This window comes from Gymnoscopelus braueri, assembly GCF_963280865.1.
Source record: "Gymnoscopelus braueri genome assembly, chromosome: 2".
In the NCBI taxonomy this organism is placed as follows: Eukaryota; Metazoa; Chordata; class Actinopteri; order Myctophiformes; family Myctophidae; genus Gymnoscopelus; species Gymnoscopelus braueri.
The window spans coordinates 25,161,240-25,233,328 of record NC_137604.1 but is presented as its reverse complement, the minus strand read 5'-3'; the positions used below and the strand labels follow the sequence as shown (position 1 = coordinate 25,233,328).

Here is a 72,089-nt window from a genome sequence, read left to right as displayed (position 1 = left end):
AAAATAATAATAATAATTTCATTTTAGATTTTTGCGTTAAAAATAGCAGATATACAAGCTCACTTCGTGCCGCGCTGCGAGCTTGTACATCTGCTATTTTTGAACATTTTAGAAAAATCTTGAAAGTGTGAGAGCTACTGATTTAGAAGGCATTTGTAGAATCGGCCTCAGGTCTTAATGGGTTAAAACACTCTCTCACTGCCAACTGTGAACCAGCAGAGTGGCTCCAATGAGAAGCGAGAGGTTCGTCAGTTCCAGTTCACTGCCTGGCCGGACCACGGAGTACCCGAACATCCCACTCCATTCCTGGCCTTCCTACGCAGGGTGAAGGCCTGCAACCCTCCAGATGCAGGACCCATGATTGTCCACTGCAGGTACTGTATGTGCACGCATTTGTCAGTGTTTTGTGCTTAGATGTGTCCAGTGTGGACTGTGGATGTGTGCATCGTGCACGCATGTGATCGTTTTCAGGTCCAAAAATGGCGAACAAAAAATATTGAAATGGCGTTCTAGTTACAGTAGGTATTTTGCCTCACGTGAGGTCCAAAATGCCAGACCTCACAAGAACAATTTAGTTTTCCTGGTTAACAAAGATTATTAGTGCTAAGGTTATAAAAAGTAAAAGGTTCAGATTGGAGTCAGTGTTAGGATTAGACATTTAGGGATTAGGTTTAGGGTTGGAGTTTGGGTTACTTTTAGTGTTCAAAATGGCAAGAAAAAGGAAAAGAATATTTGCGTTGCTGTCCTCACAAGCATAGAAATACCAACGTGTGTGTGTGTCTGAATATGTTTCTGAAAAAGTAAAGTACATGCAGATTATTTTTCTGACAGTTCTCAGAGTTCAATATACGATAGCACAATTAATCTTAAAACGTCCAAGGAACACATTCAACTTATTTCCAATGTGGTCCATAATCATTGTGGTCATTGGTTGTGCGTGCGTGCGTGCGTGTGTGTGTGTGTGTGTGTGTGTGTGTGTGTGTGTGTGTGTGTGTGTGTGTGTGGTGTGCGTGTGCGTGTGCGTGTGCATGAGAACACTTACACGCGTGTTATTTTGGATTTTACTTGGCAGAGTAATTTTCATAAACCTTAGTCTCATTGAAACGCGATGAGGGCCCGAGACATCTCCCATAAAATCAACCCGCGTAGGTCGCGAACTGAAATGAGATTGACCCACCATTATACAAACCCCAAAAACCATTCTCACTGGCTTAGACGCCCGCGCACATTCCTGTCTAAACGCCCTCTATAAAGTTTTACAACAATAGCCACCATGCTGCTGGCCCCATTCTACATAAGCAGATTTAACTGTTGACAATTTATTTACCCATTAAACGTTGTCATATCGGCTAGGTTCATAAGTTGATATTCAAATGAGACTCTCGTGCCGTGTGAGCAGCGGGAGGCTGGCTGGCTGGCTGGCTGGCAGGCTGGCTGGCTGGCTGGCTGGCTGGCTGGCTGGCCGGCTGGTTTGGGGGGTAAGACTGCGGAGTCCCTGGCACACGCTGAGCTCCGGAGCTGGAACGGAGCCCTTATCTTATGTTCTCCAGAGACATGACGAAGAGGATGGAGGAGAGGCGATACGGGATGAATTCTACCTAGAGAGAGAGAGGGCAATTTCAGCCTGATTTATATTCTGTAGCTTGCTCGCGTCGCATGCCGGAAATAGCCTATATACAAGCTCACAACACGTCGCGGCGCGACGTGTTGTGAGCTTGTATATCGGCTATTTTCGGCTAGGCCTTAGTGAGGTATTAGTGAGCGACTAGGCCTTAGTGAGGTATTTGAAGGAGAGACGGGGACAGCTGGATGGAAGGGTCGAGACAAGTGATTGAGAGGGTGAGTTAGAGGAGTTAAAGGAAGGGATATCTGCGTATTGGGAGAGAGAGAAGGAGGTCAAATCCAGGCCAAAGGAGAATTGGAAATGACGAATTAAAGAAAAGTAATGGGGAGAGAGGAAATAGGCTATAAGAAACCCCTCTTGCAAATGCGAGAATGATAAAGTGATTGATTCGGAAGCAGGGGTGTAAGAAGGGGCCTTTAGAGACAGAGTAATGGGGGTTGAGGGAAGGAGACGCAAAGGTTGGCAGAAGAGGGGGCCCCTCCTTATCTTCCTAACAGGCCTATGGAGTATCTAACAGGATTATCAGTCAAATTGAATTACCCCAGCAAGGCTCCATCATAATGTGCCTTAGCATATCCACCGGCTGATATATCACTCAATGGAGTGAATCTCATCCCACCTGAGCAACACTTACACAAACACACACACACAGAGAAAGAGATTAATTTAACCATCTAGATGGTTTTATTCACTCTGAGAAACCTGCATGGTCAGTCTGTTCCATCATTTAGTTACCAGCGCAGCACAAAATGTGAAGTGTTTGGGTGGGTGACTAAATGGATTGTATTTCCGGATGGTGTGTCAATAGGAGAGGACATCTTCCTAAGACCAGCGCTGCTGACTCAGCTCTTATGTCAATTACCATGTCCTTTGTGCACAATATTGCTGGCTGGCATCTCTTATGATACATACTGTAATTTACTTAGAGAAGATGGTGGAGCATTATTGTAACAGCTCATATTTGGGATTTTACATGTGCAACAGGAACAGATAAGACTGTCTTCTGAAAAATGAAAAAATCTAAAGGCGCACGCATAGACAGGAGGAATGACAGTTCAATTATGTATATTCCATACTGCAGTGGTTCTCAAAGTGGGGTCCGGGGACCCCCAGGGGTCCTTGAGGGGGTTACAGGGGGTCCCCACTCCCAAGCTAAATTAGTTAATAAAGCATAAAAATGAGTTTAACCACTTTTAAACCTATATACATAGCCGATCTTCAAGCCTTGTGGGCTTGTAGATCTACAAGCTCTGAGCTTGTAGATCTGTTATTGTCTCCACCGGAGGCGGAGAGTATGTTTTCGCTTCGTCCCGCCGTGTGTTCACCTCCCTCCTAGCCAAGCTAACATTGGTCAAGCTCCACGTGACACGTGTCAATATGTTGACACCAATGCCTTTGATTGGCTAGAGGGACGCATGACGAAATAAAATCCTATAAATAGGTGTGTCACTTTAAAAAAACATGTTTTTGAAGTGAGGTAAGACAGGATCAATCAGTCTTGATTGGAACAGTACCTTCCAGTACAAATCACCCGTCCGTGCGTGTGTGTCCCTCTGAGAACACCTAACATTGGTCAAGCAAAGGCGCAGAAGGCCAAAGCTAAGAAAGCATACTCATCTACAACAGTAACACAGAAGAGGACTATAGAGTTGAATTGATCCCACAACAAGGCCGAAGTCTTAATACTGTAACAATTGGCCACCTTGATCAAATACATTATGTAGCACTAGAGAAAACTGACATAGATCAAACACACCAATCAACTGCTGAAACTGTTCAAGACAATGAAGATGAAGAAGACAGACAAGCATTTGAACAAACCAGTCAATTACGACGACTCCCATATGACACATTGCTTCAAGAACATTTTTTAGATGCAGACACTACATATTCAGTCGCCCCTGCAGAACACCAAAAACCACGCGCATTCTACCAAGACGACCCGTTCTACCAAGACGACCCGTGCTATTAAAATAGCACGGGTCTGCTGGCGGAGACTTGTGCTCCGAGGAGCACATTTTCTAGTTTTAAAATATTTTTGAAACATTTTAACACAAATTTTATATGGGGGTCCCTGTCACAAAACTGTTTCTTATGTGGGTCCGCGGCAAATACATATTAATTTAGGGGTCGTAGACATGAAAAAGTTATGATATACTGTATATTCATAGTTCATATATAAATATCTCTTTATTCCCCTCCTCCCTTTCTTTCCGTCCATCCGTCCTCCCTTCCTCCCTTAGTGCTGGAGTGGGCCGCACAGGCTGCTTCATCGTGATCGACGCCATGACGGAGCGCATCAAGCAGGAGAAGGCCATGGACATCTACGGCCACGTGACGCTGATGCGCTCCCAGAGGAACTACATGGTCCAGACGGAGGACCAGTACGTGTTCATCCACGACGCCCTGATGGAGGCGGTGGCGTGCGGCAACACGGAGGTCCCCGCCAGGAGCCTGTTCTCCTACATCCAGAGGCTGACGCAGGTGGAGCCGGGAGAGAACGTCACCGGCATGGAGCTGGAGTTCAAGGTGAGGAAGGATTTATATATATATATATATATAGGGTTAGGGTATATATAATATATATATATAATTTTTAAAGCAAACAATTTTAACTCAAATCTTTGCTTCGGGGGGGGGGGGGGGGGGGGTCGGTCCCTGGAACCTATTTTGAGATGGGGGGGGGGTCCGCGGCCAAATAAATATAATTTTGGGGGTCCTTGACATGAAAAAGTTTTGTTCCAGGGACCCCAGAAGCAAAGATTTTAGTTAAAAATGTTGTTTAAAAATATATATATATTTAAAGATTTGCAAAAAAAATCACGATAAAAAGAAATGGCAGATCTACAAGCTCGAAGCGCGGCACTCTGCTATTTTTGAATAGCCCACAAGTATAAAATAATGACTGTGATTATTATTGTTGATTACCTTTCGATCAATCTGGGATCCCAAGTCAAATAAAAAGGAAAAACAGCACCCCCAGCGTTTTTCACTTCTGTTCTTGAGAGATTACCTTTCGATTAATCGAATAATCGAGAAGCGCTTTTTTATATATGGTTTATAAAAATATATATATACCGCTGTAGTAGTAGTAGGTCGGAGAGGCTATATAACAGATCTATTATTCTTTGTTATAGTGAAAAATAGTGAAAACAGCAAGTTCGATTTACACTATTTTAGATTTTGATATAGATTTTATTTTTTACTTTGCGCCTATAATGACATGCCTAAATTATAGATTGTTTATTAATGGATTATTTTATTAAATGATCTATTATCGATTATTTTCATAATGGACTAAATCAATTAGTTATATTAACTGTTGCAGCCCTAGAAGAATTCTGCCCAAGGTCCCAGAACAGAGTTATTTAATTCTGGTCCTTTGTCTCCATTTAGACAGCAAGTACCATGACCAATTAGTACATGCCCCAACCAATTTTTTTAATTTTATTTTATTGGCCCCCCTGGTGGGCCCCTGCTTTGAAAACGTGTATTCTAGGTGGTCTCCCTGTGGACCAGGTGGTCTCCCCGTGGAACCAAAACAGTAGATGGTTTTACATTCTAAATGTTCTCGGGTTGACATCGCAAACAAACCCAAGTAGAATGAGAATGATTGGAATCTACAGCAGCACCACCACAGGCACGGAGCCAGTGGTGGAAAGTAACTAAGTACATTTACTTAAGTACTGTACTTAAGTACAATTTTGAGGAATTTGTACTTTACTTGAGTATTTCCAATTTCCAATATTTTTACTTCTACTCCACTACATGTCAGAGGCAAATATTGTACTTTTACTCCACTACAATTATTTGAAAACTTTAGTTACTAGTTACTTTTCAGATAAACTATGATATAATGAAACATACATTAACCACTTTAGCCCTATTTTATACATAGGCTATTTGAAAATAGCAGATCTACAAGCTCACAACGCGTCGCATCGCGACGCGTTGTGAGCTTGTAGATCGGCTATTTTCAAATATTTAGTACTTTTACTTTTGGTACTTTAAGTACATTTTTATGCCAATACTTTTGTACTTTTACTCAAGTACATTTTTAATTCTGGACTTTTACTTGTAACAGAGTATTTTTATATTGCAGTATTGGTACTTTGACTTAAGTAAAGAATTTGAGTACTTTTTCCACCACTGCACGGAGCTGAAGGTGAAAGTGAAAGTGGGGAGGAGGAGGGACCTCCTCGGAGTTATAGGGTTTCCTTCATGCTACAGTGTCATGGTAAAGCATTCCTTATGCTAATGGGAACGCTCTCTTCCACAAAGACAAAACCACCAGCGTTCCCTGAATGATTTGCCCGGCCTTAGAGTGATGCGGACCAGATGTCATGGTTATCTCGGGCCCGAACACTTACTGGAGATTGTGGGGCAACATTTGAGATACAGTAGGTTTTTTTTTATCGTCAATAAAAGGGCAAGCGACGCAATTTTGCATTAACCCATTAAGACCTGAGGCCCATTCTACAAATGTCTTCTAAATCCCAACAGTTTTCTGAAACACTTACAGTAACTTTTTCATGTCAAAATTATATGTATTTGGCCGTGGACCCCCATCTCAAAATATTTAGTTCCAGGGACCCCCCCCCCCAGAAGCAAATATTTGATTTACAAATGTTCGCTTTATATATTCAAAGATTTGCACGAATGTTCATGATTTCCCAAAAATTGCAGATCTATATCTGCTATTTTTGAATAGCCAACATATAAAATAATGGTTAAAGTGGTTAAAATCTAAAATGACAGATGCTTTCGGGTCTTAATGGGTTAAAGTGCAATGTTATGTATCCCTCTGATATAGAGGACAATACAAGTCACACTGAAGCTGGTCTGGTGACTTTTGGGTACCTAATACTCTTTTTTTTGTCACATCGAGCTTCCCTTTTCTTTGCATTGATTGTCCACTTAAACCCTATATATACATCCCCCAGGAGTCTGTACTCTTTATTTCCCCTAGATCAGGTATTTTCACAGAATATTCACTTTTTTGGCCAAATGTTCTCTTATTATGACATGCCCCAGAATAAGGATGCTTGGGTTCAAATGAACAGATGACTAAATGGATATGGGAAGCACTGATGGCGTGAGACAAAAAGTAACTGTATTGTCAAACTCTGTTGATAAGACCAGAAGTAAAACTCAAGCTGACTGACATGAAGACCACTGTTGTTGATACTGGAAGCTGCATCAAGAGGACCCCAGTGAACTAGAGAACTTGTGGTCGGTGTGGGATTTCTCTCCGAGCCAGTGTGTAAGAGAATAGGGGACTGATGTTTCTCCCACAGCGTTCTAATAGCCACCGATGGGCCCCGGTCTGGGTTCGTGAGACCCCATTGTTCCCTCGGAGTCTGCGGTTTCACTCTGCCCTCATTCTCCCTTGTTCTGCCGTTCTCTTTTCACCCGCGTCAACCCGTGGTCAGAGGCTATTTTCTGTTCATTTGTATATGCGCGTGTGTGTGTGCGTGTGTGTGTGTGTGTGTGTGTGTGTGTGTGTGTGTGTGTGTGTGTGTGTGTGTGTGTGTGTGTGTGTGTGTGTGTGTGTGTGTGTGTGTGTGTGTGTGTGTGTGTGTGTGTGTGTGTGTGTGTCTATCGTTGCTGTCGGGCAGAAACCTTGCATCTCCATATTTCAACTTTTCATGTTTTCTCGTAAATTATTGCCTCATAGTGTCACAAAAGTAGCAAAAATAGCCGATCTACAAGCTCTACTTTTGAACTTTTTGTAAGTGAAAGTGAAGGTAGTTAAATATGTCAGTGGCTTTTATAAATATTGAACCAATGAAAATTATTAACAAGAGCTTCTACTGTACATTGCATCCATAGGAACACAAGTTCCTTTTCCCATTTCCTGAAAATTACAGTTTGGACATACAAGGTTTCCACTCGACAACAATGACATGCGTGTGTACATACGTGCATGTACTGTATGTGCGCGCGTGTGTGTGTGTGTGTGTGTGTGTGTGTGTGTGTGTGTGTGTGTGTGTGTGTGTGTGTGTGTGTGTGTGTGTGTGTGTGTGTGTGTGTGTGTGTGTGTGTGTGTGTGTGTGTGTGTGTGTGTGTGTGTGTTCTGGGGGTTTTCGCTGATGCAGGATCAACTCTGGTTCACATATGTGCGTCGAGACAGTGTGGGGCCTTGTGGTTTCCTTAGCCCCCTTTCTCCTCTCCCTCTCCCCAGTTTCCTCTTCCTCTTTCCCCTTTGCCTGTTACACCCCCCCCCCCCCCCCAAACCCACCACCCACCACCACCAAAACCCCCACCAGTATCCCCCATACTTCTGCCCCGTACCTCCTCCCAGCCCCTTCCCTCCTGGTTCAGTTTATTCAATTGAAGTTCTTTCAGGCGTTTGACTTGGACCCGGCCCAGACTGTCTGTTGTCCGGTACGAACAACAACAACCCGGGCCTGAGGTTAAATACGTTGGAATATGGGTTCAGAATATTTAAACAGCCTTAAGTGATGTTAGTGTTACTGACATGGATGCCAGGTCATGATCACGTCCCATTCTGACTCTTTCTGAGATCCATAAAGGTTCATCATTTTGTCTCGTATGTTGATGTATGTCAATCCTTCCTTACTTCCTTCCTCACTTCCTTTCTTCATAATATCCTTCCTTCTCTCCACCAATTCCCCCTCCCAATTTTCTCTTTCTTTCTTTCTTTCTTTCGTCTTTCTTTCTTTCTTTCTTTCTTTCTTTCTTTCTTTCTTTCTTTCTTTCTTTCTTTCTTTCTTCCCTCTTCCTCTCTATCCCTCCTTCCCTTCCATCCACCCCTCTCACTACCCTTCATGCTTCCTTCGCTGACCTTATATAACCAGTGATGTCTCCTCCATCCTAGCGTCTGGCCAGTGCCAAGGCCCACACCTCGCGGTTCGTCAGTGCCAACCTCCCATGTAACAAGTTCAAGAACCGGCTGGTCAACATCATGCCCTATGAAACCACACGTGTCTGCCTACAGCCAATCAGAGGAGTGGAGGGATCCGACTATATCAACGCCAGCTTTATCGATGGATACAGGTATGGTAGGCCGGGGACAATTATTACATAATCGAGATAATGGCAATTACTTTAATCGTCAGAATCGTTTCCATTCATTTGTATAAATCTAAATGAAAAAATTAAAAGAAATCATAAATATTCAAAGAATTTCTAAACTAGCGGAAATAGCAGATCTACAGCTTGTGGGTCGACTATTTTCACTATTTTCAAATATTTTTTAAAGAATACAATTATTAAATATTATGGTCTGTTTTGGCCCTACTTTATTTATTTTGATTATTTTGGCATCGGCCATTGTTGAATTATTTGTTATATCTGCCCTGTGCAATTCAGTGTCAAAAACACAATCTCATTATTAAGCTTGTTAAAGATAGTTTTTCTCGCTGCGTTGCTGTCTTGTTTCCTTCGACGTCTGTGTAAACACACTATCAAGTTCGCCAGCCTTAATATATGTACATATTGTTTGCCTCATAAATGCTTACATTATTGTGTATTATTTATTTATGATCAATTCACGATATATTGAGCGTTGAATGTATTAATATTCTTTTAAGTCTACTTAAAATGAGTAAATTATTTAAACACCTGCATCTTCTCATGCGCACCGGGAGCGCACTCGCCTATTAGTTTGTTTGGGCCAGTGCGCTCAGTGCTTAATTTTCAAACGCACCCATAATTAACTCATTCCCTGACAGACTTATTTCTGGCTGTGTTTGCCCACTGCCAGCGATTTTTATAACTTTAGTCACAATTTACTCACAATAATTTTTCTTCATTATGATCGCAGGTCCAATCGTTTCTAAACACACAGGCGTTCCGTGCACGCCGCTCAGACAACAAACATTCCGATCGGGGCGGAGTCCTTCTCCTCCAGCCAAGCGTAAAAACACCATGTTTCGCTATGTGAACGGAAAACTCACTTACTTTTTCACCTCGCCACAGACCTCGCTAAATCCCTTATGATCGCGTGTTCAACTGTTTGTAGACACACAGGGTAGTTGTGTGAGTGGCCCAGAGAAGAAATTTTCAATCGGCGACATTCCATTTTGCAGTAGTAGCAGTTTCAAAACAGCGTTTCTAAACAGCATTCCACGGCGGAGAAAGGCAAAGCCGAGAAAAGACCGTTTTAGAGGGGGACTTAAACAGGAATCAGGCGGAAACGAAAATCTTCGATTGACGTCATTTCCGTATCCGGGTGTGCTACAATGAAATGTGTCACTTCGAGAGATGAAGGACCGTGAGATCTTTTTTTTTTTTATTCTTTTGCAAAATTTAGTTTTTTACGTCAGTGGCAGATTTGGTAATTGGAAAAAATAACGTTTTTTTACGTCAGTGGCAGTGATTGAGTTAAGTAGAAACGTGCGCTCCTCAGAGCGCAGAACTCCGCCAGGCCGGCTTCGCTACCCACTGTTCCCTAATCCATGTACTGTTCAGTACATGGATTGTGAGCTTACCCCATTAAGACCTGAGTCCGATTCTACAAATGCCTTCTAAATCAGTAGTTCTGAAACTTGTTTTCATTTTCCAAAATGTTATATCTGCTATTTTTGAATAGCCAACGCTAACATCTAAAATGACTAAAATTACTGCTTTCCCGTTTTTAATGGATTAAACCCCCCAGGCATCAACTATAACCATCATAATGTTTTACCACATGAACCACATTACTTTCAAACATGAATATCGAAATACGATGATTGAATGTAATATCAGAAAGGTATTTATTATTATTACATTAACTGTGTGTGTGTGTGTGTGTGTGTGTGTGTGTGTGTGTGTGTGTGTGTGTGTGTGTGTGTGTGTGTGTGTGTGTGTGTGTGTGTGTGTGTCTGTGCGTGTGCGCGTGTGTGTGTGTGTGTGTGTGTGTAGGCAGCAGAAGGCCTACATCGCCACCCAGGGTCCGCTGGCTGAGACCACCGAGGACTACTGGAGGATGCTGTGGGAACACAACTCCACCATCGTAGTCATGCTAACCAAACTGAGAGAGATGGGACGGGTATGGACACACACACACACACACACACACACACACACACACACACACACACACACACACACACACTCAAACACTTATTCAAAGTGAAATCGTCCTTTTAGGGCAGTGGTTGGTTCTACATTGTCATGTCATGGATGCTCAAATTGAATGTATTTGATGTATTTGGCCGCAGATCCCCATCTGAAAAGATGTTGTGCCAGGAACCCTCATAACATTTATGCAAATCTTGTGAATCCTCTATTTTGAGGGTTTGAACTTTTCCACATTTTGCTGGGGACCACCTGGAACCCCCCCAAGGACCATTGTGGGTCCCCAGAACCCTACTTTGAGGGGACAGGATGGCTCCCTCAGTGGGATCTGAACCTCTAACCTCTGTGGTGTTCTGGATATCGTCTCTGTCGGGTGGAAACCTCATATGTCCAAAACCATTACTCTTCAGGATCCAAATTCCAAAATAACAAAAGTAGCAGATCTACGAGCTCGAAACGCGTCACTTCGCGCCGCATTTCGAGCTCGTCGATCTGCTACTTTTGATGCTTTCGTGTGACGCTGTAGTATGATCAAGTAGGGTGTTAATTTAAGAAAAAATATCCATTAAGACCTGAGATAGGATTCTACAAATGTCTTCTAAATCCTAACAGTTTGCTGAAAACCCCTATGTTGCTATAATATCAGTGGTGCTCATGTCAAGGACCCCCAAAATGATAGCCCATGTACAATATTTGGCCGCGGAACCCCATCTGAAAATAATTTGTTCCAGTGACCCCCCCGTCCCCCCCCCGTCCCGTCTCCAGAAGCAAAGATTTGAGTTAAAACATTTCACTTTAAAAAAATATATTAAGATTTGCACACATTTTCACGTTTTTTCCAAAAATAGCAAATCTACAAGCTCATATCTATCAGCTTGTATATCTGCTATTTTTGAACAGCCAAAGAAATCACAAAATGACACATGCTTTCTCGGTCTTAAATGGGTTAAATATGGAGATAAGAGGTTTCTGCTTCTAACAGAGAGCATGTGTTCCTTCTTGCAGGAGAAGTGTCATCAGTACTGGCCTGCAGAGCGCTCAGCTAGGTATCAGTACTTTGTGGTGGACCCCATGGCTGAGTACAACATGCCCCAGTACATCCTCAGAGAGTTCAAAGTCACAGACGCCAGGGTGAGGCAGCAGTGTGTGTGTGTGTGTGTGTGTGTGTGTGTGTGTGTGTGTGTGTTACGTTGTGCATACGTGGTCCTGGTCCCTTGCCCGACACTAGAGCCGGACCGATGCCATAGTTTCGGGTCTGACGCAGATACTGATTTTGGAGAGTCCTAGACCACAGATAACCGATGTTGTGACCGATATTTTGGCAAAAAGTGCAACATTTTCTAATACATTTGAGAAACATTTGTATACAAAATATATATTTTTCAATAAACTCAAATAAACTTGAACGATTTAAGCCCTATTAAAAAAAAAAAAAAATCTAAAGTTTTATTATTGCCAGGTTTAAAGTCGATACATTCGACTGCATAATTGCAGATACCGATGGCGTCAGAAATATATATCAATATATGGGTCTGGCTCTACCTGAGAGATATTTGTATGAAACTGAAGAAAGAACTTTAACTGCAATGTTCTATTACTCCAGGATGGCCAATCACGGACCGTTCGTCAGTTCCAGTTCACTGATTGGCCAGAGCAAGGAGTGCCAAAGTCAGGGGAGGGATTCATTGATTTCATTGGCCAGGTTCACAAAACTAAAGAGCAGTTTGGCCAGGATGGGCCAATCACAGTGCACTGCAGGTAAGTGCTCTAACAAGCGCTCCATCTTGGGTCACTTTTTTACACTTTAAGGGTTAGATTAATTAATTAATTACTTGCATACATGCCACATGTGGCCTAATCATTTCAGCATCTAAAGCCTTAGTTCAGACCAAAGATTTGTGTCAAGGCCCAAGATGAAACAATTTTAAGCCTGATTCATACTTTGTCATATAAGTGATGTGTGCCAAAATTAGCCGACCTATAAGCTCACAACGCGTTGCGTCTGCGGCTATTTTCGCCGTCATACAACGGGAGTGTAAATTCAAACATTAGAACGTTGTAGAGAAAAATCACAGCGAACTGAATTACCCTGAACGGATTTCTATTTCCCTGGTTTCCACCAGCGCCGGAGTGGGGAGAACAGGTGTGTTCATCACCCTCAGCATTGTGCTGGAGAGGATGAGGTACGAGGGAGTGGTGGACATCTTCCAGACCGTCAAGATGCTACGCACCCAGAGACCTGCCACCGTCCAGACAGAGGTCTGCAAAACCTTTTAAAACCACTTGAACCACAGCATGCCTATTCTGGGGCGAACATTCGCCAAAAAATTGCTGATCTACAAGCTCAAAACGCTTGTAGATCAGCAAAAATAGCAGATAGATATAGAAAAATGTTGACTCTTTTTGGACACTATTATGACCTTAAAATGCAAGTTACGATTTTCTACAATATGTTTAAAATGTAGGACAAAATGACACAGCCTCATGCCCCCCCCCCCCTTCTGCTCTGCTCTGATGGACTTGTTTCTCTGTGTTCCCCCTCCAGGACCAGTACCAGTTCTGCTACCGGGCCAGTCTGGAGTATCTGGGAAGCTTTGACCACTATGCAACATAAAACCCTCCAACCACGTCCCAAACCACATCCTACCTAGTGCACTTCTCAAAAGGTCACAAGTGTTTATGAGTCAGTGCACTAGGCAGCAAGCGTGTCCTTTGGAGATTCTGCCCGCCACGTGCGGAAAGTGAAAGGGGACCATCGACTTACCCTATATACCCAGCAAGAGCACCTCTACCTGAGCCATAGTTACCTGCTTGACAAGGGTGCATCCTTCCGCCCTCAGCCCAAACTCACCCATCGGTCAGTCTGAAGAAGCAACTTCCACCACCGCTCAAAAAAATACAGGATGGATGGTATTTGTTTCAGAGCTCCTTTGCGAGCGCGCGGATCGCTTTACATTGTTTGGGTGTGGGACTCATCCCATCCACTACCAGTGTAGCATCACCAACCTAAATACAGGACTCGACTACAGTATTAAAACTGTCACATGAAACTTTGATTTTTTTTCTATCTTGAGACTTCTACAGAAACTTATACCAATCAATGTCATGGAAGCCTCAAGGACTGAGTGAACTTGTGAGCTGTTAAAGCGACTTTTTGAGGGACCTAAATGGCCAATGGGAGGCTGACAACACAGAGCACACAGTATTGAAGAAAATAAAAAATGAAACACACAAAAAGAAGAGAGACACCAAGAAGATGTTTTGTTTGTTTGTTTTGGAAACAGACTCTCGTTTCCTGAGAATGAAGAAGATATTTCTAAAGTAAAAAAAAAAAAAAACACCATTTCAACCTTATGCTTCACAAATATAAGATAAGGGAAATTTGGGAGAAGGTCAAAAGGTACAGTACAGTACGCCACAAAGTAAAAGGTGAATTTAGTTTTTTAGAAATATATAGATCTGTGTCTATTTTGGTTTTTTTGTTTTACTTTTTTTTCATGTTGTTTGTTCTTTTTTTTCTTTTCTTTTTTTTACTGACTTGTGACTTTGTCCCCTCTGACCATACACAGACAACAAGGTCGTGAAATGTTTTCTTTTTTGTATTCCAATGAGGTGTAGCGAGGTTTTTGTAAAGATATATAGTACTGTTTTAAAGTGTACAATCAAAGCCAATTTGAAAATGTTCACTGTTCTATGAACACCACCGTCACCGAGTGTCACTCCTCCTGTAGTCCCTTCTTCCGTTTCTAACGTCTCTTTCCCACAACCTTCCGGAACCCCCTGCAGTTCTGTGATGCTTTTGTGTTTACGTTAACATTATAGCCACAACTACTCCTGAAAGGGGAGCTACTTCATCAAAAACAAAACAAATAGCAAAAATAGGCGATCTACAAAGCAAAGAAATGCCGATCCACAACGCATCGCAATGCGACGTGTTGTGAACTTGTCGATCTGCTATTTTAGAAGGAAGGTTATGAAAGTATAAGTCGTGAGTTCTGGGGTCCCAGAGCTCAGCGTTTAGTACCACCTCCTGAGCAAGGGCCCAAATTAGGTTCTGGGAACCTTATGTGAAACCAAGCTGTAGCGTTATGGAAACACATCCAGAACCCGTGGAATACGGTTCACTTAGTTCTTGTCGTTGAAAAGAGCCATACCTTCTCTTTTCTAACACCCACACAGAGTCGGAGAGACCCGCCACCTCATTTCTATCAGCCCTGTGATGTCATGAAACATGGGTGGCCATTTTGAATTGCCAGGGACCACCAGACGTACAGTGTTAAAACCTGCTGCTACCAAACTTTACACTTTACCCCACCAAGCAGTGCTGTGTGCAGGTCCAGAGAAACCCCACATCCACTTAAAGCCTGAGTTATACTGCGCTTAGTTGCACTCGGGGGTCACGCGGTGCAAAGAGTTCATCTACAAGCTCACAAAGTGTCGCAGCGGGACCCGTCGTGAGCTTGTAGATCTGCTATTTCCGGTGTGCGACGCCCGCACGCAACTAAGTATGAATGAGGCATAACGTATGCACAGAAATGAATAGATCTATGAAAAAATATATAAGTATTTATATGTTGAAATAAGCTTCACAAAGATTTTTTCAAGCAGGGATTGAGAAAGGGGGATTAAAAAAAAACAATGGAGGGTGGGAGAGAGGGTGAAATGATCTTTCTCACTGGAATGCTCACCAATATATGACTCTGTCTGATTCAGTGTGCAATAAGTAGATGTATTATTATATATTTTTGTGTCAAGTCACTAACTGCAGTTGTATGCCATGATGATGATGATAATAATGATTATGTTGACGGTGTATCATTTTTTCAGACACAAGGGTGTTATGAGTGATATGGTATCCGCCACTGTTTTAATTTGTCCAAATAAAGCAGTGGTTCTCAACCTATGGCCCGGGTACCACTGGTGGGCTGCGAAGGTATTGCAGGTGGGCCCCCAAATAATTGGCAAAACACCAAATATGTAATTAAAATCATTTAAAACCCTCAAAGTTTTCTATGTGATACTAATACATGGGAACATAAAGTATACTATGTATACTACACAATCGATTGATTGATCATTAAAAAGACTCTGCCCACCCATCTAAAACTACTGTGTTAAGTGGTCAGATGGGTGGGCCATGAACGCTTTTGGGATTTTCAAGGTGGGCCCTGATCCAGGAAAGGTTGAGAACCACTGAAACAGAGGGATGACCTCAGACCTATATAGGAACTAGACCTTTTATCATGTCACAATGCCAGTAGAGGATGTCATCCCTTAAAGTGTGTCACAGCAACCAATTGAATGATCAAACTCATATTTCAGCAGCATCCAATACGTGTTTTGAGTTTAGATTTCTAGTGCCTTATATTACACGCCTATTTTGATAAATTTACTTTACAAAGGGTTTTTGTGTATTTTACGTTTGTATGCTTGTACTGTATGTATGTGAACTGGAATATCCTTGTATGTTGTGTATAACTATTATGTTACGTTATGTTATGTTATGTGACATGTATGTTTTGTTCAGTGGTTGGCTGCATGGACGATAGGCTGGGTGGTTGTTGTGTTCACAATGTTAAATCAAGCAACAGCATTAATCCTGTTTCATTAAATAAATAAACACATTTTCATGAGACTTCCAACTAGAGATGAAAATAGTGATTTAAAAAAGGCCATCAGCAGGAGACTCCAATTATCTTTGAGAGAGACTGGACGTTTTTAAGTTGTTTGTTACTTTTCCTCCTGGGGCTTTTAGCTCTGTGCAGAACTTCTTTCATGGAGGCTTACGTTTGGCTGCCATGACATTTTGGCCATACAAATAACTTGGGCACTGACTCTGAACTGGCTCAGGCAAGCCACACTTACTCGGCTATGTGGGACTCTATATAAGGTTGAATAGTTGTGGCTTTCTTAGTCAGTTTGAATAAAAGCAAAATGACAAACTTTCTAGGGATGGCTATGTATTCAACCTGAAGACCTGCACCTAAAATCAGTAAAGCTGTTTTTTGATTGTGTCCCTTGTTCTGTTGTCTGTATATTCTTTCCTTTACTGACAAAGGCTGAGGGAGGTTCAGGTGCTATTTTATGTCTCTGCATGGTGACAGAACAGGTTTTAGTTTTTTGTTTGTTTTTGTTTTCATCTTCATTCATGCTTAACCATGTAAGGGATCATTCATAATTGTCCACAATCTTACAGTAACCCTGATGTTTTTTTTTCTTTCTTTTTTTTATATGCATGGTACCACTTTTAAGACGCCCCCTTGGTCACACCTGTTATGGGAAGACTTGCACTTTCTCTCTTTGTACTATGCACTAATATTAATGCCCTGTTATCCCTGATATCCCCCAAAGGAAAAAAATATTAATTTTACTTGAACTAGGTAAAGATGGACCCTATAATGCTCACATGGTTGTGTATATGTAAATAACACAAAACACAGAGTAATCTTTAAAAAAAAAGAAAAAAAAGTCAAATGCATTAATAAATAAATAAACAAAGTAAAGAATAAAATAAAAGTCTAACAGATATAACAGAGTTGTATAATGAGAGGATTCACCTGAAGTCACTGATTATGGCACAGCCGTTAAGTGCAATACATCACATCATGGATATATTGTACCACAAAAGAAAAAAATCACAAGTGTTATATCCCCCCTCCCCCCCCCAACCCAATGTATCATGTGGATGAATAAAACTGGAGTTTATAAATTGTATAAAAGAAATAAAAAAAACATATGGTGTGTTATATGGATCTGTTACCTCCAATTGGTCTGTAAATGTAAGGAGTTTTTTGTTTTGTTCTCTGCTCCGGGTGAAACAAGTGCTTTTTATTTTCTTACATTGGTTCTCGGGGTGTGTGAAACAGAAAAAAAGAAGTCTGTATGGAATTCTGGTCTTTGTCGACACAAGTTTGATTTGTTACAAATAAACTGAAGTGAAATACTTCCTTTGGGTGTCCTTTTAAGCCACAGCACTGCGCAGTACAAATACCATTAGGCCTATAACATAGAATAACAAATACTATGACAATGTGTTTCAATATTATACTGTATTTAAAAAAACTGTACAGTATAAACCAGAAAAGTGTGCTGCTTGGAGCACAGATATCTTCGCCAGGCCGGGTTGCCTACCTAAGGGCTGTGTCAGTCATGGGGTGCTGATTCCAGACACAAGGCAGCTGTGGCGACAAAAAGTCTTTGTATAACAGAATTGTTCATGTTTGTAATGCTCCCTATGGGCAGAAGTGAAAGCAGTTTTGGAGGAGAGCTCTAATAGAGGCTCCACAAAATGCGGTTCCAATTTAGGTATGATTGGATATGGCGATCATAATATAGTATGTTTTTGGGGTAAGAAATAGGTCCTTCTCACAGATTCTTTAAGGCAATTACTAGTGAACGGCATGGAGTTTCAAAACCCTGTTTGTTGGTTATTGTCACATGACGCCAAAGACCATTTGTGCCAAATTTGATGGAATAAAGCATGTTTCTGCAATGAATTGTAGCATTTATGGTCCCCTCGATGTGTGATTGAAGTTTGGGGCAGATCGAATTGTATATATATATATATATATATATAGAGGGAGAGCGAGAGGGCGATAGATATGTTTAATAATATTTTCAGTGTTTAGTCATGAGACTTAGATCATATTTAAACAGCTTTCATGGTGACATCTAATCGCTGGTAACCATGGCATAGACATATATTTGCCCTCTTGGCCAACCTTTCAATTGACCAAGAGATCAAGGCTGCCTTGCATTAAAATAAGAACAATGTGAAGATGGCTGGTCAGCGTGGGAAGGGATATGATCACTCCTGGGGCAGCACTGGCTCAAGAGGTAGAGTTGCTACATGGGAATGGAAGGTTTCTGATTCATCCCGGCATCCTGTCAAACTGTCAAACTATAACCAACCACTGCTCCCCGGGTGCTGTTCAGTAGCAGCACACTTCTGATAGTTCGGATGGATTAATAGAGGAGAAATTCTGGGTATGTGCAAAATATTACCCAATTACATTGTCCTTTCCCCAACTCTTAACATCCAGTTGGTGAGCCCATGTGTTTGTTTTGTTTTTAACTACAATTTGCACTCAAACACTGTTGCTGATATTCAGGAGAAAGTAAGTAGTCACTCATAACAAATTTTGCTGACTACCGTAGTTTTCAGGATCACAACCATTCCATTTTCTGGTTTAATTCCTACAGTATTAACCTACACCTTCTAAATAATTGACACGAATAACGAGTTAATAGAAAAGCAAACATGGATGTTTTTTATTTTGTTTTTCTTACAGCAGTTAACAATACGTTACCTATAGCAAGCCAAAAATAAATACAGATATTAACTTAAATAATTTGAACAAAGTGATTCAACACATGTCAGTAGAGTTTCTTTTAAAAAAGTGACAGGTAGTGAATGCATTTCAATAGTCTAACATGGCCTCTTATCCTTCTCTTTTTTTCCATTACATCAATTTAAGAGAATAATGAAATGAAATACGGTACGGAAATTCGTTCCTTGTCAAATGAGAATTTAGTTTCAAAAACCCAAAATAATTATTTTGGATATAAAAATGTTTTTTAATGAATGGATGAAAAGAATGGAAGGAGAGGAAGCCACAGCAGATTACTGGGGCACAACCCATCAGAAGCATAATGATGTTTAACATGCGGAACAGCAGGACCTGGGATGAAAATACAACACGCAAAGTGCAGAAATAGTCTAAATAATAAAAACTGACAGAAAACAGACCCCCAAAAGTCTACTGTAGGTGACGCTATTTAGAAAAATCTCAGGATTTTTAAATCGTCATTTACAAATGAAAAACATCTCGTTTCAAAAAAGGTGGTGTGACAAATATAAGCTTTTTTTTTTGTTTGTTTTGTTCATTTTATTTTTTTAATTCCCTGACAGATGTGAAAGCACTGAGCAACCATGGGCCACGATACACCCGGTTCAGATCACCAGTCCAATCAAAATCCTCCTCCTGGCTTAACACTTTACCCACTAATTAGCAGACACCAACACACATTATGCTAATGGACATCTTATCCACCAGACCCATTCCTTAGAGGTTCTGAAACCTTTCCTGCAATCAGAGGTTGAATGGGCAAATAGTTGCTAAGATGGACCTGGATTCTACACGCAGATGCTTCAGCATGCGCGCGTACACGCACGCACACAAGCACGCACACAAACATGATAAACAGTACATTTCCCATTTACATCCACCCTCTACACAGTGCATTCATTTGTCATTGATCTTTAGCCTCTCTCTGCTTTCTATGGCCTAATTTATACTTGGTTGCACGCTGGTGTCGCACACCGGAAATAGCCAGAAATCTACAAGCTCAACGCGTCGATCTGCTATTTTCGGTGAGCGCCACATTGCGCAAACAGAGTCCAAATCAGGCATAATAACGTAGCTCCTCATTTCCCTTTGGAGTTGCGCGGCTCCCACGTGTTTCTGGTGGCGGTACGGAGGTCGGACAGAGCCACGTAGTCTTTCTGGAAGCGTGAGTTGGGAGTTCTCTGCCTCTTCCTCTCACCCTGCGTGGTGAAGAAGGTGTCCTGGAACCGCATACTGGAGGCCGTGGACTAGAGAGACAGAGACAGAAAAAGGCAAGTGAAATTAGAAAAGTCAATGATGTCAGTGCTGAGTCTAAATATATATATTTTTGATAATTATTTATAGCAGTTTATACAGTGTTTATAAGGTGAGGGGTGTAGATCTTAGGTTTGGGCGGTATCCATTTTCTCATACTGTACCTTCATACCTACCTGACATTTCTCCGGCGTATATGTTATATGACGTTATATATTTGTGTTAAAAAAAAGAAAAGAGGAAAAAACATGAGCTGAGCAGCTGGTGATAGAAGTCCTTGTAGCATCTGTGTCTAATATAGTCTATAAGCCTACTAAGACTACTGTAGTAGTCTCTTTGCCTACCAATACGTCTGGTGACATCTAAATTCAATGTAGGGGCTTGAACTGGGTGGAAAAAATTTGAGATTAAAAAATAAATTCAGCTTTGCAGAACCAATACAAAGACTGTAGGGCAGTCCTTCATATTGGTCCAGTACGATTGGTTTTCAAAGCCGCAGGTGTAGGTTTGTTAGTGGCTGTTTTCTCTGGTGTTCTAGCCCCATGTACACTTAACCCATCAAAACAGAGAAAGCATCTGTGTCTTTTTAGTTTTTAGCTATCTATATCTAGGATTTAGAACAGTGATTCACAAAAATGGAACCACTTGTACGTCTGCTATTTATAAGAAAGATTTACAAGAAAAGTGTTTGAAACTTTTTGACATTTTTGAATTTTCTAACACAAATCTTCTCTTCTGGATTCTCCCTGCCACAAAACATTTTCAGATGGGGGGGGTCCGCGGCAAAATACAATATCATTTTGGGGGTCCTCCTTGGCACGAAAAAGTTTGAGAGCTACTGATTTAGAAGGCATTTGTAGAATCGGCTTCAGGTCTTAATGGTTCAATATAGATGTCACCAGACACATTGGAAGGTACTAGGGGGAGATCTCCAATATGGCTGACTACGCGAAACTATCCTAGCTTTCTTCTCTTCTGTTTGAACACTCTTAGTAATGTTTACGTACTCTTTTTGTAATGTTGCTTGTCTTCTGTATGGGGACTATGGGTGGAAATTAGCATCCTTGCTAAATCCGGCATATTTATTACATTGCATTGTATGTGTGGCGTTCATTAACATGTGCTGTCCCTCCCAAATAAACGTATGAATAAATAAGTCTGGCTGGGTTTAACCCATTGATACCTGGAACGCATCTGTGTCACTTTAGATGTCTTTGGCTATTCAAAAATAGCAGATATACAAGCTCATATCGCGGCACCGAGTGCCGCGATATGAGCTTGTAGATCTGCTATTTTTGAAAAATCGTGGAAAAAATATTTTGAGGATTTTTTTCAAAAATCTGTTTGGATTTAGAAAACATTTTTAAGAATGGCCTCAGGTCTTAAAGGGTTAAATAATTATGGCCCATTGAAAAATGAACAGATGGGAAATATGCGCCCTTCTTCCCTCCGTAGGTTCAGCATACCTTGCTGGAGGAGCCGATGACACATGTTGCCGCGGCGGATGCCGACACATCAGTGGTCTGAAAGGTGGTGGCAGACTGGCAGTTGAATAAAATCATGTGGCTAAGAAACTGATTTTTGTAGTTGGAAGAAGTCATCTCAACATAAAAGTTATACGAGTCAATATTGTCACGATGCCGTGTCTATTTCTAAATATCCTGGTATACCGTAACACCTTGATACCGCCCAAGCCAATTAGATCTACATTTTAACATGCTTATGGGCTGTACAAACAGTAGACTACAGTACAGACTGTGACACTTACAAGTCTACCCTTCACCTTTTTAGGCAGGTCTTCGTCCAAAGTATAAACATCCTCCCTCTTTGCCAGCACCTGAGACCCATCCTCAAACTCCACCTACAGTGAGAGAACACAACAAAAAAAAACTCTCCACTTATTAAGCCTGTTTTTATTTATCTGCATCTGTGATTTGTTTTTAATTGGGGGGTTTTCTGCATATGTTTTTTTTTTTTATTGTTTTCATTATATCTATCAAATTTTATAACTTTACATGGTGTGAGAAAGGCATCCTCGAAAAAAGAGAGCTTGCTCTCAATGGGCTGATTCAATGCATGCGTTTATTTAGCTTTTGACAATACTCTCAATGTTTTAATTAGTTTTATGGTTTATTCTTTGATAATTCCTTTTGCTGCAATCAAAATATATCCATGTTTTAGCCCCGCTAGCTGCATGGCTCTAAGGATTGGCATTTGGCAATGTTCTGTCTAACACTTCTAATCTCAAACAAGATATCAAATATACTGGCTGGATTGCCATGGAATTTGCCCATCTAACACTTTGGTCCCAAACAAGATGTGTTTAACACATTGAATGCCAAGAACGCATATATGCGTTCTTTAGAATCCATCACTTGCTTGCCAAGAACGCATATATGATTTTTTTGAAAAAACAAACAAAAAAAAAACATATTTTTTTTTAAATTTGACCCAAAGACCAAGGAGATATGATTTTTTGAAGATTTAGACTCCCATCCACTTCCTTGTTAACTTAAAACTTAAAAATTCTGTATCTCGGCTCCTGAGTACTTTTTTTTTCTCAATGAAAAATCTCTGGCATAAAACAGCTAAATAATCTGAAATAACTCTGGCATTCAATGTGTTAAAACTACTACCGGAGTTGTTAGGAACATCGCAACCTCTTAAGAGCTGCTAGCAGGGCTTTTAAATTCTTAGGCCTCTAGTTTGAGGGCAGAAAATGTTCATGTTTATCGCCAGCAAAACTGTTGGATTTGGAAGATTGACACAGCAGCGAATTGGTAGAGTTGGCACTAAGTGGCAGGTTCAGTAGGGGGCGGGGAGATCAGCACATTGTGGAAGTCAGCACCATGCCTTGAACGTTTGCGCAGCACACTATGGCAAAATCCCCGCAGGGTCAAAATAAATGAGAAGTCGAGCAGGGGAGTGCTTTAAAATGCAGAACAAACACATTTTGGCAGCTTATGGTTTCCCTGAGCTATACAAGATGTCTTGAGGTGAAAAGCTCTCTCAAGGAAAACAGGGTTCCAACGATACCAGGTTTGTTTAGAAGTGGAGATTAGAGATGTGACAACATTTTTATTTCTACAATAAATATTTTTTATGGGAGGAAACATACACAACCGCTACAAGTTACCTCCCCATTTATAGCACAGTAGAAAGGCTACATATTATTTTATTTACTTAGAAAATCTATTCAATACATCCAGCCCTTAATCCACCCGATGTTCGCTTGAACAATGTGTATGATAGGCATAGCCATTGTTTGTATACATACATGTCTGTTGAGAGAAAACCCATTTATCTTGGTTGCCCTAGAACAGGGGTTCTCAAACAGGACCGCCAGTGTGGTGTATTAGGGTCACAGCCCCCCAAAACTCAGAGTGTACAAATGGAACCAAATGGACCATTGGGGTAGAGCTTAAAATTTCTGCCCACGCCCGTCGGGCAGATACATATTTGTCGGGCTTCGGGCCGGGCTGTACATTTATGGGCTACATTCACAATAGCAGCGCAGCCTAATCGCCTTTCATATTACCTAGGACACTAGGACCCAGGAACAACTGAAGAGCAGCTGCCGATCATTTCCCCCTTAAGCCGCTTGTTTTGATATTAGCCTAATTAGATCAATTCCATGGCGGCCAGCAACATTGTATATTATATGAAGCATATGTCAGGCTCTCGGCCCGGGCCCAGTTTGTCACACATTTCTCGGGCTTCCGTCTGGGCTCGGTCCAAACTTTTGACGGGCTAAAACAGTTTTTCCCCCGATTAAAGCTCTACATTGGGGCCCATTTGGTACAAATGATCTCGGAAGTCATGTGACAAAGAGCATCCCACAGGGTATTGATATCACATACCGTTTGCCCATAATTGGATTCTGAAATTAGTGGGAGGTGCCCATTTCTTACAGAAAATGCCATATATCATGAACGCAGCATCCAAATCAACCATAACATTGGAATTGCATGTTGAGGAGTCTCTATAGAACACACCTCCAAAAAGCACTTTAACTGGCAAAGGCAAAGATTACACCTTATGTTATAGAAATGCGGGTCCTGACTCCTGACGGCTGCAACCGACTTACTTACACAACCCTAGCTAGGCAACCCAACCTGACAGATATGTGCTCTGGTGGATCATCCCTTTCTAGTTTCATATTTAACCACAAAAGGAACAAAGAAGAGCTCCTGTCTTTTTCTGAGATTGGCCCATTTCTAAAACCCGCTCCATCTTTAGGTGTTTGTCAGTGTGTGTGCGTCAGAAATGCATTTGCGCATAGCTAATGGTTGACGCCCAGCTAAACTAAATAAAGATTTAAATGGAAGCAGCCTGACATCTTGGCTTAGTTAATATTTCAGCGTGTTTGAATAATGCAGATTGTCACCTCCTCTTCATCCCCCCACCTCTCGCTCTTTCCACCCCTCTACCCATCCTCTTCCGCTCTACACTCTCCTTATGTGCATTTGCTCCGATCTGTCTATCTCCTCCCTCTTTCACGTCCTTCCCCTCTGCCCACAGCTCTCCTCTTCTTTTCTCACCACTGCTCCAATCAATCTGCCCCATTCCTTTCTTCATCCTCCCATCTGGCACATCTTCTTAAGACTGCCTCGGTACCCTCGTCTGCTTTTCTTTCACTCACTCACTATCCCTTTCTGAGGCTCCACCTGTCTCTATACATAGACCTGATAACGTCAGCCGAGTCAGGTGGATTCTGACGGCGGTCAAGAGGTTTATTGCAGTGTTCCTGACCATCTGCTGGGTTTGCAACATTCTCTGCCAACCTCTGAGTATCAAAGGACACCATGTACATATTAATGGAGAGGTGTGTTGCGTTTGCACTTGCATGCTTGCTCACGTCATGTGGTACTGGCTGTGAGAATGCATGTGTGCGTGCGTACCTGGTACATATAGGAGACATTGGAGCCCAGGTATTTGGCCCCATAGAACAGTCCATCAGGCCATTTGACTTGAACAGCCTCTCCCACCTCTGGAGGACCCAAGTTCACACAATCTCTGCTCTGTAAAAGAAAGAAAGGAGAATAATGCTTAGTCTGTGTGCGTCTTTGTGCCAAAATGCTCCCAATTGTGAACATTAGGTTTAGGGTGACAATAAGGTTAGCCAACACTAGATAATAGCGCCAGTATTGTTTTCTCACTCCATTTGAAAAGACTGGGGAAATCTGACTGTCTGGCTAAAATGAAGTGGAGACTCTTTCTTGTCAGTGAGGTGGTATGCTCTAATATATGTGTTTCTCAACAGGCGGTACAACCCCCAGGGGGCGTTTAGAGAATATTGGGGGGTGCTGGAAGCAATATAAGGGGAGGGGGGGGGGAACTTTGCTTTGGATAGGTTCCTTATCGCCTACAGGTATATTATTATTATAGGTCGCTTTATTATAGGTCGCTGGCACTAATAGTTTGATAATATTTAGTTTCCTACCCGAGTGACCATTAGATATGGTTACAGCTGTGCTCCTCACATTAACCACTTAAGCCCTATTATATACTTTTAAAATGTTTCATAATAGCCAAATGTTCTGCTGGACGGTGCTGACTGGAGAAGCAGAAAGGTCCGGTCATGCTGCTGTTGCAGTAGAGCACAAGGTGTACAGCTTTGGAGGATTCTGTGACGGCGACAGGCCTCAGATTGACGTGAATATCTTCAACACAGTGCGTTTACGCTGGATGAAGTTGCCCCCAGTAACAACTGGAAGAGGAGAACGTCCCCTTGATGTTCCCTCGCCTCGCTACGGCGACACAGTCTACAAGACAGCCCTGAAGACCTACATCTACAGATGTAGATGATATGTGTGTGGGGAGGAATTAATTGGCATGACTAAATTGGGGGGGGGGGAGGGAGTAAAAAATTATTGGCTACTCTAAATTTAGGAAAAAGAAAGAAAAAAAATAGCAGATGTACAAGCTTGTATATCTGCTACTTTTGAATAGCCAATGTATAGAATATGGATTAAGTTATTAAAAAAATATTGTGATGCTGTATTAACACATTTTGCTGGGGACCCCCTGCTGGAACCGGACCCCACTTTAAGAACCACTGCGTTAAATAACCTTTCTGTCATGTATTGCATGTACTGGATATTGTCCAATCCATATACAATACATTATGTTTGTTGCATCCATAGTGAAGTTGTTTTATGTAGATGTTTGTGACCATTCGGGCATGATGTGACAGTCATAAACTATGTATGCCCACATGTTAGACTATTGTTAGAACACAAAAAGGTTAGAAACTGTAATACAAGGGATATTAAAATAGGAGTTCAGGGCCATACTGCATGTGCCTGTGGGCGTCATATCTCGTTTCAGGGAAAACATGAACTCCCAAGAGGTTATCATGGTTAGCTGGGCTGACACTGGTCTTGGCAAAAACACCCCTTAGGCACTATGAATTGTCTTTCACTATTTGGGGAACTTGCAGCTGGGAAGGCGTCTTCAAGTTACGAGAAACGCCAGGTTGTTGCAACTCAGTTCACCAGAAATTGGCAACAAACCTGGGTAAACAATGACAATGCAATATTAGTCAACCATGATTTGATGGGAGCGTGTGCCTAATGGCTTCACTGGGTTAGCCAAGATCACGGTGAAGCCAAGTTCACCATAACCCGAGATGGGAGAACTTAATCCCAACCCAGAGGAACCTGTCAAAAACATAATAGAACGAGGCGCCAGGCTTGATGGAAGATTGCTTAATGGTTTATTCTGGGATATTAAGATGACATCAGTGCATGAGGCTCACTTGGTAGAAGCTTCTCGAAGATTCTAGAAGGGTGGGAGGAGGTCATATCGATAGGACAGAAATAACCAGGTATTTATAGATATGTTGGGTATAAAAGGATGGTGTGAAGGGCAGCTCATTCCTACTTTTCTCTGTATCTTCATGTATCTTGTGTTATTTCAGTAAAGACGCATCTATACTGCTGTGTCTGAGTCTCTGCTCCTGGGTTCTCCGTGCATTTCTGGTCCTCGGCTCCCAGAAACATTTGGTAACAGCAACTACAATAGCTAAAGTTAAATGGACCACGCAAGAAAATGCCTCACATCTCGTACATATTAATTTTGCATGTACTGTATGCTGCAAGGTTGACCAATCCACACGGTAGCACTTTTTCCATGGCACTTTGAACCAGTCCATTTGCATGGAAAGTTCTCCAGATGTTCATAGCTCAAAACTTGGAAGGTGTGGCTACATGAAAACCACGGAAGACATTTGGGGCTTGATTCAGAGCTGGCTCACACGTCCATAAGTAACGTGAGACAATCCAAAACACACATTCTGAAAGATTCTGTACAGATGTTTATCTCATGCACAGGGAGGGGGCCTATATTCTTAGGAATAATGACACATGATAAATGACCTGATGAATGTTAATATTAAAGGCTTGGTATTTGAGAAAGTTCAGGCTAAGGGCTTCCAACACATTGCAGAGATAAATGTGGGGCTGATATATCGACCCACCCTGTGCACATTATATGCCTATTGGGGTGCCAAGTGTGCAGGTGATGTTACCAAAGTCTGAATAGTAGAGAACATCTCTGAACAAAATCAGTATTAATTACCCCTTGTGTGTGCTTATCTAAACTCTGAATGCAGCCCTTAGGAGGTTAATGAATGCAATCAATGCCTATGGAATTAAAGGAATGTGCTTGCAAGTATAATAGCTGTGTGTGTGTGTGTGTGTGTGTGTGTGTGTGTGTGTGTGTGTGTGTGTGTGTGTGTGTGTGTGTGTGAGAGACCACTGTTCTTTTATAGCTCTAGAGGTTTCATCAGTTCAGACTAGAACTACATGAAGGAATCCATTAATTTCATTCCATCCAGAAGCGTCAAGTCAGTCATTATCCCGCAGCTATTCCTGAGAGGCTAGCGCTACTGCCGAACGATTTAACACTGGTTGCTTGTTTCTCTCCAGAACCTGGCAACTTGGTGTTGCCAGGTAGAGAAACAAGCAACCAGTGTTAAATCGTTCGGCAGTAGCGCTAGCCTCTCAGGAACTTTCAGCGCATGTTTGACTATCATGAGACTCTACAATGAGTAGTAGTAGAAAAAAAAATAACTTTGCATCGGTTATAATAGACGAATTTCCCTAAGCCACGCGCTCCCATTATGACAACGGAGTTGGTTGAAAAAATGACGACAGGGGAATCTCTGGAAAAAAACAATGCCACTTTTTACGTCGGTAGGTGAGTAACGACACATCAAAGACAACACTTAAAATGTCCGGAATTCTCCTTTAAGTTGTCACATCACGTGACATGCCACATGTCAAGTGAGCGGTTGATTATAATTAGAGCTAAACAATTTAATAATACAGAAACCTTTGTTCAGTTTTGGCAGCTATGTGTCATGGCACTAAAACAAGCCATTTTGTGTTTCAGTTATGACAACACCGATGTGATCATTTATAAAATATTTGAATCAATAGTCCTCCAAAGAAACGATATCCTCACCACTATATCCTCTGGGTAGGTGTCATTGGAGAAGGAGCCATCATCGAACATGACCTCGTAGAAGGTCTGAGAGGTGATCTGGGTGACCTTGGAGCTGTAGTAGCGAAGGTTCTTGTGTTTGGAGATCACCGTCTGCCCCAGCGAGATGGCAACCTGCCGCGCATGCTGCTTCTGGCATGCACACACACACACACACACGAGATATTACATTATCTAGCTATTCAGTAACGACTACAAATAATTCTTTGATACAAAAAGGCCAAATTCTCTAATGAAGTCCTGCATCTGTCCATAGACTTGAATTTCCAATTATTATATGACTACACCCTAGTTTACACAGGACAGGACAGATTAACTTATTCAATGAAGTTTACAGTACAGTATAGAGCACTTTATTACATTTGATTTGCTAAACTCATCCAGTGCCATTGACGTATAATACGTTCGATGTTTCAATTGCCCTGAGCGCCATTGACGTATAATAAGTCTGTTTTTGAAAAAAATAAAATAAAAAAGCAGAACCCAAGATATTGTGATCTGACGATTTACTGCTCCATTCACTTCTTGGTTAACTTATTACTTAAAAATCCTGTATCTCTTTTGTATCTTTTTTTACTATGTATTTTTGGCCAAGACATGCTATTTTCAAACTGGAATAAAGGGAACAGGAGGTCGCAATGACTTTTTAAAAAAAATTATAAATAAGTCTGGCACTGAATGAGTTAAAATACTATTACAATAAAACCTGATTTGGCCCCCGTTTACAAATGAGATTATTAAGAGTTTATACTTTGATGAGTTTATGACTTTGCAAAGCACAATTTGGTTCATAACAAGTACACACTCATCACTCACAGCTGAGGAGATACGCGTTTGGTGCCTGTGGCAGGTGATTGACACGACATATGGCCAATCATCAGGCTCCATGGTTACCCCAGCAGCATGGGCACAGGTGACATGGAAGGAGGTAGGACATCGACCACATGAGCATTGGATGCAAGCTCCCGTCTGCCGCTTCCCCGCACAGCGCTTACGGCAGTAGATGCACTTCTGCAAAAGAATACAGAAACGCATGTAAAAAATAAATAAAGGTACTCTCAAAACAAGGCCTTGTATTCTCCAATCACCTCAATAGAAACGTAAGTCTTAAGGATATAAAATGTATCCAAGCTAACTCAATGAGTTGACAATGGGACTGGAAACCAAGAAAACTAGTTAAGGACACACACCATGTACATTTCTGCATGCCGTGGTGGTGGCTGAGCAGGCTATGGTACAGCATTGGGCAGCTGTAGCTTAACCCATTAAGACCTGAGAAGATTCTAGAAAGGTCTTCTAAATCCTAACAATTAAAAAAAAAAAAAAAACGTTTTTTTTCCCCTCGATTTTTCAAAAATAGCAGATCTACAAGCTCATAGCGCGGCACTCGGTGCCGCGCTATGAGCTTGTATATCTGCTATTTTTGAATAGCCTAAAGAAATCTAAAGTGACACAGATGCGTTCCAGGTATCAATGGGTTAATGGGTAGAGTGGCCGTCTGGTAATCAGAAGGTCCCTGGATGGCCTCCCGGCCCCAGTCTACTTTATGTGTCTTAAGTGTCCCTAAGCAACCCCTAACTGCTCCTCCAGAAGTGCTCATCATAACCATCTGCGCAGCCATCAATTTACAATGACAATTTAGGCATTTAGCATACGCTCTTATCCAGAGCGATTTCGCACTTATAAGTGCGACATCGGAATTAAGCAGAGTAAGGATGAGCTCTAGCCAATAAACAACGGTAAAGAGTCACATAAGTAGAGTGCCGAGAGAACAGTTTAATGCCTAAAAGAAGCTTGGACGACAGGTAAACAATGAACCGAGCATCGGTCTAAACAACATGCCATCTAAACCATCACTTAAAATTTGTGGTCGAGAGAAAACAAAACTAAGACACAAAGCAAGACAAGTAACCAAGATATATCTGCATAATAAAGTAGCATCAAGAAGAAAAGTGAAGTGCTAGGGACTGAGGCAGTCTGAACAAGAGATGAGTCTTCAGACTATCAGCTCTGTGAGTTGTCTCCGTGGGATTCATAAGGTCTACCCAAAAAAAAAATCTATATTTGTATGTCTGCCACTATCTTCTTAACAATTATTTCATCGATTGCTTTGGTTGATTTTTGTGGATTATTTTTAATAATAATACTTTTGAAATCATTTTTTATAATAAATTAAATCGATCAGTTCGATTAACTGTTGCACATTTGTGACATGTTATGTTGCAGGTTTAAAGACTGGCCAATTTTGTAGCATGTTTACTGACAAAAGCATAAATAAAGTGGTCATCAATTCCTCTGTTGTACAGTAGTCAAGGAAACTCAAACATACAGTATACAATGTTTAGACCTGGGAACAAGGTCAAGTGTGAGTAATAACAGATCTGATTTCAAGCGCTGATGAGGAACTATTGACCAATTATTATAACATCTGTAAGTGCTTTGTTATTTAATGTATGCCCTGAAAACCTTAAAAAAAACACATGTTACTATAAAGTCCCTGTTCCCATTTGGTAAATTCCACACACCTCACATGACCAAAATCTGCATTTTATGCTACCAAACACAAAAGGCATAATACTAAATCTAGCCTATTGCGTGCTCCAAATAATCACTGGTTCAGTCTGCTCGGCTCTCTGTTATTGGATACAGCAAAGTAAACAATGTGTTGAGACCACTGGGCGAGTGAGACAGGGGAAATAGAAATAGTCGGTGAGAGAAAGACAAGGGGGAGATGACCCCAGCCGAAACAGTCACAAAGAACATGTTATTTCTCGCCACAGTGCAAGGGAACCCTCAAATAAGACCCAATCGGATGACATCATTTGAGGTTTACACAAGAGCCAGTGCTACAGTGCCTCTGTGTTGTGGTGTTTTTTTTTTGTCATCTTGGAGGTCAGCGAGTGGTAGACATTAGACAACTGCTCTCGAGTCGGTACAGTACATATAACGATGTGCACACACACACACACACACACACAAACACTCATGCCCGCATTTCTCAAACTACTGCTGGTTTTCTGCACCAAACAGCCCATCAAGTCCATTTCCTCTGCTGTGGCATCTTTCACCCTCTTATCCTCTGCTCTCCCACTAAGGGGAAAAAATGACGGCATTCCCCCCCATTATAACCCTACTCTCTCGGCTCACTCTTTTCTCCCCCATCACAGCTCTCTCCTTCCTTCAGTATTCCCCTCATACGAGACCCATCCACTGTTCTTACTCTCTCTTTTCACCCTTCCCTTTCCCCAACCCCTGCCTTTCTCTCTCTTGTCAAGTTGCTTCACGTTTCTTTCAAGTTGAATTTATTCATTAATCTAATTCCACTGAAGCCGTATTTATACAGTATCTCCGTACATGGAAGCATGAAATAGGCCTATATTTAGAGGACCTCTCTTGGGGAATGTGCTCTGCTGGCAAGTGGGCTCAAATGGGATCTAGCTGGCTTGTAAATACAAAAGCTAGCAGATAAAAAGGCCTGATGATAACGTATATAAACTCTCATAACACCGTATATACAGTAGTATGTGAGCATACAGTGGTACCTGCATTTTTAAAAAGAGCCCTAGGAGCTTTCATCTCTAGTATATTTGAATAATAAGTAAGCATAGCCTAAGGCAAGACTGTACTGTATTTGATGGGTGGTAAATACAAGGTCTTTTACAAATCCCTGTATCCAACTGAGCTAAGCCCCTGAAATAAGTGGCCTTCTTTGCTTGTTTGCTTTTATAACTGAACATTGGCTAATTTTATTCAATGTGAAACGTGCTTTTTATTAACGCTAATTCGAACTATATAACTAGCATTATAACTAGCAAACACAAACTAGCAATATCTACCTGCTAGTTTACTACTAGTATTTATAGAGAAACAGAGGATCCATGTTTTTAGTTCATTTGGTAACCAAAATTAAATGTGTAGTACTTTTATTTCCTACATTGATTACCTTGACCATACCTTGCCTACATGTTTTGGCCGTCTCCAATGTCTACAGACTATAGACTGACACGTTAACATTAGTAGCCTTATAACCTTAAGGTATTAACAGAGGCTAGCACTACTATCAAGTACCCATACGGCCTCACTGAAGTACCACAGAGGATGTATCTGTGGTACTATTTCTCTCTCTGTGCCTAGTAAACTTTTGAAGAGATGTTCTTTAGCTTTTTTCCCCCCACATACTGTAAGTCACCCACTTTTTTTTAATGACTAACTTGGCCTACATTTCATGAAGACTTATTCCACCTCCATTATTGACAGCGGTACACTGATGAACTGACCTGACTGTCTGGTCTGCATATTCAGGCCAAGATGACAAACAAGACTCACGACTGGCATGCAACGTACATCTCCATCTGTGCCTGTGTGTGTTTATAGGTGTGTAGTTGTGTGTTTTTATAAATCTGCATGAACAATGTGAGTGTTTGGTAACGCATAAAAGTGAGAATTTGCTAATGTAGTGTGTGTGTGTGTGTGTGTGTGTGTGTGTGTGTGTGTGTGTGTGTGTGTGTGTGTGTCTAACCCATTTTCATCTCCAGAGTGTATTTGGGTCCCTGTGTTGAGCCATGCGTTAAGAACATTCCCACAGTAAATTATGAATGCGTGTGCGCATGCAAGTGTGTACGCGTCAGTAAATTATGAATGTGTTGGGCGACTAGTGCCGGCTACAGGGGCAATGGGTACAACGCAAGATTTGTTTTGCACGTGGCTCTGCTGAAGGGATGCACAAATGAAGGACTGCACAAAACTACAGGAGATTAAAGTGTGCCAGTGCCACCCACAGTCTGTGGTTCTCACCGTTTACAAACACTCATCATAACATCTGTGTCGTGCTACCAAAGCTACAAAGAGATATGGCGACACCTGCCATGCCTTCTACAGATGTGTTTACATGCACCGTATTTATCTGCTACCGTGAGAGAAAGGGCATGAGCTCTATTTAGCACTTAAACCCGACTAGAGGTTTGCATGCACTGTATTTATCTACTACCGTGAGAGAAAGGGCATGAGCTCCATTTAGCACTTAAAAAGGGGAAGACGCCTCCCCCTGGCCAGCCGGGGCGCCTGATGGAGGGGAAAGGAACTGGTTGGAATAACGTGTTCCTTCCACGCGCTACGTCCAACCAGGGAAACTCTCCCCTGTCAGGTGATAAGAAGGTCAGTTGGCTCTCATGTATTGAAGGAGGCATGAGCTCGGCCCTGGCCTCCCTAGGTTGGCAGAGGGAAGGTAGTGCACAGGATTACATAGACAATTGGCACTGGGTGTAAAATGTGGTTACAAAATCGTGGGATAAAAATGTAAGTAAAAAAAAAAAAAAAAAAAAAAACGGTGAAGACCACTCATTTTCAACATTGAACTATGTCTTTAATACACCTTAGAGCTGTTGTGTGGATATAAGAAAAAAGCCCCCCCCCCCCTCTATGTTGCCTAGAACTGGATAATTGATTGAGGTCATGTGATCAGTGACATACGCAGGGTGTACTTTTGGCTGAGGGGGCGGAGCCAAAAGTACACCCTGCGTATGTCACTGATCACATGACCTCAATCAATTATCCTTTTCTAGGCAACACAGAAGGGGGGGGACTTTTGTCTTATTTCCACACAACAGCTCTAAGGTGTATTAAAGACATAGTTCAATGTTGAAAATGAGTGGTCTTCCCCTTTGACTCATTCCCTGCCACTGACGTAATAAACGTAATTATTCCCGCTTACCAATCCTGCCACTGACGTAAAAAAGATATTTTATTTTATTAAAACATTTTTTTTACCCAAAGACCAAGAAGATATGATTTTTCGAAGATCTAGACTCCCATCCACTTCCTTGTTAAAGGTAGGGTAAGTGATATTTTTTGGTTAAAACAAAAAGTATTTTGTTAAAAGGTTAAAATACTATATTCTGATAGTAATCATTGCTATAGAGTGTTTGTTCAGTAACAGATGTCTCCCTGTCTCTCCAGCTCTTTAATAAACAGAAAATACATTTTTCGGTAGGTGTCAAAATCTCAGCCAATCAGGAGAAAGTACCCATTTTTAAGCTTAATTTGTATAGTGTTCCAGTTAAAATTGTGTCTGCTCATTTCTTAGTGTCATCACTTCCAATTTCACTTGTTTAATCTATATCCTGATTGAGTTCTCTGTCCTGGTTGGATAAAATTGGAAATGAAACTACAAAAAAAAAAAAAACTACAAAATACATTTTCTGTTTTATAAAGAGCTGGAGAGACATGGAGACTCTTTCTATGGACAGGACACTCTATAGTAACGAGCACTATCAGAACATAGACCCATTTTGCAATTATTTGAATAATTGCAAATCACTTACCCTACCTTTAACTTAAAAATTCTGTATCTCGGCTCCTGAGTACTTTTTTTTTTTCGATGAAAAACTCTGGCAGTGGGCAAACGCGGCCAGCAATAATTGTGGCAGTGAATGAGTTAAAGGGATTGTTGTTTTTCCTATCGATTAGTCACCCCATGGAGACTTGAATTCATGGATTTTTTTTGTTTTTGTCCTAAGCCAATAATTTGATGACCGGCAGCGGTTCCGGTAGGAGACACAAAGAGTCTCCTTTGTGTCTCCTACCGGAACCGCTGCCTACCGGTCCGCTGGTCATCAAATTATTGGCTTAGGAATGCGACAAAAACATATCCATGAATTCAAGTCTCCATGGGGTGACTAATCACCCAAAAGTCATTTTGGGGTGAACTATCCCTTTAAACCCTTCTAGAGGTTACACCTACGTCGCACCACCCGCCGGCCCGTCCCCCCCCTTTGTGCGGTACACAGTCTGGGGTTAATTGCTGACTAAATTCAAGGGAAGAAGGGTCCCTCAACAAACAAGGCTGGTTGCACCACTGGACCACTTGGGTTTACAGCAGTGAAACTACATGGGTGTTGACTCTCCAGTGGGTGCTATTGGTTAAGTACAAGCTGAAGAATTTAATTAATTCATAAAATGTGTATAGTATCAATTTGCCTTTTGTTGAAGGTCCAGGGTTGCTTTCACTTCATATTGAACTGATGTTGAAACGTTCATCTTGCAATCAAACATACTGGGACCAAGTCTGAAGGCTGTGACACACCAAGCCAACCGCAGGCCGTGAAATAACTTTTACCCTCTCTTCTGCTTCTGATGCTGGAACAACAAGCTTAGATAAGGCACAGCCAGTAGTACCCATTAAACTAGAGAACAACATGTTCTTAATTCTCAATTCCTATCCCGGGCACATGCAACACCAGAGTAGCTTAAAAACACTCAGTATTAGTTTTTGTTCCCAATGCTGTACGACCTGTACCTACCCCAACCCATTTGTGAGATATTGGGAGCAGAAATGGTAAGCTCTAATTGCTAATGCCAGTGAGAGTCATTGGCACTGAAAATACATCGTGCTTCCATGGCATATTTCATCTGTAATTATACCGACCGATTTAAGATTTTATAAGAAATAGCTTTCTGCCTAAACCGCTCTTAGTTTGCGCTTGAAAATGTTGAACAGACAAAGTAGACCGACTGAGTGGCTTGCTTATACTAGCTTGCAGCTAAAAAAAATGAGAAACAAGTCTCTAATCTGTGATGGCATGAAGTCAAAACACCAGAAAAGTAGAGCAGGCACATCCACTCTGTTAATCGGGTACAGGACAAACAGAATATCTGATAGAATACCAAACTGACAAGTCCTGTCTACTACAGACTAATGTTGGGAGATCAGTCGTGTTAGATGGTCGTACAGAATCAGATAATCGGTGTGCGCATGCTTTGTACACACCCCACACTAATGGTCAGCTAATGGCACTTTTGTGTGCCTGGCCTGCAGGAGAGGAAATAATTCTCCATGCCAGGAGGTGGCAGTAGTCTGCACGAGTCTGCAGCCTTCAGAGATCCGGAAGCTCAAGCAGCATTGGGAGAAAAAACAAATACACCGAGTATTTTTTAATCTACTCTGGTGTTGCATGTGCTCGGGATAGGAATTGAGAATTAAGAACATGGTATTGTCTAGTTTAATGGGTTCTACTGGCTGTGGCTTATCCAAGCTTGTTCCAGCATCAGAAGCAGAAGAGAGGGTAAAAGTAATTTCACCTTCAACAAAAGGCCTGGTTTTTGAGGAACTCAAAAACTCTTCTTCCCTTGAATTTAGTCAGCATTTACTCCCAGACTGTGTACTGCACAAAAAACTACACCAAGTAAATTTATGGTTATGTTTAGAAAAAAAAATGTAAAGAATAAATAAATCAGATTAGGGCCATGGTTAAAGTTAAACTCGGAGGAAGTGCTGCCCAAGTTGCCTCAAGGTGAGAGAAATCCCCATTCACAGCCTTCTCGCTGATTCAATACCCCCGTATAGTATCGCTTGGTTGTGTTCTCCCAATGGACTGGATTTTGATTGTTGCAACAGAGGAGGGAGATTAACAGGAAATTGATTTGAAAGCTAAACGAATGCATATGCAACACAGTAGTACAGCCTGAGGCCAACAAGAGTTGTGCAAATCTTGAAAACGCTTTTAGTGTCACTTTAAAATATTCAAGGAGGAAAACAAACAAAGCATTCCTTTTTAGGCAACCGGCCATCAATTTGGCTAAGGTAAAAACCCTTAAAAATGAACACGCATCCTGGCTTTTCAATGTTGACTGAATACTAATATGTTTTCTGGTTATTCTCCCACAGTCTGGTTTATATAACAGTTATGAACACAATTATGTAAAACCCAGGTGCTGCTCCACATGACAATGAATTGGAAACTGAATGAGTCGTTTATTACATCCGAATGCGCTTAACCACTTTCAACCGGGTGTGCCTATTATGGGCATGTCATTATAGGCGAACATTTTCCAGAAATAGCGGGAAATAACCGATCTACAAGCTCACAACGCGTTGCAATGCTCAGCGTTGTGAGCTTGTGCATCAGCTATTTTGCCGCACAATACCATCGTACGACAAAGTATAAAATGGAGCTTAAATGATTCATGGTAATGCAGTGGCAGCTGATATGAATGTGGAAGCAATTCTAAAGACATTGCATCAGCCCCTCGCTTTTACTGTCACATGGGGCAGCACTACAATTTGTTTCTCTCTGACATCACCATTCACTCTTGGCCCTGCTGTTCCTAGTTAGAGGCATGCTTCTGTTCACAATTCAACTGCTCTCAAATGACTGCAGAATTCTTCTGTACTGAAGGGACAGTTTTTGCATGAAATACGTATTTCCACTGGAGGATACTGAAGGTTGACTTTGTTCTTTGGACACCATCAGTGATTTACATATTATTTGTCGTGTAAAATGTCATTGTCCTATGTTTTGTTAACGGTTATCATCCTATGCTTCATTCGGCACCTTGCCCAAAACCTGTCCTTTATGTCCTGCATACCTGCAATAACGTGATTCTGAGTTTTAATTATAAGAAGAATACCAAGTTCTGTTTTAGGCAGTTATTTTTTCTTTACAAAAGTCAAATGTCACATCAAGAAAGGCTCATCAAAACCCTGAAATACCCCTTTAAATACTACACTTGTCTCCTAAATATAAATGTAAGCTGTATACAAAAAGATAACATTGTATCACTGCTATCCATCTTGTGCTTGAATATGCATCTCCCAACAATTCTGTTTGTGCTGAGCTATCATGGCGCCTGCAGCAGAGAGCTAACTATAGTGGCACTGTGTCAGGTCTGCTGAGACTGGCTTTCTCATTAAGCAAACATGCACACATGCATGCACACCGATACAAAAAGTAACACAAGTACATTTAGGTAGACCGGCACAGAAACTCGGGTATGCATGCACACACACAGACACACACGAGTAGTTAATTATCTAGCTTTGATGGCGGGCATGTTCGTCTCACATTGTTAATTAGTGCTGAGAACACTTCATTAATTAGACTGAGCCATTCCTCACAGACCTGGGGAATTCCAACACTGGATCTGTGTGCAAGGCTATGTCTGTGTGTGTGTGTGTGTGTGTGTGTGTGTGTGTGTGTGTGTGTGTGCTCTCACCAGTTTGTATCTCTGCAAGGGGATCCTACTGGTGTCAATGGGACTCCTCTTGGCTTCATCTGTGAACCTTGCTTCAGGCAGAGCTACAGCACACATAATGTGGGCCCACCTACACACGTGCACACACACACACACACACACACACACACACACACACACACACACACACACACACACAAATATGCATGAATGTTATCTGAACACACAAACAATGACTCAAGTCTTACAAGCTTAAGAGATCACACATGAACAAATACAGCTAATCATAACACAAAAGCCTCTTACTTGTCATCTGTGGTTTTCTTTAGAGCTCCACCCCTGAGATTGCATAGGCAGCACTCCTAAAAGACCAAGAGGAGAGGAGCATCAAATCTTCCATCCACAGAAGAACTTCTTTAACCTTTCGGTGACTGAGTTGGATTTAATGGACTATGGCTATATCGATTGCCCAGGCACTAACTCGATTTGTCCAGCCTGTTTGTTTTGATTAATAGTAGTGGCTGCAACAGTAGCTAATCGATTTAATCGATTATAAAAAATAGATACATTTGAAATAATCGATTAATAATCAATCCCTATTTTGGGCAAGTCATAGGTAAAAAGTGTTTTAAAAAAAGTAGTGAAAATGGCAGATCTACAAGATGTGCAAGATGCGAGCTTGTAGATCAGCTATTTTCACTATTTTTGCACGACACCATTGAACGACAAGTAAAAAATAACACAAGTGCTTCTCGATTAATCTAAATGTATTCCATAGAATAATCGCTAGGAAAATAATAAGATAGTTGCAGGATGTGGGTAACAAACTGTAAGGAAAGGTAACACCATGCAAGGGACTAGGGTTAGTAAACGTACTGCTGTGAAGCTTCCTTCCGTACAACGATCACATGACCATTCTCCACTGACATCTTCGGCAGCAACACCATAACAACCTGAAAAATAAACAATGATCAGAATTAGTTCTAAGGTAAGGTACCAATACATGATTGACGGTAAAGGGCAGAAAATGGCTGCCCTTATTGAAAGTTGTCCTTCCATAAGAACATTTATTTTTCAAAAAGACAAAAGTGTACAAATACAGACACAAATAAACACATAACCACATTTTCCTCCCATTGTTGTTTCCATTGGCTGCTGACAGAATGGTGGGTTTGTTCCGTGCAGAAGAGACTCCTGTTGCAGACTACGCGGAAATGTAGATTTCTGTGGAATGCCTGTATGTGTGTGTGTCTGTATTGCGGGTGTGTTAAGGGAAGGTTAAGCATGACATTTTAGAAGTTAAGGTTGTTCAAGTGCACTTCTATGTATGCCTGTGTGAGTGACTGCAAGTGCTTTCATGCGTCTGTGAGTGTTCAGTCTTGTATCAATGACCGTTCTATGTCACTGAGGCTTGCCACAACCATGCCAGGCTCGTTCTGGTGAGACACATTAGCTTCAGGGGCTAACGCGGTGAGTCCTGCCCAACCTCGACAACGTAACACACACATGCTCTCAAAAGCAAAACACAGGCTGGAAAAACAGCAGCAGCTTTGCTTTAGTTATCGTCTACGTATGTCAGTGGTGGCAGACATTTAATGAAAAGGAGTTTCTCTTGGCCTACAGGATACTTAATGTGTGTGTGTGTGTGTGTGTGTGTGTGTGTGTGTGTGTGTGTGTGTGTGTGTGTTCTCCATTCCTGTTATCCATCATCAAACTAAATATAAAACCCAAGCTCACCGCTACATCCTTTCAAGAGTTCAAATAACAACATAGAAGGAAAGCAACATCAGACCATATTTATCGTTTGATCACACAACCAAAAATTTGACTTTTACATCAATGTCAAATATGCCCTTCATCTCACACCACACACACACACGCACACTATATTAAGAAAATGCACAGATACACACAAACTCTTCCAACCCTCATTCTTATAAGTGAGAGATGAGGTGAGATCAAAACTAGAATGAAGAGAGTGTGAAGGATTTTAACAAAGATAAGGAAGAATACACATGAAGAACTGTAGATCTGGAAATTACAGAGAAACAGGGGGCTGAACTGTAGAGATGGGACGTGTGAGAATGAGCGATTGTGGCATGTAATTTAGTTTGACATTTTCAAAAAAACTAAAGCAGTTTTACATTTTTTATATCTTGAGACCAAAAACATCTCAGTCATTATGTTATATATTGTTAAATAAAAACATAAAATTAAGTCATTCATTTCTGTTATATGATTTTACAGAATGACATATCAGCACTTCAATGATCTATTATCTACAAATATAATTGTTGAATATAAACCGTATATAATCTATAATCTATATGATTTACTGGCTGCAGACGCGCACGCGTGTGTAATTTCGAGTTGGAGTGTAAGATATATTGGCAAATGTATATGGGACAGGGAAGAGATCTCGGCCTGTAAGAATATGAGTGAAAGATTGAGAAAACGTGTTATGCATTAGTGTCTGTGTGCATGTACTGTATACTCCAGGGTTGTATCAGTGTGCGCGTGTAAGTGCGTGTGCGTGTAGGCTTGTGGCATTGGCAGCAGCTGTTAGACAGGAAGTGTGTGTGGTAAAGACAGAGGATTCACCCGCGTTCAGCTGACGAAGGAAATAAAATACTCCAAACCACAGTGTCTGTGTGTGTGTTTGTGCAGTGTGCACGCATGCACGCGTGTGCACGAGGGAACGAAAAGGGAGAGGGTGAGGAAAATTAGGGGAAAAGAGTCAAGACTTAAACCCACTGAACCTTTGAAAATTACATCAAGAGAGAGATGAGTGCAGAAGAAAGCTGCACTCTGGATAGGTTGGCAGAGAAGGTAGAGGGCATTTTCACAGACACTACACAGGCACGTTTTCACGAAGAGACCCATCAAACATTTGCCAGTAAAGTACTGGACACACAAAAGACAAACTTCAAGACAAGGTAACACCATAGAAGTGTGACTGTGTACCTGTAGGTACTGTATTTTTATCACATACCCAGGTTTTTTGCCCTGGGTGAGGGGAGTGATAAGCCAACAGAGAGGGTGATATGTGATAACCCCTTGGGTTGATAACCCCGTGAGCTGATATGACAACAGCTGACCAATCAGTGCAAGCAAAAGTGCTGCCGTGTGTCACCATTAGCACCCTCGCTGGGGAAGGAACTCAACATGACAATCATGACCGCAATGGTTGATAGAATTCTCTCTATTTCTTTGTGAATAAATAAGGACGTGGGAATGTGATAAACTAAATCATCCCCAAGGCATTCATGGTTGCCCTGAGTAACCAACCTGAATATCTAGGCAATACAGTATGTATTTGCCTAAGTTCTGTGGTTAAGTACCAGTGTATAAATAATACATACACAATGAATTAATTACTTTACTTTTATATTAATTAATTTGTAGACCATCCTCAGTGCAATGATAGCATGTGTTATATGTAATCAACTTCTTTCATTGTAAACTTGTAGATTGGCTACTTTCACAATTTAAAAATAAAAAATAATTTTGGAATTTTTCGCCTATAATGACATGGCCAAAACAGTGACACCAGACAGAAAGTGGTTAAGCAAGCGCGCGGACGGACAGACACACACACACACACACACACACACATAGTGGATACATACTTGCATGGACCTGCAGGCAGCAGCCCTGACAGTAGAGCAGAGGAGAGGTCCCATCCTCCTGCAGCAGAGGGTTGGTGGGAGTGGGAGGGCAGCTCCGCTCCCCGAAGGAGAAACAGATCTCTGGTACCAAGGGCTTGGTCCTGCTCAGAACTGCCAGCCGACTGGTGCCATCCAGGGGAGAGGAGGCCAAGGCTTGCGTGGGAGACACGGCCGGGACGGGCTTACCGTCCTCTGCTTTGTCCTCACTCTGAAGGAGCAGCGAAAATGAAAAGAAAATCAGCTTTGCTTCTTGAGAGTTTTGAGTAAGGCGTTTTCTAGGGTTAAAGAGCTTGCACGCAGGTCTGTATTTTACTTCAGAAATGTGCAGCACGTAAATAAGAAATACGACCTCATGTGGTGTCAATCGCGTTTACACACTGCCTCCGAACCTGATCTGGCATTTTTTATGACTGATGAAAGTTTCGATTTTCTGCATTTTTCAGCATTACTTGGCCAAAAAAGATCAAAGTAGCCGCACAATCATAGCTTACGTGCCAAAAGTTTATTTCGGACTAGAGAGAAAGATAAAAACCAACATTTTGACAGCAACACTGGCTTCCTCAAGGTATTTCATACTATACACAGGTACATCAGTTACAGGTTTATCAATTACAAGATATATATAGATCTGTCTGACAATAAAAATGTTACGCCTGATTTGTTCGGAAAATTTGCTATCGGAAATAGCGGATCTACAAGCTCACATCTAGTAGATTGGAATATTCGCAGCAGGTAGATTGGCTATTTTCAGTATAAATCAGGCTTTAAGGTCCCCTGTACCTGATAGTAGGGCATGAAGAGTGTGCAGACAGAGCAGCACGGTTGCATGGTGGCTGCGTTGGCATTGTACTCCCTCTCTGCAGTGAAGTTGCTCTTCTTGCTCTGCCACAGGAAGAGGAGGGGCTTAGCCCACGCTTCCACTTCCTGCTCCTCCCCCTCCGCCAAGCTTACCTCGGGAGGCTCTGAGTTAAGACATAGTAGAATCTTAGTACATTGCAAACACTTACATGTCCCATTGGTGCCCATTTGCAACACAGTCATCATGGGCTCTGTGATCCATGACACACTGAACACAAACTTTAGTTTTTGCGCATTAACACATTTTGTTAATTCAGTGTATTCTACAAACTAAGACAAAAGTGTGAACTGAATATCAAGAGCCATCACACAGCATGCCTCATCCTCCCTGCGTTTTTAATCATCTTCACTGCCAGATCAGACTTAATCCATCCAATGTGGTAACAATTTCTCCAGTGGCTTGGAAAAAAAAACAAATCAATCCTGAATGAATGGAGCCCTATCTGTTTATAAAATTGCTCCAAATGATTGAGAACCCTCATCATCATAAAATAAGCTAGCCAGAGCCATGAATGGTCATTTCATGGTCATTTCTTACTCGGGAATAAACAACTAAAATGGCTGCTGAATTATTCATTTCTTTCCTCAACCACAAAGATGATGAGCGTGACTATGTATGTGTATACAGTACACACACATGTCCATGTATGTGCGTGAGTACATAGTAGCTGTTAACCGAGGGCTCCCCCTTTCCCCCCCAATTTTAACCACTTTAACCCCGGGCGGCCCAATTTTGGGCATGTCATTATGGGCAGAAATAGCAGATCTAGAAGGTCACAATGCATCGCGACATGTTGTGAGCTTCCAGATGCACTATATTCCTCGTACTACACCGTCGTGCAATGAAGTATAAATATCATTAGGGTTACAAAAACAACCTCAGGGCCTAAGTGGTTAAAATCACTAAGACAGATTGAGAAACTCCAACCAGGGTAACAGCCCAGTTCATTTCACTGCGGTAGACCAGAGAGATAAATCTCGTTTGGTGTGTGCTTGTTGAATGTGTGCAGTGACGTCAGAGGAACCCATTTGAGGGGGGGATAAAATGTGAAAAATGAAGCTGGGAGAGCAGAGTTGAGTCGAACGGTTCCATTTTTACAGGCTATATTTCATGGAACAGAAACTGTTACCCGACATTGATTACACAATATTTCAAACATAATGAGTACATCCCCGTAATGTTGTACACAAATGTTTCACAAAAACAATTAACATCAACATTCGTTAAGAGATTTACTTTCTGTCTGCAGTCAAAAGCAAAGGTAACTGTGTGTGTGTGTGTGTGTGTCTGTGTCTGTGTCTGTGTGTGTGTGTCTGTGTGTGTGTGTGTGTGTGTGTGTGCGTGCGCACCCACCATCGTCACTGGCAGTCTGTTGTTTAACAGCAGTTGGCACAGCTCTGGCAGTGGGTTTCCTCAATGGGTGACGCCAGCTCTTACTGGTCCTCCTCTTCACGGACAAGGCAGGGTACTGGCATTAGAGAGGTAGCATTAAAACACATGTACTGTACGCATGCGTGTGTGTGTGTGTGTGTAGACCCCTTAACTCATTCACTGCCACTGACGTAAAAAACGTAATTTGTCCCGTTTACCAATCCTGCCACTGACGTAAAAAACGTAATTTCTTTTTTTTCAAAAAAAATATTTTTTTTTTAGTTTTTTTTAGTTTTTTTTTCAAATTTGACCCAAAGACCAAGGAGATATGATTGTTTAAAGATCTACACTCCCATCCACTTCCTTGTTAACTTAAAACTTAAAAATTCTGTATCTCGGCTCCTGAGTACTTTTTTTTTCAATGAAAAATCTCTGGCAGTGGGCAAACGCGGCCAGCAATAATTGTGGCAGTGAATGAGTTAACAGACAACGTCACACTGATAAGAACCAGTATGCGTGCAACCAGTATGCGCGCAATGAAACCCATTCTATCAGGTCTCGCTAGGACGCGCCTCACTAGCCAACACACAAGAGGGGGTTGGGGTGTGCTGAAACCAGCGCAACCCAAAACAACAGGTTGAGAATTGATTGCGTGAAACAATCACCTGTGCATCCAGTCTCAATGTTGGTAAACAAATAATTGGTCTATAGTATACTTGTCGGGGCCAAATGTCCACACAAAGTATAATAGAATTCGAGAAATAGACATTGTGAGGACTGTTTTCCTGGTCCTCACAGGGGAAATGGTTGTTTTATGTTATAAAAGATTTTTGGGGGGCGCCGCTGGCCTAGCGGTTAAAGCACATCCCACATATAGGCTCTAATGCGACAGCGAGTCGCAGGTTCAATTCCCAAGCCGGCAACCTTTGCTCCGTGTCACTCCCCGTCTCTCCATCCCCGTTTCCTGTCTCTCTCTCTGTCGTGTACTATCAATGAAGGCAGAAAAGCCCCAAAAATAGGCTTACAATTAGGTTGGGGTTATGATTAGGCATTTAGTCAGGTTTAAGGTTGGGGTTAGAGTTTTACATATTTTATACTTGGTTGTGCACTGACACACGGAAAAAATTGACGATCTACAAGCTCACAATGGATCCCAGCGCAACACATTGCACTTATGTCAACATGTGTGTTGTTTTAGGACATCACCTTGGAATGCCACCTTGGATTTGGCAAAAGATTTGACACCAAAACCACCAATCTAGGTTGAATAGTAATTGAGATACAACCATTTTAAGCTCCCGGCAGAACTTTCCAGAACGTACATTTTCCAGAACGTACATTTTCCTAGATTTTTTGCATGTTAGTATGCCCAGTTTTTCTGAATCCATTGAAAAACCTTTATAAATTTTTGGGGGGTTAAACCTTATATTGACCCATCTAATCGGTCAATATAATATCAATATAATATATAATATCAGTGTGTGTGTGTGCTTGTGAGACAGAGATTGTATATATAAAAACGATACTCACAGTACAAACCTCTCCAGGTTCTAGGCCTGCTTCATCACACTCATGGTCCGATGGATCATTTTCCTCGTCTTCATCCGACGACTCACTACTGCTATCCTCCCTGGTTCTCAAATTCTGCTCGCTTTCGTCCACTCCCAGTCCCCCCTCCTCCATGTCAGACACCACCTCCTGTGCTGCACCCCCTCTTCTTCTCACTCCCAAAAGACAACCAGGTGCATCCAGATCCCCCTCTGCCTCCCTCCCCAGCTCCCTGCACAGTGCTAGGGCTTCAGTCACCTCTGCTTCCCCTCTCTGAAGATCGTTGCCTTCACAGAGAGCTAGGGGCTCCAAGGCACCGGCTGACACCAGGGAGGTGGGCTCCAGCTGGGCCCAGGTAAGCGGCCCGTCCCCCTCCTCTAGGTTCCCCGTGTTGCAGAGGTCTTGGTCCGTGTTGCCCGGGTCCGTGACCTCTTTACACTGTGGTTCAGTCCACATGGTGTAAGCCAGGGGCTCGTGGGTGAAGTCGGAAGGGAGTTCGGGGTGGAGGCTTTGGATGAGTACCGCGGGACTTGGGGAGCTGAGGTTTTTCCAGATGCTGCTGGAGAAGGGTTTGGGCTCCAGGTAGGGGCTCTGGGAATTACAATGGGAGGGAGAGTACACATTTTGGTTGAGAGGAGATTCATACACATGATGGTGTTGTAGTGCCAAGTTGCTGTCATTTTGGGTGTATAATGGAAGAGATGGCGTTGGCAGCTTGTGGTCTGAGGTCGTGGTCAAAAGAGAGCCTATACTACTGAGAGTGAGTGTGCCGTCTCTTTGAGTTAGGTTCATGCAGTCCCCCTTAGATGTTAATTCTGCCACGCTTGGCAACGGCTCCATTTGAAGAAGAGCGTTCTGAACAGACTGGCTACTGGTGGCGCTGCTCTTTGCATTGGTAACACTTTTCGACTTAGCCCTGATTTCATCATCGTTAATGTGAACAGTATCATTCGTCAAATTAGCAGCGTTAGCTTCCAAATCAGGGATGCTAGGCCATTCACGGTCACATTGAGGAGAATCCAAATGCAAGTTGCTAACAGGATTTACACACTGGGTCTTTTTTAATGCCATTAAGTTGGTATTTTTCTTCCCTGATTGAGCTCCCTGTGAGGATAGAGAGGCACCCAGCGTCTCCCGCTGAAGCACAGGTGCCACCTGGTCAGGACGTGATCCCGTTGGAACGGCATCAGTTTGCTTCTCCTCGACAATGGTAAGCGAGGGCATTTCTTGAATGAGGACAGGCGGAAGGGGGCAAAATCCAACCTCGTCTCCACCACGTTCAGGAGTGAGGAGTGGCATATCAACTCCACTCTTCTGTAACAGGGGAGGCAAAAGGGTTTCCGCAGTGCCGCTGCCGTTTTTGACACTGTGTTGATGTCCCGTGTGGGGCAGGGATCTACTGGATGTGTACCTATCCCCTCCTCTCGGCTCAGTGCGGAGGTCATAAAGTGCTTGTGTGCTGGAGTGTTGGTTGATATGTGCTGGGTTAGTCGAGTTTGTCGTCTCTGCCTTAGCGTTGTTGTTAGTGTCGGGCTCACTACTCGTGTTCATTTTGCTGTCCGTGCGTAATGTCGGGTTTACGGCTTCATCTCTACATGAATGACTAGATACCCGGGCTTCAGAGTCAGTGGGACGCAAGCCTACCTCAGGCACAGACGGACACGCTGTTGGGGACGACGAGCCCGTTTGGCTCGTCTGCGAAGGGGTGACCGACATTGAGCAGTCCTGAGGTGTCGAGAGGTTTTGTGGGTGAGGAGAACGTGGCTTGGACAATCCAATTCCAGCACACACCTGGGAAGCCTTGGACCTACGCTGGGTTCCGACAGCACGTAGGCCTTTGACCTCCGAACGTGAGTGGCGGTCTTGAGATGGGATACCCACTGCCGGGTCTAAATTAACCCGTAAGGCAGCGGAGGGAGAGGGGGTGGAGACAGCGTTTTGGGATGAGTCTATGGTGGAAAAGCACAAACTGTCACTCTCCACCCGTTTCACCTTGACCACACACATCTGTTTGCAAGGACCTGTTGTTGACAAAAACAAGGTAAAATGGGTTATCTGCAACCAAGAGAACTGCAAATTATTATTCTGTTATCAGTCCAGACACATGGAAACAGTCAGAAACACAACGACTCAGCCACACGCATAGGACATTCAATATCTTTTGTAAATTAAAAATGACATTTTTTATTAACCTGCAGGTCTATTCTAAACCTTAAACTCAACATCCCGAAATGTTACCCTAAAAATAACCATAACCCCTCACCCCAACCCCTAAATGCCAAATCCCAACATAAATCTTTTCACAATCATAACCAACTCAAAAATACCACCTTTCGTCATCGTGACCAGAACAAACTCCCCACAAGGTTGTTGTAGAGACTTTTGGTCTCCACAAAGATAGTAAAACTTGGTACACAAACATGCGCACACACGCTCTTGCCTGCACACTCCCAAAATGCAGTAGATAATAATTCCGTTCTCAAACAAAATACCTTCTGGCACCACCAGTCAGTCTCTTACCAGGGAGCTGGAGAGAGTTCTGATTCTGGCTGTGCTTTGATACAGATTCAACTTCTTCTTCCTCCTGTTCTTTCTCCTCCTCCTCTCCCTCTTTAGTACTGCATGTGGTCTGCCGCCCCTTGGGCCCAAGAGGACCCCCTCTCCTCTTGCTACCGCACAGGACCGTGCTGCCTTCCAAAGTGAGGGGCGCCTCTGTGGTTCGGAGGCGCTTGGAGCGCATGCGGGAGTGGGTTCTACTCGAAGAGAGAAGAGGATTCAAACTGAAATCCTGATTAACACTCAATAGCAGCTTAGGCAATCCTGGAATTTTGTGACTTTTGCACAAAAGATGACTTTCGTTAATGTAATCTACTGTAAGTCTCTTTATAAAATATACAATATAATCACCTCATATTTTCAACTGGTTTGACATATATTTGTATTCATTTGTTAGAATGGGGTACTATGGGTCCCCATAATACAATGAGCCCAGCAAGCTGCAGTTGATCACTCAGTGCCAGTTTGCAATTGGCTGAGATCTATTCCACTGCAGTGACAAACTATACAGCAATATTTCTGAGTTCATTTTAACCCATCTGTGTCATCTTAGAATTTAGCTTTAAATAGTCTCTGTCGGGTGGAAACCTCATATGTGCAAAACTATTACTTTTCAGGATTCAAATTCAAAAGTAGCAAATCCACAAGCTCAAAACGTGTCGCGATCTGCTACTTTTTGATGCTGTCGTATGATCAAGTAAAAGGCATTAATTTATGAAAAACATAAATATGGAGATAAGAGGTTTCTGCCCGGAAAACGGTTAGGATTTAGAGGGCATTTGTAGATCGACCTCAAGTCTTAATGGATTAAGGCATATCTGCTTTAGCTGCAACAGAGGATAGATACAGCAATAAGTATAGAGATACGGTTTGACACACATCAAGGGTCTGGCCATTTATGCTTTGAATTGCTTGTGTATGAAATGTGCTGCACATACATTTTCCATGTGACAGACTCAAGCCCAGGACGGCACTAGCAATATTGCAGCAACATTTTTCAAAGAAACGTTTAAGTATTATATTTAATGGAGTATTGTAGGAGTTTGCCTATTGGTTTACACATACAGGAAAAGTATCACTCAGGTCTAATTTGTAATTCGTAACTTGAGTTACAATTGTCCTTTGACCTCTTTGCCAAAAATAGATAATCTACAAGCGCACAACTTGTAGATCTGCTATTTTTGGCGAATGTTCCCCGCAGAATAGGCATTATGGGGTTCAAGTGGTTAACAGAGTGGGGTAATAATGATGACACCAAAGAACCTCAGGGTTCTCATATAAAATAAGCAAAAAAATATAAGTACCCTTTATTGACTGGTTTGGTTTTGTGTCGCCTCTCAAGCCAACTCTGCAGCTCAGGTGTTGTACTGGGCGTGGTGCGGGTGTGGTCAAGAGCCGCCGAGTCTTTGCCCACCATCCAGTTGGCATAGCGATCAGGCTGAAAGCGTTTAACAAATGGTTCCATGGAGATCTTTACCATGTCCTTACTGCATGTGCACTATAGGGAGGAGAGAGACATACATCAGGTGTGAATATTGTTGACTATTGACTGAATTCTTGGTGAATTCGGTCAGGAGCATTTTGGGAACAATAATGACATTTTTTGTTCCATTAATCAAAACTGTCAACTTGATCCAGACAGATTTTACCTGTGTGGCCACCTTGCCATAATCTATCCAGCGGATGCTAGCAAAGTTGGTTGACTCAGCACAGTTGAAGCCATGATTGAAGCCAGCATGGTAGCCGTAGGGGAAGGTGATCATGAATTCACCTGCTTCCTGAGTAATCTGGTATGGGGAAGGAAAACAGAACCCATTACCCACATGTGCCCTACCAGCCCTATTCTGGACATGTCATAATAGGTAAACAGTTAGCAAAAATAGGCAAACATTTGCCAGAAATAGCAGATCTAGCTCACAATGCAACACAGTGTGGGCTTGTAGATTGTCTATTTCTGGCGAGTTTTGGTGTATATGGATAAAGGAGGGGACAAAGTATAGACCTCTGGGGGAGCCCGGTCTTCTAAGAAATGCAACTCAACTAGATAAAATCCATAATTTCCCATAATTCCATAACTCAATATTCATTCAATATTGAATTCAATATTCATTCAATTATGTAGATTGCTAAACATCTGGTAGAAAGAAAGAGTGGGAGTGCAGTTTTTTCAAAGTGGCTGAGTGCCTACCTTATCAAAGGGGATGCCATACTTCTTCAGTATGGACGGGGAGATTAGAGTCATCTTGTGACGAAGGAAAGCCTCACATCCCTTGAAGCTATTGGGAAAGAAACCTGACAAAGACAGTGGCAGAATTAACACAGACAAGGAGCCAGTTTCAAAAAGTTTTCCAAAAAGCTGAATAAGAGTGAGTCTTCCCTCAGAAGCAAACCCTGTTGTTCCTGAGAAGTAATAAAACACCAAGTGGCGGCAGCATTTTTAACTTTGATGGATTATAGTGATATTTCGTGTGTGAATACCCAAGTGTCCTTATGCACTCTGGATGCATTTTATCATACTGCTCTAAGATTTGCTACCGACTCCAGAGTGCTTACTCACCATTTTAGTTTGCATAAGCTAACTAGATAGGGGTCCATCGTAAATTAGGCGACAAACACATTGGCACTTTAGGGTACCGAGCTTTGTTAGGATAATCTACTGACCTGACTCAGGCCTTCACTTGCCCAGACTAGTAAAGGGCAACTCAGGACAATAAAACAAATCTCATTACAGGAGTTAACAAAATGTTCCCAATTCTGACTGGATTTGGCAAGCCAGAATATTCCATCCCCAATCCACTCTTATTACAGGGTTCCTTGAAGTCTTGACCAATTTAAAAGTGAGAGATTTTTAACTGCAGTGCATAGTTGGTAGGATCCTGGCTCTCATCCTTTTTTGGCATGTCTAATGTTAACTATTATCAGAACGGTTCAGTTTCTTAACGGACAGCTATTTCAATATGCTGCCACTTTAGATGTTTTAGACGCAATTGACTCATTGTACCATTTCACAATAAGGTGGCGTAGAATATTATTTTATTTACCTGTAGCCAGACGTTCCAATCTTTTCCCATGCTCAGGGGGGATGGCATACCTGTTAGAATCAAGGAAGATGGATAAGTGGCAGGATAATTTTGCTATATAATAAGCTACCAATTCTACTCAGTACGTATACAGTCAAACACATATTTTGCAAGCACTGGGGTTGGGTTTCTACATCTTCAAGTACCCTTTATAGTTTCAAGACTGCCATCAAGTGGTGAGTAAATGAATAGAATGGTGCTTGGAAGAAAGAGCCAACAGTTTTCTGCATTCTCAAATTCGAATGGAATGCAAAGCAGTGATACCTAAACGCACTAATGAGTTCACATTATTTGCAGAGGTAGATGGTTAAGGTGAGCTACAGTACTGAGATCATTATCTTCCCCAGGCTGAGCGGTGAAGACGCCCCTGTCAATGTGTGTACAGAGCTAATGTTGGACACCACTGAAGCGATCGGCATCAAACTGTGCATGCACACTCCCAGCAGGCCAAGGAAGACACACACACAACACCGCCATTTTCATTTTCTTCAAAGCACACTTTTTTCGCTACTACTGCTACAGATGATATCGTCCAAAACTCACACCAATCGCTACACATTATCTCTGGAGTCATGTGATCATGTGTATCATTCAGATTTTTCATATTCCATTCCGATTGGCTATAAGCAGACAAGACTCACTTTAGCCCCACAAACTTAACTTGCCCCACCAGAGTTTAAGAAACTTTCATATGACAGTGAAAGTATTAAGGAAACATTGGTTACTTTTTTTGCAACAACATGGAACAGTGGTTTCTCAAAAAGCCAGTCAAAGATGTGGTGGAACAGCAAGATCCATCTATAAGTACCACACCAGACACCTCAGAAGTATCATCGACCACGACTGCAAGTGGGAATCTCAAGGTGGGTAAGGACATTCAGGCACAGCCATTTACAAAGCACCATAGCATTAAAACAAGTTGTAATATTGCTCTATCAAAACCTCTGTTTAAGTAAATGTCTATATTTAAAAGGTAGGGTAAGTGATATTTTTAGGTTAAAATAAGTGTTAAATAGTTCTATATTCTCATAGTACGTACTACTATAGTGTGTTTGTTCAGTAACAGGAGTCTCCATGTCTCTCTAGCTCTGGTCCATAATGTTAGAAGGAGTTCTCCTCAACGCTATGTTACTTTTCTTGTCAATAGAAAAATTCCATTGACCAAATCTGTAGGGGGCGCATTTTCAGGTCGGGAATCGGGATACCAATTTCATCCAATCAGGAGAGAGAACTCACACTGGATTCAGATTGAAAAAGTGAGTAACTTAACTTGTTCCACAATTTGTATTCATTCTTGTTGCAGTCACATTCTTGTACGCGTGCACATGCATTTGTTCAGTGCATAACTGCATGTATGCTGTTAGATCAGTGAGTTGTAAAGGAAGGGGGGGGTCGCAAGTCTTTTTAGGGGTCGCCAGCCAAAAAGATTGAGAACCACTGTTCTAGATGGCTCGACCCTAGGTGCCACGCTGTAGTAAAAAAATAAGGGAACCAGGAGACCTGGTACTGCCAGACCCCTAGTGGTTGAAATCTGAATGGCCGGACTGACGTGTGTGCAGAGGAAAAGAGGGACAGGACAGGAAAAGAGGGACCGACCGACCGACAAAGCCCTCATGTAGGCCGACCCCTTGGGTCTGGCAACAATAAAAGCTAGAGTTCAGCTGACTCTTCCTTTGACCTCATTCTGCATCATGCTATGCCACACAACCTATGAATTATGAATTCTAACTCCACCCAAAGTTCTCGGCAAGAGCCTTAGAGATCTTGACAGAATTCCCTCCAGGTAGGCATTCCATTTGACTCACATATTCTGTCTATGGTCTGTGGCATTTCTATCATCATATCACCTGTCAGCTTCACCGAGTGGTGGGAGAAGTATGCGAGGGGGGGGGGGTAACCTCAGCTAAAGGTGGTGGGTGAGGAGAGGTGAGAGGGGTGCATGGGAGGGTGGGGTGGGTATATCTTTAAGCCGTTCTCATCCTCTAGGGATGAGCTGTCAAAATAGAGGAAGGTGTGTGCATGTGTGTGTGTGTGCGAGATGATAAGGGCATGTGTGGGTGTATGGATACTCAAGGCTGTATGTGTGTCACTGTCTGGCTGTGACACTGATCTCTGTGGGGATGCAGGGCTCACTGCTCTAATGAGCAGAACTACCCCCAGGGCCAAATACGGAGAGAGAGAAATAGAACGAGACAGCATGAAAATAAAAAAAGAAATCTCCCATGTTCTTCACCTTTCTCTCTCTTAATTTCCCTTTGCCTGTCATGTCCCTTTGCATGGCTTCATACACAGATTTCTTTTTTCATATTTCAATTAAAATGAATGCATTTGAATGAATTTCTATTCTATCACTTATTGATTTACACAATGCTTTAGACGAAATTCAAATCACAACACACCGTACTCGACACTTTCCCTCTGACGCTTTTACATCATGTATTCTTCACGTCCTCGCGCATAGTCACTTACTTAACCACCAGTGGGAAGTCCAGTGAGAGAGTGATCCATGATAGTAAAGTTAACTTAAAAGTTTCAAACCAAATTAAAAAAGGTAATGCAAGCTTAAATCCTGACTAGACTAGACTTTTAAAATTATACTACAAATCATACTGCTCAACAATATTCAACAACTGCAATATAATATTCAATGCATGTCATACTTCAATGTACATTGATAATGACTGCCAAAACCTAACCACACTTAACTCATTGAGTGCCCGAATTATTTATGGCTATTTCTGGACAGTACGATTATTATTATTATTTTTTTCAAAATAACGTGAAACACGTTAATGGCACGTTGCACCATAGCGGTAAAACACGTGAAAGGCACTCAATGAGTTAAGACTCATATACCCGATACCTAGCCAGTGGAAATGTATACTGGCTCATTTCCATTGTATACATGACCCCTTATCGCACCTGGCATTATCAGGCATGTTCTCCAGCTGTTCAGTATGTATGGATACAGAGTACAAAACAGGGTCAACCTGCTCTTTCCATTCATTACGCTGGATGTACAGTATCCAGGTAAATCCAGGTGAAAGCTATCACCTCTAAAGTCCAGCTGTTACATATATCTCAGCCGTTAATGGGAATCTACAGTACTGTACAAAAGTTTTTAGTGAAAAGAAATGCAGTAGAAGTACCTTAAAAAATAATGACCAGAAACAGAAAAATCTAAAACAAATCAATATTTGTTGAGACTACCATTTGTCTAAAACGGCACCAATTCTCCTGGGTACTGTACACTTGCGCACCATTTGTTAAGGTGCTTGGCAGGTAGGTTGTTATAAACATCTCGGGAGAAATTGCCACACATCTTCTGTGGATTTAGGCTATCTCGAATGCTTCGTCTCTTCATGTAAACCCAGACAGACTCAATAATGTTGAGAGCAGGGGCCTGTACTACAAAGTAGGGGTGCAAACTAATCCATTTAATCTAATTCTTGATTTTGATCAAAAATAATTGTGTTTCAAAAATACCAGAAATAGCAAGCTTTACAAGCTTGCATCGCATTGGCCTGGACCACTGGCGTAGCGGTCCGGGCTCCTAAGCTACAATGTAGCTAGATCCCGACGGCTTTTGCTGCGTGTCTCTCCCCCATCTCTCTCTCTCATTTCCTGTCGGCCTACTGTCCTATCAATAACAAAAGGCATAAAAAGCCTCCCGTCATGTGACTGGAGGCGACACACGGAGGAAGCGCTCCATGACCACCACGACACTGGAGCCTGCTTGCTTGCCCAGCTGCCAACCCTCAAGCCTAATTTATACACATGCCGAGAAATAGCAGGCCTACAAGCTCACAGCGGTCGCATCCGCAGCGCGTGAGCTTGTACTGTACATCAGCTATTGATGCCGCGCAACAACGTTGCACTACAAAGAATACTGTATGTCTGGCTAGGGAGCGCCTAGCCAGCCTACACACAGGAGGACGTTGAAAACCAGCGCTCCACAAAACAGGTTTGGAGATCTGTTGGGAATTCATTACTTGCAACCGGAACCCTGCTAGTGCAGTCTCAATGTTTGTACACAAATAATTGGTCTATATTCATTGTCACTGGGAGGTCTATGCCCTTGTGTGCAAGTAAAGGAAGGTATCCTATATAAGAATGAAGAGAAAGAAAGGGCTGGACCCTTTAGACTGAAACTAAAACCCTCCCCATGACTCCCCACTAACCAGGACTTTGGCTCTCCAAAGTGCAGGTAGTTGATGCTGTAGAGGTCCATGTCCTCAGTGTGCCAAGAGAAGGAGGTCTTCCACATGCCAAAGTACAAATATGGCGTGTTGACCCCCTGGATGGAGACACCGCAGTCCTCCTCAATAACGTCCAAGATGGAGTTCAGGTGGCCGATGTTCCACTCCTCTATATCCTAGGAGAGAAAGAGTTACAGATGTTATATGTCAAATGTTCAACTTGGAAGATAAATGGGTCCAAACTCAAAGACAGTTTTGTGCGTTATTCCCATGAATTTGAGCAATTGAGTCTAGATTTGAAAACTCGGTTTTACATTTTTAGACATACTTTCAACAGAAAGTAGCACAGGAATGTGGAGGGAATGTGATGACAGATATGAAGAGGCATGAGTGGCAACTGAATAAGAATGATGGAACACTTAACACTGATAGAAATTAAACTATGAAAGAAAACGAGGATAAGGATAAGGATAATTCCTTTTAACAGGTCGTTCATGAAAGTCCTTGCGGTCTTGTTTCCAATGAGAACCTGTGAGCAATTGGGGTTAAGAGTCTTGCTCAGGGACAAATTTCATCGGCACATATGCTGAGTCAAACTGAGAGAAAGTAGCCAAGAGTAAGAGGACACCCACCTCATCATAGAGGCTTCCACTGACATCAGCACCATATATGGGTGGAACAAACGTGACGTTCTTCCAGTATTTCCTCTCAAGGTCGTCATAGTTCAGGTAGCGAGGTGTAGAGTAACTGTGAATGAGAAAGAAATGGCTCAGAATAGTAAAAACATTTTATCCCCAACTTCTATTTATGCATTCAGATAGAGGCAAGTCATCTGTGGTGGGAAAGCTATAATCTGTAGGTCCTCTCTCTCCCCCGACTGAGGAGAGGTAATTGCAATGATGTCCTAACTAACTACAATGAAGATGGTGGCGTATGTAGTGTCCCACCGTCTACTTCAAATAACTGTGTTGACATATCAACCTGTAGGTGACCTACACGACACCAGGGTCTACATTTCTCAATGGAAAATGGGGAAACCACCTCCAAGTTTGCACATGTGCTGGTTATATATTGTATTAACATACTCTACCATACAGGTTGTTTAAAATAATGCTTTATTCATTACAATAAGTCCCAGATTGTAGCTTTAAGTGAGGGGAACCTTCACTTTTGTTTCACTTTTTCTGCTCAAATGTCATGTACATAGTGACATGATGAATTATGTTGAATGATATCAATATATCATTGCTGTTGGGCAGAAACAATTCTCCATATTTCATGTGTTTTTCATAAATCAATGCCCTATTTTAGGCTTTGGCATATACCAGTGTCGTGTAAGGCTATGGTCTATATAAGAAAGACTTCTTAACCCGGTCAGTGAGCCCTGGCTCCTACTCCTCCTTTGAACTGCTGATGGTTAAAGTGGGACATTCAAAGACAAAGAGTCCTTTTGTTTTTTTTTCTAATTTTTTTATCCCGCGATTTTTGTAACCCATTTTTTTCACCCGGTGCCAATTTCCTAAGTGATCCTGGGCGCTACACCAGCCCTACACCAGTCCCCCACAGTAGGGAGGCCAGGGCCGAGCTCATGCTTCCTTCAATGCATGAGAGCCAACTGACCTTCTTGTCACCTGACAGGGGGGAGTTTCCCTGGTTGGACGTAGCGCGTGGAAGGAACACGTTATTCCAACCAGTTCCCTTCCCCTCCATCAGGCGCCCCGGCTGTCATGGGGGAGGCAGTATAGCGACCAGGATTACTACATGTTTTTGTGAAGGTATTAACTACCCTAGGAGACACAGGGAGAACATGCAAACTCCACACAGAGTAGGCCCTTTCACCAACCCCACCTAGGGTATGGGCGCTGATGACACGGAGGAGAAGACACGCCCCCAGCGCCCACAGCGTCCCCGGCGGGAATCGAACCCAGGACCTTCTAGCTGTGAGGCGACAGCGCTACCGACTGCGCCACCGTGCCTCCGGAAAAAAAGAGTCCTTTTGGTTGCGGACTTCAAGTCACATTAATGACATCACCAACATCTTTGCCATAATTTTTTTTAATATTGAATCCTATAACCTCATTCAGCATGTGTCAAGCCCCACGCACATCAAGGGAAACACTTTGGACCTGTGTACTTCCATGTACTGTTGTTCTCATGTCTTACTAAATAAAGTACATCAATCAATCAACACTTTGGACCTGGCCTTTTCCTTAGGCTTAGATACTGACCGTGTCTGTACTGAGCTTGTCATTTGTTTTGTTAAAAAAATTGTATGTTGAAATGAAATGGTGAAATTAAAAAAAAATTGCTTTGTGACCGATTACTGTTTTATTTCTTTTAACCTTTCATGTAATCTTTATTATTTAATTGGTAAGCGAGATAAGCGCCCGCGTTTTTTAAACCAGTCCACTGCAGAAATGTTGTGCAGCTTTTAAGAGCAGAGTAGCATCAGGACTGTCATCTCATGTCGAGAGTTGAGTGTGGCCAGTATTTTTTCACGCACGCGCGCGGTACGGTGCATGCCACTGCTGTACCGGCGAAAGTTTTTTTTTTTACCTTAATACCGCTGTACAACACCATGGCCAAGGACGCACAGGCCTCCTATTTTGCTAATATTATCACTTCTAGTAGACGAAATCCCAAAATTGTATTTAATACCATTAATTATATCGTCAGCTCTGCCCCTCCCCAGTTCCAGTCCTTTCAAATAAAGACTGCAGTGATTTTATTTTTATTTTTGTGGACAACGTTGATAAAGTCAGACTCCCCCTCTGTCCTAGCCGGCAGTCAACTTGGTGAGCCGTTTCTCCCCAGTTTCTCTGCAAGAACTGCCCGACCTTGTGAGAGTGATGAAATCCTCCTCCTGTCCATTCGACATCCTGCCCACATCCATGCTAAAAGATGTTTTAAACTCAGTAGGCCCGTCTCTACTTTCTATTATTAATGGCTCGCTGACATCTGGTTGCATCCCCTCTTATTTTAAACAGGCAATTGTTCAACCGCTCATCAAAAAGCCAAACTTAGATCCATCAGTACACCTGAACTACAAGCCGATCTCCGAGCTTTCTTTTATTTCTAAGGTTCTGGAAAACATAGTGGCCAGTCAGCTTACTGATGTTTTAAACGAACATGACATTATGGACAAATTTCAGTCAGGAGTGCTTCCGTCAGAAGCACTCCACAGAGACAGCCCTTCTCAGTGTCTAATGACATCATGATGTCATCCGATGCGGGTGACGTAACTGCTCGATCCTGGTGCTGCTGGATTTTAGTCACCGGATCTCTGATACGGTGGACCACGTCATTTTAACCCATTAAGGCCTGAGGTTCCGATTCTACTAAATGTCTTTTAAATCCTAACAGTTTTCTGACAAAGTTATGTTACTACATCAGTGGTTCTCAAACTTTTTCATGTCAAGGATCACCCAAAATTATATGCATTTGGCTGCCGACCGCCCCCGTCTCAAAATATTTTGTTCCAGGGACCTCCCCGGAACCAAAGATTTAAAAATATTCGCTTTAAAATATATGTTCAAAGATTTGCTCAAATGTTCAAGATTTTTCAAAAATGGCAGATCTACAAGCTCAAGAGTGCCGCGCTATGAGCTTGTAGATCTGCTATTTTTGAATAGCCAAAGTATAAAATAATGGTTTAAGTGGTAACACTGATGCGTTCCCGGTTTAAATGGGTTAATAGATAGGCTAAAGAGGTGGGTGGGTGTCTCTGGGAGTGCCCTAGATTGGTTCTCCTCATACTTATCAGACAGAAGCTTCTCGTGGCTGTTGGTCCATACTCCTCTGAGTCCACCACCCTATCATGTGGTGTTCTACAGGGCTCTGTAGCTTTGGTCGCATTCCTAAGCCAATAATTTGATGACTGGCGGAAAGATGCTAATGTCTCCGGCAGGAGACTCAAATGCAGGTCAAATGAGTTTTGTACCGGAGACTCCGCCGGTCATCAAATTAGTGGCTTAGGAATGCGACAAAAACACAAAAATATACACGGCTTCATGGATATTTCATGCAAGCTTTGCCCCTAGGCTATGGAATACTCTCCCCCTGGACCTCAGAACTGTGGCCTCTGTGGAAATCTTCAAAAGACTGTTAAAGACTCACCTGTTCAAACAGGCTTTCACATAGCTCCTTTGTTATTACAGCTCTGTGTTGACACATCTCCCTTATTCTGAGTTTGTTTGTTTTATTTTACTCTTTTTGGTTGATTTGCTATGTGGCGATTGTTTAATTCTGTTATTCATTATTTTATTGATATGCTTGTGAAGCACTTTGTGACTATCAATGCCTGTGAAAGGTGCTCTAAAATAAATATTACGTACATTTTCGAAACATTTTGATAAATGAGAATGAGTTTTGGACATACAAGGTTTCTGCGCAACAGCTATGATATCTCAATTCCATGATGGCATTTTATAAAAACAAGCCGTCAACATGGAAATAAAATAAACTTTATATGCATGTGGAACTAGTTTCTTGTAAATTGTGATCTATGATACTGTACAAGGACAGATTTCTGAACACATGCATTACAACTGCTTCTCAAGTCCCTCAGCAAATCCTTGTACTTGAGAGGATGTCAATGTCTGATTTGCATCCTACCTGTCAAATGGTACATTCTGGATTTCTGTAGGTACAGTAATTAAGTTTCATAAACTGCTAAAGGGCAATGATTCAATCTGTTCGGATATTGCAGTTCTTTAATGCCATTATTACTGTATATACTGCCATGCTATGGTACTGCATTGTTCACTGGCCTCATCCTGTCCCAGCTCTGTCTAATACAGAATGCTGCCAAGCTTTTAACCAGAACCAGATGCAGGTCCCATATCTTACTGATTCTGGCCTGTCTTCTTTGGCTGGCAGATAAATTTGATGGATTTTTTAGTTGTTTTAATACAGATTAATTTACAAGGTGTAGCATGGTAAAGCACCTTTGTATACATGTAGTTGTCCTACTTGGGCGATCCTTGCCATTTTCATATTGTGATTCTTGGCCATTACAAATTGGCGATACATGATCCGATCACCAGGGCTGGCTGAATTAGGAGGGGTGCAGAGTCTCATATACGATAAAGATTTACTATGCACAAGGTTAGAGGAATTATAGCAATTAGGATTGTGGAAGGGATTGCATGCGTTTGAGACAGAGTTGAAAACCAATATCTCCATCTTCCTTACTGGTGCCACTGGGCTCCACAAGCTGTTGGTAGTACATTAGAGAGCTTTTTTATAGCATCTTATTTCTGAGAGCATGTTCAATATAGTCGCTTTAATACCGGCATGAAAAAAACTAATCGTGATCTTCCCTTCAAGTGATGTTATACAATTATACTGTCAATTAGAGCAAGCCTATTTGTGAGGTCCCTCAAGAACCTAAAAACATTATTTTATTCATGTACAAAATTAATTACGAGGAAAAAGGAAAAGGTTGAGCTAAAACAGAAAATGATGCTGCCTTTGCATATGGCTCTCAGACTTTGGTTTAGCCTCCCACAAATCATACCAATTACAGTGAACCATTATACTGACTTGTCACTGTTCGCTAGTTGTCTGAACTCCAGCACAGTAAGAGGTTTCTTCTGGATGTTATATTGGGTGAAGAGCCCCGATTGGCCAGCCACCATTTGTTGGATAGGAGCAGGGATCACAAGGTCATCTATGTTGTCATAGGAATGACGTGGCTTCCAGCCCTTTGGAGGAATCACCTGGGTGACAGACAGGGAGATAAAAGGCTAATGAGATGAGGTTTATATAGAACAGAAAATGGTCCAGCACTAGTATTCAGTGTTTCTGATTAAATTTCAGGAGGCAGAAGGGACACCTCTATAAATAATGTAACCCTACTCATGGTGTTGGGTTAATGTGTGTAATGAGAGTGTAATAAGGCTTTTATAACAACTATGAGCTATGAGGGCATTGTATCCAATAGAATTATAGTGTTTCTGTCATTATAACATCATCATTATAATATATAAAGGATTATGCCAATACCCACCTTGGCCAGACCTGCCCGGTGTGCCCCTTGAGACTCCATATAAACCAGATACTGGTTGAAGTCCCGGAATTCCTCCATGGTAGGCCTAAAGGTCATAATCTTGCAGGTGGGGTTTGCAGGGGCATACACCTCTGCTCCCGCCATCCTGCCAGTTTACCAGATAAAGCCTGTAAAGTTTAAACAGAAAAATATCATTTTAGAAGGCTAATATTATACATCATCAACTTTTCAAACACACGTCAGTATTAAAAAAGGTGCTGTAAGTGACCTTTTTTTGGTTACAACTAAAAGCTTTTGGCCCACCAGCGATATCTGGCTCGGCAAGTTATTTTGTAAACAATTTACAATATCTGACTGACAGTCCCACATTCCCATATGTCGGATATGGACAGCAATGGCTTTGCATTGATGAAATTGGGTAGGATGAACGTAGTTCTATTTCCATTCATTCAATGTTAGATTTTCACATTCCTCTTTGGACTTTTGGATGAAAAACATATCTCAAGACTCTCACATTTGAAAAACAAACCAAAACCGTGTTTCACATTTCTATCTATTCTAAGAAGAGACCTTGAAACATTGAGTATGACCTTGAGTATGACTGTCTCAGGATAAAATGTTCTTTATAAACTTTTTGATTATAACAAAATAAAATAAAAAATAAGTGCCACACTCAAAGATGGGGCCTGCAGAAAATGATTACAAAAGCATTTTCTGTATGCACCTGTAACATTTGATTACACACACACACACACACACACACACACACACACACATTTCCATCAGTAGTTATAAGACACATCTTTATTCATTAACTTTTATAGCAATATAGTTATGATTGTATATTAAGTGAGCTTTGTCGCATGTTCCAGGTCCTAAATGTGTCCTTGATTGTGTTCTTTGACCCCCCCCCCCACCCTTTTATTTTATGGAAATAACAAAAAACAATGGAGCTTGCACAAAAACACATTTCACCCACTGTTTTACACCTGTAAACCTGTGATGAGACAATAAAGCTGATTCTGATCCCTGTTCTAGTGACTAGTCTATAGCAATGATTACTGTGACAATATAGATCTTTTTAACACTCATTTATAAACAAATTCATAATTATTATAATAATAAAACTTTTAACACTTGCTGTGAAAGCTACCATCAACTGTAAGGAAAAGTGGACTAGGTATGACAGTGGTTCTCAACCGGTGGCCTGGCAACCACCAGTGGTCCTTGAGGGGGTTCCAGGTGGTCCCCAGCTAAATGATGGAGAGTTGGTAACCAAATGGACCCTTATAGATTTTTACGCTCTCAAGAGTTAAACTGTTAAAAATCTGCATTACTTAAAGGTAGGGTAAGTGATTTTCTTTGGTTAAAATAAGTGTTAAATAGCTCTATATTCTGATAGTACTCATTGCTATAGAGTGTTTGTTCAGTAAAAGGAGTCTCCTTGTCTCTCCAGCTCTTTATAAAACAGAAAATGCATTTTCGTTTAAGTTTCATTTCCAATTTTATCCAATCAGGATAGAGAACTCAATCAGGATATAAATTAAACAAGTGAAATTGGAAGTGATGACACTAAGAAACTAGAAAAAGTGCTCCTCGGAGCACAGGTCTCCGCCAGGTCAGGTAAGTTATTGTGGCCTCCTGGTGGCGCTATAATAGGCCAATGTGAAAAGGGTGGCATTTCTTCCTCGGCCTAGTGGGAATGTGCGTGCAATTTTTCACAGAAATCGCACGCCGCGTTCATGATTTCAGACATTTTGTTCAAAACGGACCAATCCTGCAAACTTTGGAAGTCAACCTTAGTCAATCAGGATGGAATATGAAATATCGGACAGATGCGTCTTGATCACATGACTATAGAGATACTGTGTAGCGATTTGTGTGATGTTTGGATAAAATCTGAAGGATTAATATCCAAAAATGTATTTGACATAAGTCGGCCTCCTGGTGGCGCTGTAAAAAGCAGATGTGAAAAATGCAGTGCAGATGTTTTTCCTTGGCCTCTAGGGAGTAGGCGTGCAAAGTTTCACACAGATCGGTGCAGTTATAGTTAAAAATGCAAATCGGCCTGTTATAGCGCCACCATGAGGCTGATGTGAAAAGTTTTAAGTGCCATTTCTTCCTCGGCCTAGTGGGAATGTGCGTGTGCAATTTTATGCAAATGGCAAGCTGCGTTCATGATTTGAGGCAGTTTGCTCAAAACGGACCAATCCTGCAAACTTTGGATGGTAACCTTAGCCAATGAGGATGGAATATGGGAAATCGGACAGATCAGGGTTGATCACATGACTATAGAGATACTGTGTACCGATTTGCATGAGGTTTGCCCATGTGAAAAATTTGAGGCAGAGGTTCTGAATTGGCATCCAGGGAGTGTGTGTGCACAGTTTCGCAGCGACCGGGCCAACGGTGCCGGAGATTTGGTGCTAACACACAGACAGGACACACGGACGGACGGACGGACGGACACACGGACGGATGGACAGGGGCGAAAACATACTCTCTCGCCATGCCTTTCGGCCTGGCGGAGACAATGAGCAGGCAAAATTGGAACTGGAACACTATAAAAATGAAGCTTAAAAATGGGTACTTTCTCCTGATTGGCTGAGATTTTGACACCTACCAGAAAATGTATTTTCTGTTTATTAAAGAGCTGGAGAGACGGGGAGACTCCTGTTACTGAACAAACACTCTATAGCAATGATTACTATCAGAATATAGTGCTTTAACCTTTTAACAAAATACTTTTTGTTTTAACCCAAAAATATCACTTACCCTACCTTTAATTTACAAGAAGTCTACACAATTAGAGAATGTAGATGGATTGTTATTTTCATCAACGTTTGCCTGTCATCTCTCCTATGGTACCAACATCAATACAGCATGGAATGGTAGACAAAATCATTTTTTTTTGCATTACATTTTTATCCCACGATTTTGTAACCCCATTGTTTACACCCAGTGCCAATTGTCTATGTAATCCTGGGCACTACCTTCCCTCTGCCAACCTAGGGAGGCCAGGGCCGAGCTCATGCCTCCTTCAATGCATGAGAGCCAACTGACCTTATCACCTGACAGGAGAGTTTCCCTGGTTGGACGTAGCGCGTGGAAGGAACACGTTATTCAAACCAGTTCCTTTCCCCTCCATCAGGCGCCCCGGCTGGCCAGGGGGAGGCAGTATAGTGACCAGGATTACTGCATGTTTTTGTGAGGGTACCTACCCTAGGAGATACTGGGAGAACATGCAAACTCCACACAGAGAGGCCCTTTCGCCAACCCCACCTAGGGTATGGGCACTGATGACACGGAGGAGAGAACACGCCCCCAGGTGGACAAAATCTTATCCAACGACAACAAAATATTCGAAGTCTTGGGTCTGAGATGCTAAATCTCATCAAATGGTGAAATGCCGAATAAATAATGGACCTTGATGTGAAAAGGGTTGAAAACCACTGAGATAAGATGAGCCCAAGGAGATTTCCCTGTGTGTTATTCACAGGTTCACCACTAGATGGAAGTAGACATTCATCAAATGTCGACTTGATAATGATGGAGACAGCACCATGCATGAAACACCCTCTGTCTGTGGATTTTGGTCCCTTGTCTTGATCCCCCCCATCCCACTCCCAACTCAGTCAGAATTGTACTTGCTTTGGGACAAAGGACCTTATCACCCGCAGTGGCGATATCGTGATTTCACGGTGGTAGTTGACAATAATCACCATATTTAATGGCATGATTCGATTATGTAACAGGTCATCATAGCAAGGATGATCATGAAAGCAGTAAAAAAAAAAATATGTTTAAAAAAACTATGATGCCTGTAGAATATTGCAATAGCCTTATTCAACCTTAGTCTTCGTCAACAAAATATGATAATCGTATAAAAGGCTGTTCTGCATTATATTTAATTCATTATTTGACGATAAACAACAATAAAGGTTCACTGCATGGCCCATTGCAGCGCTATTACATCAAGCTTTTTGAATTCCAGGGTAAACGTGTGAACAGACGCTTAGCTTTGTTGTCTGACTAGCAATCTAGCCTGTTAGCCTACGTTTTGTTGTGATGCTAAGCAATGGCTGGTCGCTCATCAGCTGTCTGTCTGTCTGGGTAACTTGCTACTCCATTGTAGCCTCGTCAATGTGAACGTACATAGAGAGCGAGTTGCTAAGAGTTCACTTGGTAGTAGGAGTAGGTGGTTATAACAGTTCAGAGTTATAACGCAGAAGACAACCTACCTAGCTAGCTGCTAGCACCACCACAGCTAGCTCACTTAAACGCTGGAGACTGGGGGATTTAAATGCCCCTTGCAAGGTTGCTTAGCTTCAGTTGCTAGGCCAGTTGTTGTGCCACATTTTGTGTCCCCGTCATAATCTGTTTCCCCACACTGTTCCCATCCCGTGTTGCCAGATTCTGCGAGAGAAATAAGCAACCATGTCTAGGAAAACAAGCCCAAAAGAAGCAACTTAGGCCACATGAGCACTTGACTCGCGTTGAGAGCGTGTAGATCTGCTATTTTCAACAAAAAAAATTGAAACATTCGAACACCACAAATGATCCCTGGCACAAAACAATGATGAAATATTAGAGAACCACTGGTTTCAATAACATTAAAAAATGGAATTTGGAAGCAAGCCTAAATTAAGCAAGTACACGTTAGAAACAAGCCCACAAAACCGCTAACACCAACATTTACAAGCAACTTTACAGGAAAATAAGCCAAAAAGTCGTATTTAATAAGCCGACATGGCAACACTGTTCCCATCGATGAATGTTCCCCCAAGAGAGCATTTTAGAACACAGTGGATATACTACTTAATTTGTTGTTAAGATATGAGTATATAAGTAGTTTTATTTTTTTAATATATTTTTAAACAATTAACATGGCATTGTATTTCCTCACGTGAAAAATCCAAAAAGGGACGAGGGGGGGCGAAACAGATTCTGACGGGACACACATTTCGGCGCAACACCCCCCCGTGCACCTAGCCTGAGCTCTCAGCGTTGACTCAGTGTGAAATTAATCCGGGGTATCTTTAATAGTTTGATCCGTGGATTGTTTGACAGAGTTAAAGTGTTCATGTTGAACAACAACGTTAAATAACAACGTCACACAGCACGCGCTGGGTGACGAGCGCGTGCCAACTTGGTGGTGTAGCCTTTAAAAGCTAGCTGCATGCTAGCTAATTTAGCACAGTTAAAGCCAAGTATAAAGTGAAGACAATTAGACCTCTATAATAGCTCCATTAGACCAACATGCTAAATAGCCACTATGCAAGTTCTACGTGTCACCGTCACGATGCGTTGCATTTACCTGCTTGTAGAAACACAGATTGTCGCACTATAGTTGTTTGTTTATCCTCGTTCCTTCTCCGTGCTGCACTCCAGCTGTTTCACATGACAGCTGCTAGTTGAACGAACACACACACACCAGTGTTGCCAGATTTTCAGAGAGAAACAAGCAACCAGTGGTCTATGAAAACAAGCCCAAAAGAAGCGACTGGGCTACTACGGCTATTTGAAAATAATCGATCTGCAAGCTCACAACGCGTCAGGATGCGACGCGTTGTGAGCTTGTAGATCTGCTATTTTCAACAACAAAAAAAGATTTTTGAATATTTTTTGAAACATTTTTAACAACACAAATCCTTGGCACAAAATGTTTTCAGATAGGGGCAGAAGAAGGACAACTACATATTAATCTGGGGGTCCTTGCCATGAAAATGTTTAAGAACCACTGGTTTAAACAACATCAGGAAACATCAGAAAAGTCCAAATAAGCAACTACACTTTTAGAAACAAGCCCCACAAAAAACAAGCCCAAAGTCACTTATAATAAGCGGACATGGCAACACTGTTGCCAGTCAGTGCTGCTGCAGATCTGCAAAGCAACATTGTGAGGTGAGGTCTGATGATCATAACCGTCTGCAAACGAAATCTGGAGCAGAACGTCTAGGCAGGCAGCTAGGCTGCACCTGGATTCACCTGCTGCTCAAGATTGTATCGTGTTCATGAAAAACAATAAAAGGATCTATCCATTCTTTATTAATGGTCAAATCAATGCATGGTGTCATGCGTATTATGTTTTAGCAAATCATACCTGCTATTTTGCTAATGTATGTATTTATGTAGCCCTGAAACATGACTGTCATACCATGACAGTCATGGTGCCGAGTCCCCCTGGTCTAAAGTTGTGTTCGATTTTTTCACATTGCCATCTCTCACATAAACATAAACGTTCAGATTTCAAATATAAAGTGCTTACCACCGAGCCACGGATGTTACAAGGCGATGCGGACCGCGATGAGTACCCGTATCTCCCGTATTGTTCAATAAAAAGCATTTTAATCCCATCGCCGGCCATTTTCTTTTTTTGTTTTTTTTTGTTTTGTAATGTATCAGAGTGCAATACACCTCCCAACCATTAGTGTCGCATGGTTGAAAGTATAGGAGACAATTTGGAGAAAATGGACGGCGATGGGATTAAAATGCTTTTTATTGAACAATACGGGAGATACGGGTACTCATCGCGGTCCACATCGCCTTGTAACATCCGTGGCTCGGTGGTAAGCACTTTATATTTGAAATCTGAACGTTTATGTTTATGTGAGCGATGGCAATCTGAAAAAATCGAACAAAACTTTAGACCAGGGGGACAGGGCACCATGACGCTTGTATACAAGCGTCATGTGAACCATGGCTAGTATTTATGTATTAATGATTGATAAAAATGGTAATATTTATAATATTTGTATATATATATTATGTCCGAAGGGGTATTTGTATTTTCTTTCTGTTATTTTATTGTGTTGTGTTTTTAACTGTGATATGGATCTTTCTGAGTCTGAAATAAATATATATATATATATATATATATATATATATATATATATATATATATATATATATATATATATATATATATATATATATATATATATATATATATATATGTGTGTCTATATGTCTGGTTATGTATACAGTATTTCCTGTAGGTAACAGGAAAGGTGGGCACAAAACATTCTGGGCACTAGGGAAAGCTGGGCACCTAGGAAGACTGGGCACTGGGCACTAGGGACATGTGGGCACCCGGGGGAGTGGACACTTTGGGATGAGAAGAATGGGCACTAGGGAAATCTGGGCACCAAACAGAGTGGGCACTGGGGAAACTGGACACTAAGAAGAGTGGGCACTAGAGGGTTAAGGTTAGGTTAAAGGAGTAGTTCACCGAAAAAACTACTTATTATTTTTTTGTATTGCTTGATGACGGGTCATCGGTCAATAGGAGGAGACTTAGTATCAAATTATTGGCATAGGAATGCGACAAAAAAAAAAAAATACCATGAATTCAAGGCTTCATGGGGTGTGTAATTGATAGAAACGTCATTTTTTGGGGTGAACAATCCTTTAAGGTTAGGTTTAGGCAGTTTTACTGAGGTTAGGGTTCCCCCCCGCCAATTATCCCCCCCCCCCCTTTTTTTCTTCTCTTGTACATATTTTTTACTTTTCATACCAGTAACCTGTAAGCTGATTGTATGACGTTCTGTATAGTAGTGTGTATATCTGTCTGTCTCTTATATGTCATCATGATTTGTGTTCCAGTTCCAGTTTAGTAGACCTTGTATTGTGAATTTGTACTTCCATGTACTGTTGTTCTCATGTCTTAATAAATAAAGTACATCAATCAATCAACCAATCAATCAGGTTTAGACATAGTTTAACTGAGGTTAGGGTTAGGGTTAAGGTTAGGTTTAGGCATAATTTAACTGAGGCTAGGGTTAGGGTTAGGTTTAGACATAGTTTAACTGAGGTTAGGGTTAAGGTTAGGTTTAGGCATAATTTAACTGAGGCTAGGGTTAGGGTTAGGTTTAGACATAGTTTTACTAAGGTTAGGGCCGGGGTAAGGTTAGGTTTAGACAAAGTTTTACTGAGGTTAGGTTTAGGGTTAGGTTTAGACATAGTTTTACTGAGGTTAGGGTCAAGGCTGGGTTTAGGTATAGTTTCACTGAGGTTATAGGGTTAAGGTTAGGTTTAGGCATAGTTTAACTGAGGTTATGGTTAGGGTTAAGGTTAGATGATTAGGCATAATTTAACTGAGGTTAGGATTAGGGTGAAGGTTAGGTTTAGGCATAGTTTTACTGAGGTTAGGGTTAAGGTTAGGTTTAGGTATAGTTTTACTGAGGTTAGGGTTAAGGTTAGGTTTAGGCATAGTTATGATGATAATGTGTTCATTCACACAGGTGATCTAGCTATTGCCATTTAGCACATTTGATCACAGCATTTAATGCAAATACAACACTGATGATACGTCCCAGGTGCATCCATGTGATGTTTTCTTTATAGTTAGTGACTCTATTTATAGTGGCTCATAGGAATTAGACTCATAGGAATTAGACAACCAGGAATAGTTTGGTGACCACCGAAGAGACGGGTGACAGCCGGAATGTAGACGGTATACCGGGAGCAGTATGGGTTGGCGCCCCAACCTGTGTCTTCCGCGAGGAAGAAGCCCAACAAATCCACGGTGAGGCCTTTAGAAGGGCCATTCAAGCAAGCCATAAGTGGAGCCTGCAGTACCACCACGGCCCAAGACACCATCACGCCATAAGGAAATGTTTGGATCGGGGGGAGTCTGGTGCAACGCTCAGGTCCTGGACCTGGTGAGACGAAGGAGGAGCCCGGCCAGGAGGCCATCCACAGAGTCCCTCCACGTGCCAGAGCCTCCCCCAGTCCCGGCAGAGTAGTTCCGGAGAAGCAGACTGAGTGGCCCTGTCTTTCCCTAGAGGACTGACCGTGGGTAGCTACTGGGACGTAAGTCGGGGCTTGATCAACCCTGGCTGGGTCACCTGGGCGAGGGTGTATGTTGTTGCGAGACCCGAAACACCCAGTGACCCCAGGCTACAACACTGATGATACGTCCCAGGTGCATCCATGTGATGTTTTCTTTATAGTATATAATGCAAATACATTGAAAGAATGAGCATGAATGGAACAACCACTATTACCACTAACTACTGAAACATGTCTTTACATGCTGCTATGTGTTAATGTGTGAAGCCAAAGCAAAGAAAGAAAGACGTGATGTCAAAGTTTCCTCAGTAGAGCTGTTCTTACAATTTCAGTCCCCAAACCAATTGGTTTGTTCATGCACATTCACGCACACGCAGATGACCATAGTTGCTATTACACACAGGCATTGTTCATGTTTTCTGATTATTGGTTAGGAGGAGAGCATGTACACTACATGAACAGTAGGCTACATGATCATATATTCAGTGGTGGAAAAAAAAGCAAAAAAAGAAAAAGTAAAAGTATCAATACTATGTAGAAATACTCTGTTAAAAGTAAAAGTCTAAATTTACTTGAGTAAAAGTACAAAAGTATTGGTATCAAAATATACTTAAAGTACAAAAGTCAAAGTACTTATGCAGAATGTCCCATTTCACAAGTTTTCAAATGTATAAAAATCTTTTGAAAAATAGCAGATACAAGCTCACAATGTGTCCCGGCGACGCATTGTGAGCTTGTAGATCTGCTATTTTCAAATGGCCGAAATGCTAATAGGCTGAAGTGGTTAATGTATGTTTTGTAATAATAATCAAAATCTACAAAGTAACTAGTAACTAAAGTTGTCAAATAATTGTAGTGAAGTAAAAGTACAATATTTGCCTCTGAGGTGTAGTGGAGTAGAAGTAAAAGTACAGAATTTGGAAATACTCAAGTAAAGTAAAAAATCACACCCTGTGTGAAGTGGGCGGTGTCTTGCTAGCTAATCACAATACTGAATGGAGTCAACCAATCATGTACAAAAGATAAATACATTTATTGAAACACTCTTTATGATGGACGAAACCATAACTTTAAAAAAACCAATTTATGTTTTTTTTAAAGTTATGGTTTCTTATATAGGGCTATGCACATGTGTCATGTGACACTGGCCAATCACAGTCCTGAATAGATTGTGATTGGCCAATCACAGCGCAGGATAATTGTACAAATTTCCAAACCTCACTTATAGGGGCGGTTTCACTGCCCAAGATAATTGTACAAATTTCCAAACGTCAC

At 41.8% G+C, this 72,089-nt stretch overlaps 2 protein-coding genes across 10 annotated transcripts in view; one reads left to right on the top strand and one right to left on the bottom strand.

The window, feature by feature from the left end:
* LOC308105689 (receptor-type tyrosine-protein phosphatase delta-like) overlaps positions 1-17,595 on the top strand; it is a 135,555-nt gene extending 117,960 nt beyond the window's left edge. The window contains exons 31-38 of the mRNA XM_080456580.1: positions 220-374; positions 3,868-4,153; positions 8,466-8,644; positions 10,496-10,622; positions 11,657-11,782; positions 12,255-12,409; positions 12,775-12,910; positions 13,197-17,595. Coding sequence (XP_080312706.1) covers positions 220-374; positions 3,868-4,153; positions 8,466-8,644; positions 10,496-10,622; positions 11,657-11,782; positions 12,255-12,409; positions 12,775-12,910; positions 13,197-13,265 — 1,233 coding nt within the window. The 3' untranslated portion in view covers positions 13,266-17,595. The remainder of the gene's footprint in view (positions 1-219; positions 375-3,867; positions 4,154-8,465; positions 8,645-10,495; positions 10,623-11,656; positions 11,783-12,254; positions 12,410-12,774; positions 12,911-13,196) is intronic.
* A 1,303-nt stretch (positions 17,596-18,898) lies between these two features.
* Positions 18,899-67,441, bottom strand: kdm4c (lysine (K)-specific demethylase 4C). Of its 9 annotated transcripts, XM_080414265.1 has the most exons (24): positions 67,339-67,441; positions 62,022-62,188; positions 61,556-61,731; positions 56,644-56,758; positions 55,994-56,187; positions 51,774-51,823; positions 50,921-51,024; positions 50,382-50,519; positions 50,037-50,230; positions 48,697-48,929; positions 47,821-48,197; positions 46,159-46,767; positions 44,611-44,725; positions 43,179-43,360; positions 42,360-42,606; positions 39,607-39,683; positions 39,037-39,092; positions 38,752-38,860; positions 29,578-29,772; positions 28,723-28,893; positions 25,155-25,274; positions 22,022-22,114; positions 21,720-21,776; positions 18,899-20,246 (listed from the first exon to the last, which is right to left on the bottom strand). In XM_080414265.1, the coding sequence occupies exons 2-24, from the start codon at positions 62,163-62,165 to the stop codon at positions 20,079-20,081; spliced, it is 3,924 nt and encodes a 1,307-aa protein (XP_080270391.1). In that variant the 5' UTR covers positions 62,166-62,188; positions 67,339-67,441; the 3' UTR covers positions 18,899-20,078. The 9 variants fall into 9 exon arrangements, with proteins under 9 accessions (XP_080270391.1, XP_080270385.1, XP_080270388.1 ...); XM_080414259.1 differs by having other exon boundaries at positions 46,159-48,197; XM_080414262.1 differs by having other exon boundaries at positions 22,037-22,114; positions 46,159-48,197.
* Between the last annotated feature and the right edge of the window lie 4,648 nt (positions 67,442-72,089).

What these genes read in the sequence shown, in the direction of transcription:
- kdm4c (XM_080414259.1), bottom strand. Translation starts at nt 62,165, where the DNA reads ATGGCGGGAGCAGAGGTGTATGCCCCTGCAAACCCCACCTGCAAGATT. An exon ending in GAACTCTCTCCAGCTCCCTG is followed by an intron (nt 48,198 to 48,696) that starts GTAAGAGACTGA and finishes TGTCAACAACAG; the next exon opens with GTCCTTGCAAACAGATGTGT. An exon ending in AAAAGGTGAAGGGTAGACTT is followed by an intron (nt 21,777 to 22,021) that starts GTAAGTGTCACA and finishes ACCACCTTTCAG; the next exon opens with ACCACTGATGTGTCGGCATC.